Raw genomic sequence first — 71705 nt, forward strand, 5'->3', positions numbered from 1 at the left:
GACATAGCACGTAAAAGGCTGTACAAGCCACTCAAAAAGGAGCTCGCTTCAAAGGCAAGACGCGAACGTGTAGCGTATGCACAAGACCTCCTTTGACGGCTAAGGGAAGATAACCGCAAAGATCTCCCGGTTGGTACCAACCCAAAAGAAAAAACAAACATGATCATAAAGCGATGTCTTAGTCTTTCGGACTTCACCACGACGACGGCAGTGCGAAACAAATCATCGGGCAAAGCAGAAACTATGATATTGTAAAAGGTGTTAGCCAGTAGTTTTCCCACGTTTACACTGCTGCTATCAAAACTGTGTTGGTACAATGACCTGTAGTAGCCGCAAAGAATGACAGAAAAATTCTTGATGCGGAATCAAAACCGAACACCCTTGGAAAATATCGGTGCGCATAATTCGAGTAAAAAAAAAGGCACTCCTTAATTGGCAATATTTATTCAAGGTACAAAAAACGGGTATCACATGCACACCGCTTGTTGTTGATCGAGCATTTGATCGACCATCGAGCCTCAAGGGAAACCGACCCTGGTAAGGGAGGACACCCCTCGTGCTGTCAGTCCACATCCTTGGGATGTCAATTTATAGCAGAATTTGGCTGTGGTAATCCATCCTTGTATAAATCTTGCCAACCTTGTATAAACAGGATTATAAAATAAAGTGGACCAGCAACCAAAATTTTAGCCACTCGTCCCGTCATCTTCGCCGCCTTCACTATCATCACTGCATATCAAATATTCAGAACCATAAAAAAAATTGAGGCAACCAACTTAGGTGAGTAACATCATCGTAAAAAAAGCGACAACATGGTACATGGATAATTAGATTGTACTTCATATGAACTAAACAAGAGACCAAAACAATTGTGAAGGCGTGCCAATGTACTAAAGAGTTCACTTGTAAGTTGCCAAGAAAGAGAAAACCCTGCGACTTTTCATCCGTAAAATATATGGATGCAGTGTCTACTTCCCACCTTATTTTTCCACTAATACAAAAGTCAATAAAAAGAGGAATTCACTGAGAAGGAAAAGGCCATAAATGCAAATACTCTCAATGGAACACATAAGCATGACTGTCCTAATGACTTTTAGCATGGTGAAGCAAGTTCTCTATGTGCCTGTTACATCAAAAAGCCGTTCCTCATGGGACGAATGCAATGTGGTTAATTAGAATATACTATTTGATAATGTACACATTCAAGGGCGGCCATTTTCATAGATCTTTACTGAAACCACCGAAGGAAAAAATAGCAACAAAATATTTAAGCCCAGTTGAAGTCATAAATGAGATAGCAATGACATGCCACTCTTAAAAAAAGATATTACCTCTGTTCAGGTAACTTGGATATCCTTCTAGCGTCTAGACCAGTGATGTATTTTTGTGCTGCCTGAACATTTTCAGCACCTGTATAGGAGAGTGCCGCGTTAGAAGAAGTGGTGCTAGATCAATTTCTGGAAGTCAGAAAGGGAGGACATATTGAACTAATGCACATCATATTAATGGGAGATTATTTCAAAACAGAAAAGAGAGGAAAAAGAAATTACTCTTCGTCAATTGGAAAGTGTGTAGACAACATCTCTCTGTAGCAACTCTCACTGGCATACTGGCATCCTTTAAACATTCCGCGAGTGCAGGGCCAACAATTGAAAGATTGGCCAATAATATTGTGGGATTGACCTGTAATAAAGATGAGTCCTGAGAGCACATATAACTTTGCAGTACACAAGAGATAGGTACTCAATGGAAAACTGTACGTACCTTTGCAACAGATTTTAGAGACGATAACGCCCTTCTTCGAACTTCGCTGGAATCATCGTGCAGAGCAGATACAATGAACAACATAATATCTGAATGCGCACTGGTGTTACTAGGATCAGTTCGACTTTGATGGAGTAGTAGTCTTCCCATGGCTTTGGTTGAGGTTTCACGAATAGGAAACTAAGAGAGAGAAAGTTTGTCAGAGATTTGTACGAGTAAAATATCAAAAAGATAAGTTTAGATTCTGCAGAATGAAACCACCTTCTCATCAGTTAAACCGCCTTTAAGTAAGTCAACAGTAGGCAGGAATGATGGCAATCCACAGACAGTCGAAGGATTATGCCGGAGCATTGATGCTATCGTAAGCACTGATCCATGCCTTGCGGACCAGCTTGAAGAAGAACCCAATGTCAGGAGTTCTTCAATAAGATCATTCAGCTGGGCATCTTCCATGTACTATATTATCAACATCAAAAGGATGAATGGTCAGTTGTCACCAAATATGACTAAAACCAAGGCAAGTCCATCCATGCATTATAGAAATGTTGACTCTGAAAAGCAGTGATGTGATTAACCAAATATGAACAGATATCCCAATAACAACTCCATGGGCAAGTTCTACAGTTTGTCTCATTCTTAAAGATAACAAGACACAGCATGGAGGACATAAAAGCAAAAAAAAAAAAAGGCCTGGTGTACTTATGAGAGACCTGAGATATGATGCCCAATATGTCTGCAGCAGATATTCGAACTTGATCATCATCGTGATGAATCATATCTTTTAGGAGCACGTACACCCGATTTTTGACAGCACTGCTCACATTCATTCCAGCATACTTCACCACCCCTTTTAAAGCAGTCAAATTGGCCTCCCTAATTCCAGCATCCGAAGCCTGAGGGCAGTCCAGATTCAATCTGTTACATAATAGTCTTTCCAGGACATTGTGCATCAAGAAAGACAACAAGCATTACCTGCAAGTTGGACAACAGGTCACTGACTAAGGGGTCAATCCTGGGACTGAGAGCACTGAGCTTTCCAAGGGCAAGGGCAGCACTTGAGCGGACACTCCTGATTAATTTGAACATGCATCAACATGGACAGCATTGACAAGTATAGAATGCAAAAGCAAGATCCACAACAAGAGGGAGAGGAATGTTCACATTAACAAGTATAAAATGCAAAAGCAAGATCCACAACAAGAGGGAGTGGAACGTTCCTCCAAAACAAAGGCATTCCCTGCAAGAATAACATACAATGTATTGCCCCTACCTTGTATTGTCCTGGAGACATTTGACAAAAGTCGTCTGCAGCTGAGGAAGAAAAGGCTTCAGAGCCAATCCTCCCTTTCTTAGTATGATGCTTAGAGTGGATAATATTGCACTCTTCACTTGCCAAGGAAACCGATCACCTATTATCCGGATAAGTGGTCTGCATCCACACGCAGTTTAAATGTTAGGGAAGGAAAAAGTTGAACGATTGGTAGCTCATGCAAATTAAGACATTAACCATACAAAGACGACATGCATCAATTACCGAATTAATAGTCTAATCAAAGAAGAAATAGGGTCCCAAGACAATAAGATTTATGGGGGAAAAGTAGTTACTTGAGTTGTTAAAGTCACAATCAAGAACTAAAGAATGACAAACTAAAAGGATTATTAGATTTAAAGAGCATTCTCTAGTTTCCCCAAATGACTTCACAAAAGAAAATTTATTTCAACTTTCCAAATTTTCCATAAGTTTAGCAGCATGTCTTAACAATTTCTAAAAACAAGAAGCAAAAATTTAGGCTGTAAGTACTACGAATGTAGTTCTCAATAACTACCGATTTACAAATTCCAGTCAAATTTTTTTTAAAATGAAGTCCAGTCAACTAGATCTCAGATGTTGGGATCATTTAGAGCAAGAAATCCAAGAAACCAATACCCTGTTATTTGGATTACAAACTCCTTTAGAGCCTTTTCACTTGTCACTTCAATCAGCTCTCCAAGTCCTAGTGCTGCTTGTTCTCTTAATTCGGCAGATCCACTCATTAGACCCTGTAAGGACAAAAGATGTAATAAGAGGCTGAACTTGCTGCTCAATCAAATTTGACGTATTTTGGATATAAAACAGGAGCTAATGAAACACATCAATAATATTTTTTTCAATATCCTTGGAGCCAAAAATAAGCTTCAGTACTTTCAAATGCACTATTGATTATTAAAGCTCGAGAGTTATTTTGTAAGTCTTGAGGTAAGTTCTATTATTAGCATGAGTCAGAAAACCTATAGCTGTGCCTCATAGAAAGAATGCGGTCAGCAGGACAAGGAACAAACAACATTGTACAAAACCTTATATAGACATCATGGACACACACATCAAGACTGCTGTCAACAGATGCGTGCAACCAAAACTGTCATAAAAAAGACGGTGCAAATTCCTTTGCTTTCTCATTCATTTTTTTAATAAGTTCCCGTGCCTTAACTCAGCATGTTATTATTGCGTGCAAAAAGAAATAAAATCCAGTAACACCACTGATAAAGTAACCAAAAGCTGACAATGCATATCTGACAATAAAACTCATAAAGGAAGACATAAGTATCTCAATATCCATTTTGCCATAGGCTGACATTACCGTCCTACAACCTTACTATTGCAATAACAACCACCAGGCCTGCCACTAAGTAGTGTTGATTGCATATATTCTTTTGTGTTTTTGCCATGAGTTATAATTCATCAGGACCTCTGTAAAATCTAAATATCCATCTTTCCTTATCATCTTCTTCCACGTTTGCTTAGATATTCCCTCAACCCTTTCAACCTACGTTTTCGTCCCATAATCGAATCTTCAACCTTACTACCAATCATTAAACACAACACTAGAATTCAGATGAAAGTTGGCAGTGTTAGCCATAAAATTTTTACAGATCTGTAAAAGCAAAGGATGGAAGAGTTAGAATAATCTTTCCTCGATACTGAAAAACTCTGAGGCTTAAATTTCAGACAATGAACAGCTGTAGGTTACGGAGTTTTGATTTTCAACAGCTGCATCGACATAGCAATAAAACAACATGTTACTTTACCACCTAACACGATCCGCTGTAGCTTTGGTTTCCAGTGGAATTCTCTCTCGAGGCTGTTGTTGAATTGTAAAACAAAAACAATTATAAGCAATGCCGCTACACATGGCTTGCACTGTTATGGCCCTGATATAACTACTATCAATCTCTTTCATACCTTCTACACGATTTGTCAACATCCACCAATGTCCATGTCTTTGAAGGCAAACAACATACTCAATTGTTCATCAAGCATATTGACCAAACCATAGTAGGATCATACAAGTTCTTGTGAAACTAAGCCATTAGTACTGTCAACAACATAATCCATATATATAATTTCCTAAGTTGCTAAAGAATAAGAAAAGGAAGAGCAAGACAAGGAGGGAAGGCAGTACTTGCTGAAATATTGGAAGCACTGGCTGAAGAGCTTTTGGGAGACAAAACCCAGGCACGAGAACAGGACCACCCTGAAAGTAAAAGCATGTCGAATTTCACAAAAGATCCAATCTGCAAGCCCAATAAATTAGGATAAAATACCCCACATGTATCGCTTGCTCACCTTCTTTTTCCTACGCTCTTTATCCCTGGAAGTAGATACTGCATCTCGTACCAATTTTATATACGAAGGAAGTACCTCCTTAGGAACAGAACCAACCACCCTTGACAAAGCCTCCCACGAGACCTGTTCAATGACAATAAGGAATGGAGATTACAAGTTCAAGGACCTGTTGAGAAGAAAAAATAGTTGTCATAAAACATACCACTACAGTGGCTGAATCTTGGTCACTCAGTAGAACAATCAAGGTAGATATAACGTTTGGAGCTTCATCTACCAGATACAGCTTGCTGTTCTTAAACAAGTAGCCAATAAGGTAGGAAGAACTCCTCCTAATTGATGCCTGAAGCCAGAGTCAGCAATATAGACAATGAGACAGGAGTCATGGTATAGGAACATGAGTCAAGCCTAGAAGGAACATAAAATTTTAAACAATGTACCTGACTATCAGCAACGCCCTTAAGAAGTTCTGAAAGTAAAGACTCAATGCCTTCTTCATCTATCACTAAAACCACAGTTTCCGCTGCCTCCTTTGCCACCGTTTGAACTTCCTGAAAATTGGTCGTGAAACTAAGTTTTCCCAGCATATAAATAAAGTGCAACGAAAAAAGAAAAAGATATGTCAGGGCTGAGAACATTCAGTAGAGACTATAATGAATGTACCACATCGTCACCGCCCATGGCAGAAAGTAATGCTGGAAGCACAGTGCCCAGATGAAAGTTTAAACCAGGTCCAGCAACTTCTGCTAGTGCACCCAGGGCATGTGCATTGAAGGCACTACACAAGTAAAGCTTGATTGAAGAAGCAATTATGTGATATGATGATGAAAATATCAATCAATGAGGAAGTAGGCACATACGATAGGGGGAGTTGAACCAGCTTGGGCAGTATATGAGGCAAAATGGCTGCAGTTCTTACACTGGATTTACATACACAGAAAATTAGTGCACCCAAAGTGAGAAAGAGAATGCAAACAAAGGTACCCAAATAACCCTGTAGTTTACCTTAAGATTTGTTTGAGGCCGTCCAAAGCAGTATCAGAGGACTGATCATGTTCCAATGCACGCAGAAGTGTTGGGACAATTTCATCGATTGCTTGCATTCCAGCACTCTGCAACATAGGTTTTCAAATTAATATTTTAGTAAGTTTCTACTTCACAATATGCTTTAACGAAAAGGGAGGAAAAAAACCTTGTAAAGGGTGCTAAATGCCAGGCCTGCTGCTTCCCGAACCTCAGGCATGCTGTTGAAATGAGAGCAAATTGAAGTTTTCAGTAGCAGTATATAAACCAAATAAAGGGAGATAAACAATGAGAGAAAAACTAACCTATCACAAAGTGCAGTCCGGATGGTAGGAATAAGCTCGTCCATGAAAGCCAATAACTGACTCCTACCAGCGCTGGCCATCACCTCACTCAGACCGATACACACACCCTATAAGATATTACAAAATCTGTAAGTATTCAATATGTGACACCAGGATAAACTGTTCATTCTTTATTTATTTTTCTTTTTTATTTCTTTATTCTATATATTTAATATATTTATTTATCTATCTTATATGTTTAGGTACATTCAATTACTAATCTAGTTAACATCCTTGTTTCTACATAAAATAGCTTAAATAGAATAAAATAATAGTTGATTGAGAAAATGGATTTTTTTCAATTGGAAATTCCTAATCCTAATAAAAATTATACTTATTAGAATCAGGGATCAAGTTTCATCTTAATTGGGGAAACTGTACGGCAAAAATTTTAAGACTCCCTCCCTCCCTTTAGAGAATGACCTAAAGAAAGCAAAGAACGTCCTTAGGTGAAGTCTCACTTACAAACTGATAAATTGAATGGGAAAAGTAAGAGCAAAAATCTCACTTGTCTTCTCCCAGCATTAGGGTCTTTCAGCCCCTGTGCTAAAATAGGGATAATCATAGGAAGAACTCTATCACCAAGCTTCCTGACAAGCTCACCGAGTGACCTTCCAGCAACCTACAAGGGCAACATTATTATTATAAATTGATCATATGACGTCTTCAAGAAAACACCAGCTTCAGAATGCAAGTGGAAACCTGACGCCTTTCGGAAGAAGATGATGCGAGGGAACTGATCAGAGTATTCATCAAAACTGGCATTATTTCCTTCAGCGTCTTTGGAGTATTCGCAACTATAGTCTTCCAAACATGTAAAGCAGCCTGATGAAACAGAAATATGATGCTCAATAATACAATAAATACGATACGGAGAACTCTATTTCAGCCACATAACACGCTCACTGATATATTTTGGCTTCATTACCTGACGTACGGATACGCTCACATCAGTTCGAACCATATAGAGGGCTGCAAGAACTTCATTGCGCCTGTCCTTTCCAAGAACCTCAATTATAGCACGTCCATGTGCTTCAGTACTAGAACCTTCATCGTCACTACCACCCTCAAGCAAAGCTTTTCCAGATGTTCCAGCAACCTAAATAGCAAAAAGATTAGACATATAGCATTTGGCTTTCTGAATGATACAAGACTTGTAACAGTTCCTTATGACATACTTTAAACAACAGATCACCCAATAATTCGACAGAACTTTGGCGGATACGCCAACTGTCGTTGAAGATGCCATCCTCCACAGCTGGAAGGAGTAGAGGTAAAGACCTGTAATTGGACATAGAAATTGATTGTTCAGGTTCAGAAGTCATGACAGGTTGCAAAGACTACTTTACTCATTTATCGGGAAAATAGTAAGTTGTGTACACAAATTTGAACATATATTTTGCCCATTACATAAATACTATCATACACATGCTGCGTATGCATCTACTAATGACTCAGTTAACTATTACAATGACAGAGAAAACACTACCCAACTATGCAAGTTTAATCACATAAGAGTGCTGCAATATATGAACTCCCAACTACAGAAAGATAATAATTCCACAAAGCCAAAAATTGCTACCTTTTACTATTCACCTATAATGATTCCTTCTTTGTAATATTCAAATGTCAAATGCGTTATGCATGCACGGATGCACCATATATCAGATGACTCCAGACATGTACTTGAATGACCAATCTTCACTATGTCAATGCATTTGCTTTTAATGTGAGATTGCATGTGTTTAAGCATACGATCAGTCTTAAAAGCATCAAGACACAAGATTGCATACGTAGTTGCATAGTGTTCCACTAAAACATGCCCAGCACCCAGTGCCGCATCTCGTACAGATTCATTCTCATCTGCTAGACCTGTAAGAGTATGGAACAATATTATTTCAGAGATATTCTACGCAAGTATTTTTTTGGCATGAGATGTCTATCCGTAAAAGAGAAAGGACAAGTACCATCTAATATTGCAGGCAACACTTGCGGCAGATAGTTCTGAAATTGGACACCCAAAGACCGGGGGAAGTACTGCAAATGATATCCATAGGAAACACATCAACATAATGAATATAATAATGATTGATATAGCACATGCACACCTGTTTTCCAATTTCCAAAATAGTACACATGCAGATAACTGTACACCCGTGGACATTATGTAATAGTGGCAGATAGACAAAATCAGCAAAAAGCAAAAAAATAAAAAGAAATAAACTCATGGGTGAGTAACTTGATCAAGAACTTCAGGAGTCGTCTCCAAATTCAGAAAGAAAATAATATGTTGTTCAATTTTTTCACCTTAAATAGTGTCAAATACCCATCCCGGACAGATGCCTTCTGGTGAGAACAATTACGGATTATGTCAGGAAGTAAGGTCTCAAAATATGCCATACCAAGAGCAGCCAAAACCTGGATGTACCACAAACCAAATGTCAGCTATAAACTACACAGCTCTGAAAGAGTATAGATCTATACTCACAATGAAACAGTATGATGCTTCAGTTGACAAATGATGATAAATTAGGAAAAATGGGATTTTATATCCTGACAAGTCCAGGAAAGAGAGTTGCCAACTTGCGAAGAATTTATTTTACACAATCATTAAATTTTAAATTGAAGCTTACAAGCATCAAGCTCTAATGTACTTCATAGAGAGTAAGAAGGCATATGCATACAACACGCAAGAGAACAGTCGTCATAGAGTACTTGCAGTAGCAAAACAATGAACTGTAAATGTCGGCTCAGCGACGTAGCTTTAATTAAAAAGCAAATACTGCTTGGAGGTCTACATTAACACAATGGTTCCCATACAACATGTTGGCACAATGGACATGAACAGAACCATTTGAAAAAACAAATTAAACTTTCACACAGATTAAACAGATTGTCTTAGGAACAGAGGTTTGAGTTTTCGACAGAAAAGGCTAGGGTAACAATGATTGTCTTGCTCAGATTGTAACTAGTACAGACCAAACACCCTACAAAGTACGAGTTTGACACAACATGAAATATCTAGCAGCACATTAATTAAATTCAAACATGTCTTCTAAATATCTAAGTTACGTAGACTGACGTAAGACATTGCTTTCTTCTATAAGTAATTGTAAAACTTGATTAATGAGTTGCAACAACCCTGATGTAAGACATTGCTTTCTTCTATAAGTAATTGTAAAACTTGATTAATGAGCTGCAACAACCCTGCAATTCCAATAGTAGCAACAAACAAAGGACAAAGTGCATATGCTTAAAAATGGCTAAAGTAATTAGGAGTGTGTGTGTGTGTGTGTGCAGGGAGAGAGAGAGAGAGAGAGAGAGAGAGAGAGAGAGAGAATCATATTGGGCAAAAAAAAGACCTCAGTCAATCCTTGGGCAGCTCCAGAACGCTCAACATTGCTACCATCGGATTTAAGAGTATCAAGAAGCCATGGAACAAGATCAGGGAAATTCTCTTCTCCCATTCCTCTGATGAGAGATCCAAGGGCCCTTGCTGCAACAGACCGTACTTCGGGAATTGGATCCACAAGAACCTAAATTTTAATGATGCCATATACATCAGGTACTTCAAGATCTCAAACTCAACAATAAGAGCAACCATGAAGATACCTTTTTGACTTCAGGAAGAAGTAAGCCTATATAAGGGATCATATCCTTTGGTTCGGTAACTAATGAACACATATTGCCAACAATTTGTGCAGCTTTCTTCTTCGTTTCAGCGCTCCTTTCTCTTAAACCTCTATGTACTATTGGCACCAACAGAGCAAGTGAAGGGGCATCAATTGAATTTACGAAAGTTGTCTGCATCAATTCATCAGCATTCAAATATGAGTAAGAAAACAACAAAACCAACAAGACCTCAAGTATAGAATATAATGCCACAAGACTTACTTGGAGAAGAATATCAAGGGAGTATTTGGTATGGTCATTTGGGTCTGTAAGACCCATCAGAAGAGTAGGCACAAGTGAAGATATTTCCGGATTTTTTATCACACTACCCACCTGAAAGAGAAGAAAGATTAGCCATATTAATAGGCATCAACTGAGCTTCAACTACAAAGGTAGCGCTGGTTATAACCTGCTGAAGAGCCATTTGCCCTGCGGACTGAACTTTTGGGTGCGTATCCGTCAATACCTGCAAATGGAAAGATGAGATGAATACTTTTCTACCTTCCCAAGAGAATATCAGCCATTATGTTTTCTGGTATTTACTTCAGTCAGTTTAGGCACGATCTTGGGAAGGCACTGAGAAAGTTGTTGAGGAGCACAGAAAGCCATAGCACCGAGAAGTTGTACGCTACTTTGCTTAGTTCGCCAAGCTTTGTCTTCCAAACCCTGAAAAAGCAAAATATGCCGATAAAGTGGCTTGATACATAATAATACCAGCAGCAGAAATCCAATACGAAAAATACTTTTATTCAACAAAAGGAAACACTTCTGTTATTACATCTTAGACAGTACAGCTAAATGAATTGAAGCCACATGGACCCATGGTTCAGGCCACTCTACCAAGGAATTGCCCACCGCACTAGATTACATGTGCATAAAAGAGGAACAAAATGTGGAACTTGAGAACAATTAAGGCTGTAAGAGATATCCTTTGATTTTAATATATTAGAATAGGGAAAAAACCACCAAAAACCCCAAACTTTGCCATCCGTGACACATTTACCCCGAACTTTTTTTTGTGACACCAAAAACCCCGAACTTTGCTTTTTGTGACACATTTACCCCAATGTATTTAGTCCATGGGCATTTTCGTCTTTTCTGCTTTTTCTTTTTTTTTTTCTTTTTTTTTTCCTTTCCGGCGAGGGGGGGGCCTCGCCGGCGTCGGCCTCGCCGGCGTCGGCCTCGCCGGATCCGGCGAGGGGGGCCCTCGCCGGCGTCGAGCGAGGGCGGCCCTCGCCGGCGTCGGGCGAGGTTCGCCCTTTCCTGGGCGAGCGAGGGCGGCCCTCGCCCGACTCAGGCGGAGGTCGACCCTCGCCGGCGCCGAGCGAGGGCGGCCCTCGCGATCCGGCGCGGGAGGCCCTCGCCCGACTCGAGCGAGGTCGACCTCGCCCGACGCCGGCGAGGGTCAACCTCGCTCGAGCCGGGCGAGGCGGCCTCGCTCGCCCAGGCGAGGGCGACCCTCGCCGACGCCGGCGAGGGTCGCCTCGCCTGGGCGAGCGAGGGCCGCCCTCGCTGCTCGAGCGAGGTTGACCCTCGCCGGCGTCGGCGAGGGTCGACCTCGCCCGAGTCGGGCGAGGGCCTCCTCGCCGGATCTGGCGAGGGCCGCCCTCGCTCGACGCCGGCGAGGGCCCCCCTCGCCGGATCCGGCGAGGCCGACGCCGGCGAGGCCCCCCCTCGCCGGAAAGGAAAAAAAAATGAAAAAAAAAAGAAAAAGCAGAAAAGACGAAAATGCCCATGGACTAAATACATTGGGGTAAATGTGTCACAAAAAGCAAAGTTCGGGGTTTTTGGTGTCACAAAAAAAAGTTCGGGGTAAATGTGTCACAGATGGCAAAGTTTGGGGTTTTTGGTGGTTTTTTCCCATTAGAATATTTCTTGATCTATATCTATGATATCATACTACATAATTGAACTAAACCAGGGCATACATAAGAATTCTATACACATAAAGGAAGTATAAAGAAATTAATCAAAAGAAACACCTTTAGAAGAGATGGAAGAACCAATTTAACCCCCTGAGCAGTGAGTTGAGACATCATTGCACGAGCAGCACATTCAGCAGCTTCACGAACTGCCACAACTTGATCAGAAAAAGATACCAACAGTAAGGGCAGCATCTGTATTACATACCTATACCAACAGCGCAAGAAAACATATGGGACACATGGTTAGAGAATGCAAGAAAGAATAATATGACAAAAACAACACATAAGGGATTTTGTTCATACGGTTCAAATAATTTTCCGAGCTTCTCACAAAGACACTCAAATGCCATGAGTGCTCCTTCACGGCATTTCGCTGAGTTCCTAAAGCATTTAAGAAGATAATGGCAACGAAATTTTGTTAAAAGATTCAGCATACACAACAGAAAAAATCTTGGTTAAGTAACCAGATGTCTACTGATCAATATGGAATGTGACCACGTGCACATGCACAATCAGACTAAAGGGAGTGGGAGTTTAAGGGACAAGGCCCACAAAGAGAATTAAATATGGCAGTGGAGATATGACATCCGTACAGGAAAAAAAATACTAAAATAAAATAAAGAATGGTCAGGATTGAACGATGAAAAACTTGACCCTCATTTGTACCTTGATTTACAAGCTAAGTATGAGTTAATAAAGAGACTGGGTCCCATATCGAAAAATAAAGAGGCTTAACTGGACAAAATAGGACGTATGAAAAAAAATAGACAGGCAAAAACAGGGGAAGCAATATGAACAAGATGACTACAGCAAGCTGTCTTCTATATAATGTAGAGATTTATTATTGATAACAGCAGAAGAAAGCCTAGTGAAATCACCTAGTTGTACATCAGATCAGTGTAATAAATGATTTCCATTGGAATGTTGCCTCTGAAATCCGTTTGAGATTTCTTAATAGGATAGATTTTTGTCGTGGCTCAGAACGACATATAATATTAAACAAAGATAATTACAGATTGCACCATGGAATGTGCAATTTCTCATTATCTGATACTTCTCTAGCCGACACATTTGCAAATAGTGAAGAGATGTCTTCTCTTTGACCAGTAAAGTAAGAAAACGAAGTAGTTTACTTAGAGCTGCTGAGAACCAACCTATCTACAAGAGCTACTCGCAGCGAAGCCACAATCCCATACTTCTTCAAGCAAGATAACCCAAATCCCTTAACGGCACCAGCAAGTCCAAAAGCTGCCCCACGGCGTTCCCCATATTTATCACTCTTTAGGAGCTGATCCAACAGTCTAGAGAGCAGCACTTGTGCGTCATCCTGTCAATTTTACATGGTTAAACTATAATATAAGAGGACCAGGAAAATTAATACTGAAAAGATTTACAACAATATCTTTGATCTTCAAACATTTCCTCTGATAACGAGAAAAGAAGGGCAACCCTTGCATTCAAATCATACCTATTACCCACCAACAAATGCACTTATAGACAAATCAGTTTTACAAACAGAGATATAATTTTTTTTAATAATAAAAAATTCAAAGAAAGAATCATTATGCCAAATACATCAACTACAACAACTTAGATGATGATCTATCACATTGCCATCAACTCATACTCATTGGTAAAAAGTGAATCACTACCAAGGTTAGATCTATCACATTTCGTCTAATGGAACATTACCCGGTCTACCCTCCCATGTCAACTAATCTTTGGATCTTGCAATATTATATATTCATTATACAGTTCTCTATCAGTTTTATACTACATACCACAAACAGCATAGGATTAATTTCTCTTCCATACCAAGGTTAGAGGTAGAATCACTGGAAGCATATGCTACTTGAAAATAAAACAAAATAACAGTAGATGCAGGGCTTCCGCCTGTTAGCACAGGAATCATCTCAAAGTACAATACTGGATCACTTGGCTAATAAGTTTTCAGATTTTACCAGAAGCTTTTGTGAAGCATTCTCTTAATGACATTTTGCCTCCCAATTTGTTTTCAAAATCGCATTTGAGAAGAAGTTGTCAAATTAAATAATCATTTGCAGAACTTCTGCTCCCATTTGGTTGACAACAAATTAAACACTATAATTCCTCACTGATTCGCTAATATGAAGAACACATTTCACAGGTCTCCATCCTTCACGGAAATTCTTCAGTCAGTTTAGAATTTCTAAGACAGCAATGGTAACAATTCTTTTGGCTGAAAATGAAATGAAAAACTAACTTCCATGGAATATGTACACAATTGTTTTTGCCTACTTTAAGTCCAAGACAATGTACAATCTAATTTTCCCTCGGGCATCTTACCAATAGCTAAAAGCCTTTTTGAAATATAATAAGAAAAACCGCTTTATATTTCAATTTTGAATTAAGAATATAGTGTCACTTGGAAAATCTTTTCAATTTGTCATCCTACACAGTCTTCATCATGCTTGTCATCTAAAGATATTAGAATAGTTAAGTTGCTTTTCACCTGTTTGTTTCTTGAAAATAGTTTAAAACCTATGCAAGAAAGAACTGCTATACGAAGCGACGTTCAAATAGAAAATGATAGAAATTTTTAGTATAGTGAAACCAATTTACAAATCACAATTTACCAAGTTCACATACATTAGTGAAAACAATCAAACTTTGGTTTTATCCTTGTTTATAACACACGGATTGGAAAAGAAAAAAGAAAAACATAGAAATGCGATAGTATTCCTTTCAGTCAGAATTGTTTATTACTATGGACCTCAAAATAACTGAAGTCTACATCATGGAAAATAAACTAAAACGCTTAGCAAAGAAGAATCGCCACTTATTAAAAGATGTTGCAAGAGTCACTACTTATTAACAGATGCAGCAGGAAAACAAAAACAGTCATGTAATCAGCGTAGAATGGTTTGAAAACCAATAAATCAAGTTCCTCTGTAACATCCAACAGACCCAAAAAGTTACTTAAGATATTATTAGACATGAGACCCTTTTTTGTCAGCTATGGAAACTTTTCTATTGTTCCCCAGAAAATCATCCCAGGACGTCATCCCTAACACTTGCTGCCCCATCTATGATACCTGAAAATGTGTTTTAAAGAAACCTAAAACCGATAAAGTAGACCCAACCAAACCAATAAGTTTGGTTTATTGGTTTGGTTTTGGTTTATAACTTAGGAAACCGACAATACCGAACCAAACAGATAAGTATAATAAATATATTTATTTCCTTCTGACTATTAAATTTTGTAGACTTAACCCAACCAAATAAGTTCTTCCTATCATGATTGCTCTATACTATTATATGAAGGATTTTTACTTCTCTCGTTGGCCATTATCAATTGATTATTAATCTCAAATAAGATTTACGAAAGAGTATTCTGCGATTTTTTGTGTTCTTCCATTAGTTAAATTATATTTTTCTTTGTACGTTACTAACAATTAATTTGATTTAATTGTGAATATAATCCTTATTCAAATAAAGTGTGTAGAAATAGGTGCTTCTTGTTTTAATTTACATTGCATGTTGAAGTTAGATAGTCTAAGTATGTATTAAACTTCATACTTCTAAATTGGCTTGATGGCAATGGTTTGGAACCAAACCAAATTGATAACAAACCTAAGTTATTGACTTGGATTGAGCTGTAACTTTATTTATTTGGTTTGGATTTGGATTGAGTTTATCCCATATCAATAAGTTCGGTTTGGGTTGAAAATACCTCCAAACCGAACCATGAACACCCTAGTGGAAATAAGCAAAAACCGAAGAGCTCTCTTACAAGACAAACCATAATCTAAATAGAAAGAGCAACAAAAACTCCAGCCAATTAGACACGATGACATACTTGCTTTGATTGCATTAAAGGAGATAGACAGCTTGCGACTGCACGTTGTACAGCTTCAGATGGTGTATTTAACACATCCAACAATTTCTCCACGACCGTGTGAACTTTGGGATCATCCTGTTCCAAAAATTTCATGCATCAACAATAACAAAAATTTAAGGAAGTAAAGAGGATGGAAAAGCAGGTAATTTTAACCTTCGCCAGGTGTTTCGCTAAGGCTCCAGTGAAAATAACAACACCTTCCCGGACCAAATCATACTTTTCCTCATCAGATGCCTACATAAGAAACAAAAACAGCTAACAGACCTCATTGAATGTTCAAAAGAAGAACTGATAGTAGCAACTTTCAGTAGTTCCATTTGTAAGAGTATCAAATCTGGTACCCAACAAAAACAAATCCAGATTTTTTACAACCAATCAATGGTGTTAAATATATGCGTGATCCACCTTTTTATTCAAGTAGTTCTCAAAAATTGGAAACAGCAACCCAACGTTTTCCCTTCCATGCTTATCGATAACCATAACGCCAGCATTAATCATCCTTCCCCGAACATCAGCATTGGGATCAGCCTGCAGCATTGAGAAACATCATAAGATGAAACTTGTCATTATTAAGGTAGTTTATGAAGAACATTTCTCAAACTTTCCAAGTACGAAATCTCCCAGGACATGTATTACAATGATTCTTTGGAATATCTATCTCCAACATCTGGATACTCGCCAAGTCCATGTCATGTGTTTTAATTTTATATAGAGATGAGTCATTTGCCAGGACACATATTGACACCAACATCCTTAATTAAAGCTGCGTAGCATTCCTACTGAAGCTTGAGGGTTCTTTGAATGTCCAGAATTTATTTGCAACGAAATATATACTACTGACTGTTGACCATCTCTAGGCCCCATTGAGAAAACCAAGCTTGCCTAAAATGCGTCCATGGCACCCAGCATCATGTCCCTAGAAATTGTGTAGATTCGTACATCAAAACAAATGTTATAAGGTGTCACCATTTGCTTTCTTGAACTACAATCGCTGCCCCTTAATAATGCAGACATATGAAAAAAACCAAAGCAGTAGCAAATTGCAACTGCATCTTATCGATTTTTTTATCCCTCAATCTGGTTTGGAAGCTACTATAAAGTGAATATGACAATAGCAACTGTCACAGTGTTACAGCAAGAGTCAATACAAAGTGCTAAATACATGTTGAGACATCAGAAAAGTAAAGAACCAACTCAACCAAGAAAACAAGATCAAGGACCCAAACTCAACTCCATAACGAAATCTAAGAAATTACCAGAGCTCGCGAGATCAGGAAAGTCATAACAACAGGAAGATCCTTCGTCCTCAACACGTCAGCCACAGAATGTAATGCTAACGCTATTCCTTGTCGGCTAAGCCAACCAGAATCGACATTTTCATCACTAAAACCAGCTTCACGGATGTACAATGAAAAAAGTGTCGAAAGAGATTCCTGAAATACACCATGGGAAACTGACACGTCAAGGTTTAATCAACAAACCTAGCAATGAAGACAACATTCAAAAAGAAAACAAAAAAGACTGGAAGAAATACATTATAATAAAGAGAAGAATAGACTCCATATTCCCAAGGGGAAGCTAAACACAGGCTTACCTGTATGGAGTCTGGTTTTTCATCCAAAGCAGCAGCTAATGCCTCTGCTGCGGCTAATCTCACATTGTAATTGACATGACAAAGTGCTTTGAAAAGTCCGGAATAGTTGGTCCCAAAATCATGTCCATAGCGATCCCATATATCTTCAGCCACTTCTGCAACTGACTGATGAATATATAAAGTTGAGGTCACATTATAAATATCTTCTATACAGCAAAAGATTTGAAAAAATGTTTATTAGATAAACACAAAGATACTGCTGAAGCAATTCCCTAAAAGACACAAAATGATAGAACCACAGAATCCAAGAATAAAGAATACATTCAGAAAGGACAAATCAATAGCCAAAATGGCCAAGAGAAAATAGTGGTCCCAAATCAAGCACATGCAATCACACACTATTAGTCTAAATGGATTGTCCTCTTTTATTGCTTTTGTTAGAAATATGATAAGGAGGGTAGAATTGTAATATTGTGTTTAGAGGGCATTACGTTATGTTAAGCATATATATTGTAATTCCTTCATTGAAAAACATAATAGAAACAATTCATTATCCTCTCAAACATGGTATCAGAGCTCAGCTCTTAACCCTAATCCACTTGTCGCCGTTGTCTAGCCGCCAGAACTGTCAGCCATTGTTGCCGCCGCGGCGGGCTCCACCCTCACGCGACCCTCGCGCTGTGCTTGCGCGAATCTCGCACTCACACAGGCGACCATCGCGCTCTGCTTGCGCGAACCTCGCGTTCGCGCGTGCTCTTCTGCTGCTCGTGCGATGTTGCTCGCCATCCTCCCTGCACTTTCTCCACTCTCTGTACCTCCAGCACCATCGACAGGATTTCAGTTTGCTGAGCACACATATCATTGGCGTAACGCAGTTCCTACCACGATGGTACAGGTCCCACAGACATTTGATTCATCTATTCCTCCACCAATTGTCGCACCATCCTCCGATCCTGATCAACCCATTGCTCTTCGAAAAGGTACAAGATCTTGTGTTGGTCGTCCTAGGGATCGTTACGCTCATTATTCTGATCGTTATGCTCATTATCTCTGTGCCTAGCAGTGTTGCTGAAGCTCTTGCTCATCCTGGATGGCGGCACGCCATGGAAGATGAAATGAAGGCACTTCTTGAGAATCGTACTTGGCAACTCACTCACTTACCTAATGGGAAACAACCTGTTGGTTGTCGTTGGGTTTTTACTATTAAAATTCACCCTGATGGTACCCTTGATCGATTGAAAGCTAGGTTGATTGCCAAAGGATATACTCAAACATATGGTATTGATTATGATGACACTTTCTCACCTATTGCCAAAATTCCAACTGTTCGTGTTTTTATTTCCCTAGCAGCGCACTTTGGCTGGCATCTTCATCAATTGGACCTAAAAAATGCCTTTTTACATGGAGATTTAGTTGAAGAAGTCCATATGGAGCAACCACCTGGGTTTGTCGCTCAGGGGAAGAATCTGGTATGTCGTTTACAGAAGGCCTTATATGGACTTAAACAATCTCCTCGTGCTTGGTTCGGTAAGTTCACTGATGCAGTTACCAAGTTTGGGTTAAAACAGTGTCAGGTTGATCATTCAGTATTTAGTTCTGTATCCTCAACTGGTTGTGTACTTCTAGTGGTATATGTGGATGATATTATTATCACTGGTAGTGATTCAGACGGTATCCAACGACTTAAACAGTTTCTACATACAGAATTCGATACTAAAGATTTGGAACGTCTACGATATTTTCTTGGGATTGAAGTTGCCTATTCACAGGTAGGTATCAATTTATCACAACGAAAATACGTAATTGATATTCTGAATGAGGTTGGATTTCTTGGAGCAAAACCAGTTGATACACCTATGGAGCCTAATGTGAAGCTTGATGCAGAACATGGAGAACTGTTACATGATCCAATGCAATATCGAAGGTTAGTGGATAAATTGAACTATCTCACTGTCACAAGACCTGATATATCATTTTCCGTCAGTGTAGTGAGTCAGTTTATGAGTTCTCCTCGCACTACTCACTGGGATGCTGTACAGCGAATTATTAAGTACTTGAAGGGAACACCAGGTAAAGGATTACTTTTTAAGAGTCATGGTCATCTGAACACTACAGGATACTCTGATGCAGACTGGGTTGGATGCCCTACTGATAGAAGATCTACATCAGGGTATTGCGTATTTCTTGGAGGCAATTTAGTTGCCTGGAAAAGTAAGAAACAACATGTGGTTTCTCGATCAAGTGCTGAGGCAAAATATACAGAGGTGAATTGCTCTGGTTAAGGATGTTATTTTCAGAAATTGGTGTGTCAACATCATATCCATCAACATTATATTGTGATAATCAATCAGCTATCCATATTGCGAACAATCCTGTTTTCCATGAGCGAACCAAACATATTGAGGTTGACTGTCACTTTATACGAGAGAAGGTCCAGAAAGGGGAAATCACTCTTCAACATGCAAGGACAGAGGATCAACTAGCGGATATTTTTACTAAATCTCTACGGGGGAATAGAGTGAGTTTCCTATGTAACAAGTTGGGACTATTTGATATCTACGTCCCAACTTGAGGGGGAGTGTTAGAAATATGATAAGGAGGGTAGAATTGTAATATTGTGTTTAGAGGATTTTACGTTATGTTAAGCATATATATTGTAATTCCTTCATTGAAAAACATAATAGAAACAAGTCATTATCCTCTCAAACAGCTTTTAGCTGGCGCCAACCAGAGGAAGGTGGTGTCAAATAAAAGAATTTGTATTAACCTTTCACTAGAAGCATGCAAACAAAAAATTCCCCCATTCAATCCATGAAATCTGGAACAAATTTTAGAAGTTTGTGTTTGCAAGAAACATGATTCTTAGACAATTTATCCTATCCGTTTGATTTTGCTACTACAATAACAAAAAGGCATTGATTTTTCTCACTATATTTCTATAGAACATTTAACTACAGAATTCCCTGAGATAGATGAAGGACAATCTTTATGCACAAAACTCAACACAACTTGAGAGTTATTGCCATCTTTAGTCTCTACAGCATTTCTCCGTCAATTCAGATGATTAATTGGATCACAAGGCAAGAAAGATGCTTTTGATATGAAAAATCCATCTTACCCGTCATCTTTTCTTCTTAGGATTAGTATTTTTCCTATATTTAGATTTAGCAATTGCGACCTGGTCCCAATTACTCATAGCAATAGCTTAAAGGTACAGCAGATTTGCTTATGCAAGATCAAGTTTAAGCAATATCATCAAGAGGACAAGACAAAGCATGTTAACCTTCTCAGCATCATGTAATGCAATCCAAACCCTTGTCGCAATCTCAACATCCTCAGGAAGAGCGCGACTAGCAACGGATGGAATGCATTTTACAGCAATTAAGCAAGCCATCCTTACATGAACATCTTTAGCATAAACTCCATATAATGCCTGTGAAATACAAGAACTATCAGAAAAGAAAATTAACTCCAGCAATGCGTTAGATTGTCCATCAAAAAAAGTAAGGGAACTCACTGAAGCAACTTCATCTGGTTGCAGACCAAGACATAGTTCATTTAATGCTGATCCAACTAAAGCTTGATAAGCAGGAACAACGCTCAAGACATTATAAAGAGCCTGAAAGCAAGAGACTAAAATATAGTGAGCTAAAAATTAAGTCAAAGGAAATGGAAGCAACATGGAAAGAAAATGGACTATCTCTTATGCAGATTAAATTGTAGAAATACGCAACCGATATCATTCGAAGTCGAGGAAGGGGCAACAGAGGATCCAAATGTAAATTGATGATTTGGAGCACATCATCGTGGAGGCCAGTCTTCTTGGATGACAACAGAATCCTCTCCATTATCTGGATACAAATCATAGTCACCTTGTATTAAGTTGATCGATACAAGTAAATGTGCACACTAATAAAGATATACGCTATCCTTACCGGAAAAACAAAAGTGAAGGAATCTACAGGAAGAGCGCCCGATTTGCATGATATGGATAAACCATTTATTACACGCTCAAAAAGACCCAATGACGGAGTTTCATTCGCCTCCCCTCCATCAACAGATGGAATCCTCCAATTCAAAAGCATGTCGTTATCCTCTGTCACAATCAGGCGAAGAGCAGCAGCAATATCAATGGCCCAATTGCAGAGAGGAGATGCGATACATCGGGAGAGCTTCACCAGGGTTTCATACGCCACATCACCAACAACTAGCGACCGTAATAATGGATTGACAAACCTAACCTGAAAGAAAATGAGAACCACAGCTAAGTCTCTCATACAGCAAGAGCTATACAGATAACAAAAAAAGCATGGTCAGAAAACTCCAACGACAAAAGCAAGAAAAAGCACTAATCAAGCAAAAATAAATGCCATGGAAACAGCAGGAATTGCTAATGTCATCCTACATCATTTGTCAACAAGTTTCATGCTGGACTTATTGCATTTGCCCTTCTCCATCTAATAGCAAAATGTATAGGTTAAAAAACCTTTTACACGTCGTCAAAGTCGGATTTGTTTCAATCAATTGATGATCCATCACCCGATTATCACTCATTCAATTTCCAAAAGCTTAAGTTTATTAGATGAATAAGGTATGTGGATATAAAACCAGTGTTAACTATGGAATAACGTTAACATGAATGATAGAAGAAAGCACAAGCAGATGGCTGAAATCGGTCCTCATCGATTCACAGTATACTCATAGGATACGCACCACAGAAGGCAGTTTACTGTGAGCAAACACAGGATTGGCAATGGCCATCTCTCCAAGAGCTCTAAGCATCAAAGTTAGGATTTCTTGTATTCCCTTGACCCTCTCACGTATAGATGCCTCTTCCTTCAGCAACAATTCCCGTGCCTCTTCTTTTGCACTTTTCGCTTTATCTGGACTCATACAAACCATGTCGGTGATTTGTGTTAAAACAAGTAGGTAATTACGAAACCAAAATATTCTCACAAAGAAAGTAAAACCTGTTTTCTTTGTTGGCTTGCCAGAATCACGTTTCCCACCAACTGAAACTTCTCTATTAGCCGGATCTCTCCTCACCCCATGTTTAGTGGCAACATCATCCTAAAACAAAGTTAAAGCCAGTCAATATTGATCTGCACACAACTGTAAGAGTCAAACAATCGAGGAATGACTAATGGTCACCATCCCATCTTCATCCTCATACATCCGAAACCGGCCCTTCGCAAGTTTTGTGTTCTTAGAGGTAACTGATTCAGCAACATATACTCCTTGCTCACTGGAGAGTACTCCATCAGGAGTTTGGAAAATCTGAAAAAATAGATGAAGCCCATGCAATTCAGAAGAAGATATGCAAGACAACTAAACGACAAAAAAAGCAGAATAAGAGTAAGATACATATCTAAAAACAACAAAACAGAAGTGAGCTTTCAAAAAGGCTCAATTGGATAATAATGTCGTGTATTTCTCCAAGTAAGCCATCAAGAAATTTCATGTTGACAAGACTTCCACGAAAAGATATTATCAAGCTTCGAATGCCAAGGAAAATTCAAGAGGATTCACAACTCCTCAATATAAAAAATAATTATAGTTGACTAAGTAATGATGCAGAATCCATCTGACAATAAAATTTTTAAAAAAAGAAAACAGAACGAGTTAATAAAGATATTAAAATTGCATATACAATAATTGCAGTAATTTTATTGGTCGAAAATGCACATAAGCAACAATCACAGTATCTCAGAACAGTTAGATCTTGATGAAATTGCTTCTTCATCCACCCTCTCAAGTTTCTTCTGTATCCATGTAATTTCCCACACTCAGTGTAAGCACTCAAATGCACCATGGGTCAATCTCTGGTCATTATAGCTAAATCAGTTAATAGCATCTCTTCTACAATCCTGATGATGGCAAATTAGTCTATTAAGTTCACACTTCGCAGACCGTTTCAATAACTTAGCCATAACAGACAATATATTGCCACTACTGGAAGTTGCATGAATAAGGAAAGCAGTACCGAGTATACAGATAATGACACGTTCCAACAAAACTATGCCTAAACCTCCCACCAAAACATGAAAATAAAATAAGGAAATAAGAACCCAAACGACTCCAGCCACCATCAAAATCTATAACAAGAAAATAAGGAATAAAGAACCCCAAAGACACCAGCCACTATCAAAAGCTTTTCATGCCTATTCCAATGTCTTGAGTAAACTACAACCACTAATTCCAACATTGCCAAGGTAATATCATTAACTTTGCCCCCTACTACCTCAATTACAATGTATAGAACGACTGTCATGACACATGCCACCATAAGCAAAACTCCTCAAGAACATATATAGTAGCCCATGCATAAGGTGGAAAAGATAATAATCATTCTATCGAGCATTCGTATGTACTTGTACATATTACACAAACAGGTGAATCAGTGTTGAATTAAGAGGGCAACTTCAGCACAGCCTTGTAATAATATGCAATGAATTAAGACCGACAGCCAATCACTATTACCTGTATGTCACTTTCTGAGAGCATATCATGGGAATGGCGATGAGGGTGATTATTCAAATGCTGGGAAAAGAAAAACAGAAATTAGTTTAGCCAGCAATAAAGCAGAAAAAGGATTCATTCAGGATAAGATTAAAGGAGATCATGTTAAAACCTTTTCAAACTCTAGGTAAGTATCACCAGGTACAATTGACATCAAGGTTGCCAATGACGATATAGCAGCCTGCTGTTCCAGTTGATTAGCATTCATCAATCCCCTTGGTCCCAATAAATCCTGGAGACAGAGTAAAGCCATCAGAAGGTACCCAAGAAATGTGGATTTCCAAAGCTTTTGTAATGGAAATCCGCAACTTCTGTCTAACGTAACCCAAAGAAAACAATGTTGGCCATGCCCCATAAGGAATTATCAAGCAGTGATTCTCGACTTAAAATCACCCACATTTCCTTTCCAATCCATGCAGTACTATAGTTCAGAAAAAGCAAGCACGTTGATAAAGGTGCACCTCCAATTGCTTTTGTTATTTACTTCTTGTTTTTTCCTGTTTTTTTTTTTTTTTTTTTTTTTGCAAATCTTGTGGCCCACACACTTCGACTTTTATTAAACACGCAACACATGAAACCTTTCAAAATATACAAATGATGACTTGTAAATTTACATATCCACATCTATAATTTTGTTTTGAATAATATTATAGATCTTATGAATAAAGTGAAACAGAATTGCCTTCTGTTTTTCTAAAGAAAAAAAAAACACACCTTTAAAAACCTTCACACAGAAAAAAAAAATGTCAACAATATCTACACCAATTCATACAGATTATTGCCAGGATAGTGCAACTTACCTTACACACGTTTGGCACATCAGCAGAAATAATGCCAATGATATCAACACCGAGCGTTTTTAGACACTTCTGAAGCCTCTAGAAAACAAACAAGAAAGTTATAAGCCATATTCAATAAATCAATGCATCACTACATTTATAAACATAAAATCTGAGGGAAAATATGCATAAGCAATAGGTTAGCCCCCCATGCCATTGCATTCAAATTTTCAACATATAATTGGCTATTAACCTAATGGGTGGGGTCTCATTTATTGATAGAGGAATTTGTGAAAGTGTCCACCAAACAACCCCCACATCCCCTTCGCCCTCCATCTCTCAAAATCATTTTCAGAATTTTTCCACTTTCCAAAGCTATAGTCATCTTTAACCTTGCATGTTCAAAGAAATTCCCAATGACCGCAATATCGATAGACTAAGCTTCAAGTATGCTCATACTTTCATGATGCAAACCTAGCGAAATCATGTGCAATAACTATTGTTAAAACAAACGGAACATGAAAAAAAAGAAAGGGAGGGGGAAATGAGGGAGCTAGGAGCAAGGTGCTCATTCTGTGAATTGTAGTTGGTATTCTACAAAGTGCCAATAGTGATAATGAGCTTTATGAAACAACTACTTTAGACATTTTATTTATTTCAAGCCAAAATACTGTGGGATAGCGAACATATTTTGAAACATGAAAACTGATAGCATTTTCCAATTATTAAATTTCTGACGCATAATGATACACCATCCCAGATACAGCAAAATTTTCTCAAAAATCACCTTGCCTGGAAAGGGACTGAACACATGTTTTGATTGTTTTCCATGCTTAGGGCGCGTTTGGCAACCAGCCAAACAGTAACTATTTCTATTCTTTTGTTCTCAGAATCAGTCTTGGAACAGAAATCCGTTTGGTAAATTTTTTGTTCCCGGGCACAAATTTGCAAAAATTTGTTCCCATAATCAGTTTTGGTACATAATCAAAAAGCAAAAGGGAACAAAAATCAGAAATGGAAAAGAAATTTTTTTTTTATTCTTCTTCTTCTTCCTAGCCCGTGGCCGGTCACCAGCCGCCGGCCATAGGCTAGGGCCGCCCTCGCTGGATCTGGCAAGGGCGACCCTCACCCAAGCTGCCGAGGGCGACCCTCGCCCAGGCCGCTAGCCGCCCTCACCAAATCTGGCAAGGGCGGCGGCAAGGGTCCAGCCCTTGCCGAAGCCGGCAAGGGCCGCGATGCACTTGCCGGCCTTGGCTTGTGGCCGGTCGCCAACGCCTGCGGCCTAGCCATGGCCAAGGAAAGAAAAATAAAAAAAAAGAAATATTAAAAAATTCAAAATATTATTAAAATATTATTAATAAAAAGAAATTTTGTGCAGTTACCAAACGCATTTTTGTTCTTTTTCTATTCCAAGAATAGAAATTTTGGGCAGTTACCAAACATCTTCAAATGCTTAGAAATTGGTCCCGGGCTAGAATAAAAAAGAATCATTTTTGACCTGAAATTGTTTCTGGGAACATAATGGTTGCCAAACACACCCTTAAAATCTTCCATCAGTGTCAAAAAACTTCTTAACGGCTTACCTTCCAAACTGTATCTCTTTTGCCAGAGCCAATTATGTATGGATGATGTGCACAGAGGATGACTTGCACACACACACTTGGAGCAGCTGCCAAAGTTGCAGAGGACACCATGATGAAAGCCTTCACCAGAACCTCCACCGCAGGAACATTAGGCAAGTGTGTATCCAGTGTATTTTCTGTGTCACTAGGGATTATACAAAGTTAGATCAATGTAAAATATATCAAGGGTTATTGATCTTTGTCCAAGTTTCAAATAGGTCACTCAAACTTTCCATTTTTTAATAGGACCCTTGACAATGTTTACTTTCAATCAAGTCATTCTGTACAAGGATCCACCAGAAATATGTCCGAAACATTTCTTCCATGATCACCTAACCTTAGATTAATTTTCTTTAATAGCTACTGAGATATAATCCAATTTAGCTCAATTTTCACTAGAGATTGCCGGTAATAGGACAGACAGAGTGACCTGTTTGAAAGTAGAAGCAAAGTTGAGTGACCAGATTGAAAAAATTGAAAGTTGGGTGACATCTTAGAAATATTACACCACGTTCAACAACCTCCAATGATATTTACTCACACCCACTGGCTATAGGACAGAAACCTCTAAAGAAGAAGGCATAAAGTTAGAAATGCCACCAAACAGAAAAAGAGTTGTTGCAAACACCATGTAACTAAACTAAAGAGGGATTATTGGATTTGGAAAAAAATCACCAAATCATCAAAGGCAATCGATCATATCACCATTCATTTTGCATATAACTCTTTGCTCGAAATTTTTTCACCTTGACATAAACAATAAAGGCAACCAGAGTCTCATATCCATCACAGCCGTATAGTACCTTGTAGCAGCACCTTCACCAATGTTGGATAGGAACCTAGTGAGCTCAAGCAAAAGAGCTTCAGATAATAGCGGTAGAGCTGAAATTATCTTTCTGGTAGCATCATGAGTCACTTTTCGAACGTCCCAACTTGAATGACAAATCAAAAAGAGTATCAACTGCATCCAATCAACCATTAATGAAAACCAGTTCCTCTACATGGAGGGAAATCAATATCATCAACAAGAATAATGTCATGAACCTGTACTACCTGTACTAGTAACCTATCTGAGAAGGCTTCCAACACTCTGCAAGACAACAAACCAATTGACTCCAATCAGTCTTCCCTGTAGACAAACATACAAACTTTTATAATTGTGACTGGTGCACATGTCTAACCTGTGCTGATGTTCCACAAGCAAAACCTCAAAAAGATCGATGCACGCCATGCAATCCTCCACTGGTAGTTTGGAGACCTTGTAGTGAAAGATCAATGATTGGTGTTAACATTTAGAGATCTTACATTCAACTATTAGTTAATAAATTAAAAAAACAATAAACAGAAGAAAGAGATCCAAGAGAGAGCTACCATAGATATGGGAATAAGAGAAGGTTCATTTTGAGAGACCAAGGACCATATCTTTTCCTTTGTCACAGTCTCCTCTGAAAGAGCAGATGGCAGAAAATGAACTCAAGAACAAGCCAAAAACAATGGCAAGGCAAAAGAAGTGCAGGGTATGAGGATTCGCCTTGACATATTTTCCCCACCATTCTGTCATACCTGCTTTAATATCGATGGCTGCAATCTTTCCAACCAAAAGAAGTGCATAAACACCATCCAACCGCTGCACTGGTTTAGTAAAACCAGTTTTAACCAGTTGGATGAGAGGCCCAAACAATGAAGATATCTGAAAGTTTATCAGAAAAGTTTGCCTAAGTAAAAGTTTGACATGAAAACCAACACTCGAGTGAAATACATAACAATATGCCCAATCACCTGCATAACAACATCAGCATTTTCACAGATAACTCTCAGGCAACGAAGATGTGCCCTTCTCAAAGCTTCCTTCTCCTTTAGGCCAGAAGCAAAGAAAGCAACTAAATCTGGTTGAACAGCTTCAGATGATCGAGCAGCCCAGGAGGCTATAGCAGATAGAACTGCTAATTTCACCTCCTCGTTTCCTTTCAATTAAAGAGGGGAGATGACATCAGCACATTGGCAATGCTGACAACATGTCGGAGGCACAGAGAAATACCAACCAATACCAACATAGAAAAGGCAAAATGAAAAAGGAAAACAGGGCATCAGGAGCAACACATACCTTCACCTTTGTAGCAATTCAAAAGAAAGCTGCAAATGCTTTGAGATAGACTCTTAATGTACTTTCCTTCAGGAGCAACTGACAGTTCTTGCAATGCAGTGATCATTCCAATTCTCTGGTAAGGGAATGCAAGTCTCCCCTCTGACCCTGTTGACAAAGCCATTTGAAATAATTATGAAACCATATTGCTAAACCCAGTCTTATACCCCAAAAGAAATGACAGAGAGGATAACAAACCTCCAATGACAGCTTTCACGTCATTGACCATTGATTCTAAAGCATCCGGATTACTAGATTTCTGACTCAAACACCTGATTATGGTCAAAGCACCGACCCTTCTTCCTTCCTCTGCATGGCGAGCTTGGGATAATACCACGGAGATAATTTCCGAAGAATACTTGCTCAAGTCAAGATTGACTGAGTTTAAGAGAATTCCAACAGATTCCAGCACAATCTCCGGGTTACGCTTTAGCATTTTAACAGCAGATGGAATAATGGTAGTTTGAAAGTCTTCATGAGACAAGTGTCTAAAGAGTGGGTGAAACACTTCACTAAGACCTTGTGCTGGTTTTTCTCTCGCATTTAGAACAGCTTTAGCATATACACCAAGAATTACTGACTGCCCAAAGCAGAGCATCGAGACAAAACAAAGGCAACAAAAGAAGTTAAAAAGACTATCAGATAAAACAATTGAAAACGCCCAGAAAACTAAATATTGTCCTCACCTTGTATTCTTCAAATAAAGAAGGACTATCGCTTGCAAATTCCAGCAACAACAATATAATTTCAGGGCTATCTTTGTAAGAGATCCTTCCATTCTGTAATTCCTCTATAAAGATTTTGTACATGTCCTTTGACTGAAATATAAGAAATAAACAAATTCATACCCACAAAAAATTAATTATAACCTAGAGAATCTCATGTCTTACAAAGATTAAAAATTAAAAAAGTTATTTAAGCCGAAGAAGAGCTAAACCTGACTAAATAACTGAAAAAATAACTTCTTGCAAGCTCTTCGCTGCCGAAACGACTGTCGCATAACAAGCGGGAGTAAAGATGCCTGCACTGCAGCGACCCTACACACAGCATTCCTCGAAACTGCAGCGAATTGACTACAACTCAAGAGGATGCACGACCACTTAAGAAGCCTGTAACAACCCACATGAGATTGAGCTTTAAGCAGCTTATCCATAAACTGAACAAGGGTAGCAGCAAAACACTTCATGAATGCAGCCTCGCCAAGAGCCTTCACAATCACCGCATCGACCGCTTTCCTTGACCGCAGATCCTCATACAGGAACAGAGTTTTAAAGATGATTTCTACCAATTGCGATGCGATCTCAGCAGACATCTCTGCACAGCCAATAGAATGATCATTTAAACAAAACTCCCAGGTTGATGAACATGCACCAACCTCAGAAGGCTAAATTACAACGCATCCAAACAGTCAATGTGATAAAGGAAGACCAGAATTCGACATGAACCAGGACAAAACAACATAAAATTCCCAAGACTTCTGAGCCTACAACCTCAAGAAAAGAACCCGACTGACCAACGATAGCATATGACACCCCACGTTTAAAATCCACAATGAACACACACCCTTGATTGGTTGACCCACCAACAACATAAAAGTAGCATCTTTACATCAACCCATATACGCTCTCACGAATCCTGAAACGCAAGCCTCCTCTCTCCCTTCCCTTTTTTCCCTCTCCCCATGGCATTCACGCATTCCCAAAATACCAGAACCACTGCAAATGCGGATCAAAACCGAATCGAATTCACGCTCGACTACCTAGATTGCTCGACAAGGGCGGGAGTTCATCTCGGAATATCCTGACGCGTTCCTTGGTGGACATGGTGGAGACCAATCCGGCAACGGAGGCCAGGCGCTCGAGCGAATCCGCCATTCCCGAAGGGTGAGGAGGATGCCCAGCTCGGAGGAGGGCCTCCGACGCTCAATGTTCAGCTCGGAAGAGAGGGGAAAACTCGAGCTGCCGTCGTTAGGCTTAGGGTTTTACGCTGCGCACTGCTTTTCGCTGGGAGAGAGTGACGAAGATGGAAGTCGCGAAAGAGCAGCAGAAAACGTCAGCTGAGGAGACGGTGGGAAGAGAGAGGGGCTGCGCAGGCACATGTGCAGAGAGAGAGAGGGAGGGGCTGCGCAGGCATTGCAGCGTCGTGAGAGGCTCGGAGAAGACGACGGGCTTCGGGCCCATTAGTTTAGGGCCTTCGGCCCAGGCCCCTTTGAAACGAGTCCTCTCGCTTCTCGTGGTGTCTCGTGAGAGCTTCGCGCTTCCGATGATGGATCGGCATGGGGGCCCCATCGGGTCCCGCCCCCGGTCGGTTCGGGTACCGGCCCCGACAGGGGGGGAGATTTTTGGGGGGCGGCGCAGCAAGTAGGGGTGTGAGCCAAACGGGCCGACCTGTTTTGGGCAATTCCGAGGGGCATCGGTCTAAGTTTCCGATTCCAAAAAATTGAAACCGGTAATTTTCTGTCTGTTCCTGGTTCCATGTGTGGGACCGCCCACCCAGACCGGATGAGAGATATTTTAAGGACGGTGCGGCGGGTGGGTTTTCGTAGAGTGGAAAGGCAGGGCCGATGTCTTCTCTTTTGAATATACTAATTTTATTATCTTAAATTAGGAAAAAAATTACCAAAAGGGGGATGCGTTAAAAACTCCTCAGCATTACCATAGATACTGTATTGGTAAGGCAGCACGTAACTTCCGGTCAATCTTGCTCTTGAGTGAGTTTATACGCGCATGCGCGTCTGTTTCAGCATATGCAATTTGGTTACACACAAATTTTGTTTTGTAGCAATAGCCTAGGAGACAATGGGAAGAGAGAAGGGCTGCGCAGGCACGCGCAAAGAGAGAGTAAGAGAATCGTGCAAAGTCGCGAGAGGCTCGGAGAAGACGACGGGCTTTGGGCCCATTCGTTTCGGGCCTTTGGCCTAGGCCCGTTGAAACGAGTTCTCTCGCTTCTTGTGGTGTTTTGTGAGAGCTCGTGCTTTCAATGATGGATCGGCATGGGCCGTCAGGTCCCCGACCCAGTCGGTTCGGGTACTGCCCCTGACGGGGTGTGGGAGAGATTTTGGGGGGCAGCGTAGCAAGTAGAGGTGTGCAAAAAGAACCACTTGGACTGAACCAGCCTGTTCTAGGCAGTTCCCGAGGCATCGATTCGGTTCCCGATTCTAAGTGATTTTCAGTTTGGTTCCCAGTTCCATATGTGGAACCGCCAACTTGAAACACCTGGACCGGATCGGAGATATTTTAAGGGCAACACGGCAGGGGGGTTTTCATAGGGCGGTAAGGCAGGGCCGATGTTATCTCTTTTTCGAATATATTGATTTTGTCATGCTAAATTAGGAAAAAATATACCAAAGGCGGGATGCGTTAAACTCCTCGGCATCATCATAGAAACTGTATTGGTATGGCAGCATATAACTTCCTATCAATCTTGCTTTTGACAGAGTTTCTACGCACGCGCGCGTCTGTTTCAACATCTGCATTTCGGCTACTCATACAAATTTCTGTTTTGTAGTGATAGCATTAATCTCTAACTGATCAAGCAAAGAGTCAGTTTTTATGCCTAATTCCTTTGCGTTGATCTAACTTTGGCCATCTCTCCAAGAAGTGTCCACAATAGTCGACATATATAGCATCATGTATAGCCGTGGATTGACTTCTACACATCATCAAATGTCGTGATTAGGCCACCAAATTGTCTTTCATAGTCGATCATGCAAACTCCTCTCAACGAACACGTCTCGAGATTGTCTCTCTATAGGCAGTTCGAGTAAGCTCTCGAATTCAATGGACTACACGTTAAAGAGACCCAAGTTTTATTTGGATACATGAAAGGATACTTCCTAATTCTCTAGCAACCCATCCTCAAAATTTCTGTAACATCGTTCGGTATCGTTCATTTGATAGCATCTAGTGGTTTTGCTATCGCCATCTCTTTGACATGTAAAATATAGATCGATGAACGAAAAACCTTCATGAATGAAGAAATCTCTTTTGACCCTCTTCAGTATCAAACACTCCTTTTTCCTGCCACATTAATGACAAATTGCACATTTGTATTCTTTTGGCTAGACAATTGTACAAAAAGTCCTACACTTATTGTACGGCGCCCAATTCAGTTCTAAACCTTTAAATTATATCAAATTAGTCCTAAATCTTTTGAAAATTTGTCAATTTAATCCTAAACCTTTTAATGATTCGTCAATGTAGTCTTTTCGGCCAATTATTCAAATAATAGGTTGGGGATTAAATTGGCAGAATTTCAAAAGGTTTTATGACCAAATTGACATAATTGAAAGGTTTATGACTAAATTGGCAAATCGTCAAAAGGTTTAGGACTAAATTGACAAAAAAAAAATTTTTGGTTAGTCCTACTCTATCTCTCACTCACGATACACACTCAGATTTGCGCCCCACCTCTTGCAGGGCATGGGCGTCGAAACCCACATCTTAAACTACGCGGCCCCACCCCTACCCCCTGCGAAGGTGGGGATTCGAACTCCCCACCTCCCCCTTCTCAAGTGAGAAGGATGGCCACTGGGGTAAACCCCCAGTGGTTAAATTTGTATAATTGAAATGCTTACGACTGAATTGGCCGCCGTACAATAGGTATAAGACTTTTTGTATAATTATCCCTTCTTTTGGCTTTGATGAGCTTGTTCTTGGCACTCGTATACACTCACAAAACAAAAGCGAAGATTTCGTTAATGACTTAAGCATATATATTCCCTTTGAACTACACCCGGTAAAAGCAAACTTGGATCCAATAACCCACCCCAACAATAAGATACTAGTGGAGGATTTTTTTTTTCGACCCGCCCTGAAAATTAGGGTAAGGGCGGACCTTTTTCCCAACGGGCCATTAAAAGGTTAGCTTGACTCGAACCGGACATTTTTGGATTAGATCGTTTCAACCTGCTTTTTAGCTAGGCTTGACATAGCATGAGAATAATCTTAAATCTTTCTTTTTTCTCGAATCATATTAGAGATTTCAAATTAATGAAAGTTACACAATATCCGATCTTATTCGTCAAGATTTGGGTAATATCTTCAACAAATATATAATTACTAATCATTTTCGATATTTAAATTGGTGAATCGATATAAACTCCATATCATGTACATACAAAAGAGGTGTATCCGACCAAGAAAACACAAGAGGTGTCTCTTCAATTTGTTTATGCGATGCGACAAAATTGTGTTGGATGCTTAAAGTGCCATTTGTCATGCCCCGAACCCCATCGAGCCCATGACTTCCCTCTACGTCGGTCGAATCAGTGCGACGTCCCAGGAACACGTCGCCGACCCAATGTTCCCATCAGAGTTGATTCGCGGCGGAAACAATTATAAAATCCCAGACAATAAAATTAGAGACTACCAGGAATAACTAGATTGCCGAACCGCCAACATATATATATATATATATATATATATATATATATAGACACACATTACACTTCCAAAGATTTATAATATCCATTATTATTTACAAGCACACCGAACCAGTAACTATTAACTTCCAAAATACAAAAAGGATCAGCATCCTAGATCAGCATTATCCAAAAATGGGACACTCTCAAACTGTTGCCTCGCTCTCAGAACTAGTCCCTACGCCCTCTCGGAGGCGTCCACTCTGACTCACTGTCCTCGGCATCACCACATGAATCCTCCTCAGCTGTTTGTTCACCCAACGGCTCCAAGTCGGCCTCAATATGTTCATGGCTCAGGCGGAGGCTCTGAAATGGTTTGGTTGATACAACCATGAGACACTTCTCAATAAGTTGCAACCTAAACCCTACCTAGGCTACCACGTTATTCCAAACACTTATAGACACACTATCAAGCAATCAACACAAACACCAATCAAACAATCACATTAATCCGGACTCTCATCATACGCAACCTGCACGTTAGTTCACAACGACCACATATAATTCTCATGTTCAATCAATTATACATCGCTCACGCAATAATTCAAACCCCACAATTCACGCTCGATCTCGCGCAAACACATCGTTCCCATTTCTCTTTCTTATCGTACCCGCGCACATTCCATCACTTTCCCGGCCCGCGTAAACACGCCTCTGGCCCACTCGATCGCGCCCTGAGCATCACACGCCTCGGTCCGATCCCACGTTCACACTTTCCTCAGTCTTCGCCAAATGCGACAGGCCTACGTGATCAAGGCCCGAGCCTAGAATGTCTCGGCCTGATCCCACATTCACTTTCTTGCCTCAGCCCGCACCAAATGCGACAGGCCTACGTGATCACAGCCTGAGCTTATAATGTCTCGGCCCGATCCCGATCTCATCCGAGCTAGTCGTGCCTCGGGCCAATCTCAATTTTTCCCGCTTTCTCATACCTCAGCCAGCGCCAAATGCGACTGACCTACATGATCGCGACCCGAGCTTATAATATCTCGGCCCGATCCCACATTCTCGCACTTACACACGTTCACATTAATTTCCTTGCACACAATTGCACCCACAACCACATAATCGCATCACAAACGTGCATTCGCGCACAAATCCGCATTTTTCCATACCCAAACGTTTTCAAATCAATTTCAGTCCTTCACGGGACTTTCACAGAATTCCGAGACGGACCTAATGGTACCCGTCTCGCACCCAACAGCAACCTACAGTACTTCACACGGCACATCACAGCCAGCAAACAGTATTTTCTGCACTCAAAATCACAATATTACACTTCCGGCTCTTCACGACACTTGCGTGAAATCCCGAGCCGGACTTAACGGTACAAACCGCGTCTCCAACAGCACCTCACAGCATACCAAACATGCAATCACAGCATTGATTGGCCTCTAAAATTTTCGTCAAAACTCCCCAAATTCAATCCTAGGCCCCGCATATCAACTTCGCCCGTAAAACCATACCGAACCGCGTCTATCTAGGCCCGAAACAACCCGATATACTAGATAAAGTTTAGGATAAACTTACCTAGCTCTAAACTATCGCGGTTAGAGCGAAAGCGGCGGCAAAACCCGAGATCTAACGGCGGCTTGCGGCGGCGGCGATGTACGGCAAGCGGCGGCGACGGCAGTGGCTTGGGCGGTCGGCGGCGGCTCACGGCTTGGGCCGGTGAGGCTCACGGCCAAGAGAGACCGAGAGAGAGAGTCACGGAGGAGGGGGTGAGGCGGTGGTGCGGTGGAACGGCGGCGATGGGCGGCGTGGTGCGGCGGCGGTCCGGGACGGCGGCGACACGGCGAGAGGGTAGCTCACGGGAGGGAGAGAAATCGGAAGGGAGAGAGATGGAGATGGAGCCGAGAGAGTGAGAGAGAGAGGTCTAACTTAATTTCCAAGTTTTGACCACTTTTTGCCAAATGACCAAAATGCCCCTCTCTAAGCTTTTCATCCGACGGTCCAGATTCGATCTTATCTTGAAATCGATAGCCTAGATCGAATCTCATCCAAAATATCCAAGGGCAATCTTGTAATTTCTCAAAAAGTTCAAGGGCAAAATTGTCTTTTCCAAATTTGAGGGCAAAATTACCAAAATGCCCTTGTCCTTTATAACTAGCCCTTTAGAAATCCTTAGGGGTAAAATGGTCACTTTCTCATTTTCTTGCCCAAATTGAATTTTTCTGAAGGATTCGGGCACACCCAAAAATCGCACGTTACACCCGCAACGTCGTCCTAACGTTCTGCCGTGACTTCCTAATTTTCCGATGCCCAATTTGGTCTAAATTTAATAATTAAATTCTATATAATGTAACTCGTGCATATCTCTGACTAACGGGCGGCTTTCCGGGAAATTCGCAAAATCAACCCGTGACTGATACTAAATCGAGTCACGTGCAATTTATTCAGACCGTAACGACTTCGGTCGTCAATAAAATCGCGAGGGTCGATCACTAGTTCCGATGAGTACGATCGTTTGGAATAGGTTCTGGATCGTTCGTCAATTCATTTCGGGGTCAAACGGAATCACCCGTGATCCACGTGTATGACAATAACGAATCGGCCCATCACTATCCTAAGATCGGCCTACACTGGCTCAAAATGTCACCTCGACGATTTTCTGATCGAAAGTCAGTCCGCGATCGAATTCTCTCTAGTCATGCGAATTTAAATCCCTCATTAGCCTTTCCCTATAGGTTAGTATCCCAGGAATAATCAGTTCCGGGCAAGACTGCCTACAAGCACATTAATAAAATCAGCTATTTCATAAATCCCAAATGGGCGAAATTTCGGAATGTCACACCATTAGCTTAAATAACTAAGTATCACATCACCGTGAAAAGTAATTTATTAGATAGATTTTAGTATCTTCGGTATCGTTCAAATAATTTTTATTAGTTGGGTGGTCGTGGTCGTCGGCCATAGCTCGTCAAGATCCGACATCGTCTGTCGTGGGGGCCTGGTCGACACCGGAACCTCTCGGCGGTTCGGCGAGAGCGCCAGCCGAGTGGGTTCGCGAGAAACAGGGGAGACCGAGAAGAAAAAAAAAACAAAACAGGCGATTTGGGTCTGTGAAGGGGCAGATTCGGGTCGGATTCGGGTCAACAACCCGGATTGACCCCGACCCGGTTCGGATTCAGAGATCCAATCCTAGTCAATGCCTTAGGGTCGGGTTCGTTGACCTGGGTCGAATTTAGGGTCGAGTTCGTTGACCTAGGTCGGATTTGACTCGACCCGAGTCCTCCGACCCGACCCAGTTGATTATTATATTTAATATTATATTATTTGTAATAAAAAAATTTTAAAAATTTAATTTTTTAAAAAAAATCGTTATTATTATTATTATTATTTATAAATAATAAAAATATATAAAAAAAATCATTTTTTATTATTTCTTATAAAATTAGGAAATAGTTTAGAAATTAGTATTTTTGAATATTTTTCTAAATTATGTGAATTATTTGATTAATAATCGTGGCTTAAATCAGATAATCATATAGAACTATATGGTAGTATTTTGCACGTTATCTTTGCTACTGTTGTATTATTATTATGCATGTTATTTTTAATTGCATAAATTGCCCTGTTTTAAATGTTGTCACCTTAGTTAGGGTTAGAACCCTAGACTGCATATCTATCTTGACTGTTAATCACTAATGATTGTGCACTCGCTTAATCACTTCACATGTTAGGATAAAGGTCCTAAAATCAATCCAAAATTGCCTGACAAATATTTTCTGAAATGAACAGGATAAAAAGGTTCCAAAAGGGCATTAATTATTCAACTAGTGTAACAAAGTCCCCGAACTCATTTAATCTCTGGTTCATAGGAGTAGGGTGATTCTCCCGTCACCTTACTTGGGTTTCTAATCGATCCACCCAAAACCGATTAGTGACGACTCCTAGATAAAAATTACTTGCAGGTTAAAAACCTAAACCTTAAGTCGTGATATGATATGTGCTTAGAAGAGCCCGAGTTTAAGTCCCAGATCTAGACTTAGCGCATACTAGGTGAAACCCCCGTTTTTAATGTTTACAAAATTGGAGGTCGATCGTGATAGTCTACTTTGAACATCTCTTTTCCCATTGACCTGAATTATCATATGCTCTCCATGTCTATGAACCAAATGTCATAGACATTGTTAGATTTGGATCCCAATATATGGGAGACCCCAACCATCAGTTACAACAAAATGAGCATGATGAGAAGTTATTGACTAAGCTTTTTGAAGGAGGAATCTTTTAAAATTTTGCAGTCCCATGACAAGAAGTTATTTCATGAACTCTGTAAATGTACTAAACTAAATTTGGATCATCAAATCTGGTGAGACTCATCATTTTCAACGGTCTAAATTCGACTCAATCCATTTGTTATATATCACTTAATAACTTCTTCTCGGATGACCGACACATGGTCAATTACATATCCGTTTGTCACACGGAAGTGGATCGCATGCATGGCTTCCTAGAAAAGTTCTCCAATCGTTGGCAATTAATCAGAGCCTGAAAAGTAGGGCAATCTTATACACAGCAATTCAATGGGAGATCATCAATTGGAAAGGGTGTTAGTTCAACTGCTTGTTTCTCCAGCTAAGGCACGCTGAAAAGGAAAACTATTTAAGTAAAGTAGTTGGCTTGGCACCGTATATAATTAATTTATCACCTCATACTTCGGTGGTCCACGAGTGACACCCAATTAGGAGGGTTGACTAGAGGAGTGATTTAGGGTTTTAGGCCCGTGTCTCTTAAAGTACCAATGCCTAGGCCATATGATGAACATAATGAAACTCAGCAATTACTCCATACATCATAATAGCTTCCAAAGAGGCAAGCGGGGCTGTTTTTCTAGATTCATTGTTAACGCAGGTTCATCCTAGCTGAAATCAAGTTCAGCTACAAGTCAGCATGAGAGCTGCGAGAGAGTAGCTGCTGACCCTTTAAGATTTTGTAGGGTTTGACTCTGTAATTTTTCTAAACACTGTTTTTGACATAGCATCAAATTTATGCCCTATCAACTTTCGATGGTAGGATAGTGGCCTATTATGGTGGTGACGGGTTAATTTCTACATTTTTTTAGAGATGTAGTGCTATATCAAACATTGTGAATGTCTCCTCCTGCTATGAGCAAAATTACTCATAAGGCTCTTTAGGGGGGTAGAGGTGCTCAAAGGCCATGACCGGCCTTCAGGCAATTGTTGGGCAATGCATGGACCCATGTTATGGGCAATTGGTGGGGTCGATAGTTAATGGGCTACAAATTATTCTTGAGGGGCAGGTCAAGTCCTTAAGACAGCTCATTGATGTTGATCATGTGTGACCTCTCTCTATCTTACCCTAGTAGGTCTCGTGGACAAAAAAAGTATCGTATGTATTTGTTTCACAAGCACCACGGTACAGTCGACCAATCACGATACGTATATAATATACATCCTTTGCTGACTTCTACATTTTAGTTTTGAATCTCTTGTTTCATAATAACTTCTCCTCGCGGAGGCCAAGCCCCCATAACCCCCTTATTACATTGCCCTCGTTACCAATTTGGAAGAAATTGTTTTCTCAATTTATGTTGATATGAAGTCAATCGCATATCAAGAAGGGTTAATACCACGAAAAACCTCAAACTGATACACATGTAACAATTTTACTCTAAACTAATTTTTTTACCATAAAAAACTTCAAACTGGTACACCTATGACAAATTTATCCAAAACTAATTTTTTGACCACTAAAAACCCCAAACTGATACATTTGTGACAAATTTACCCTCCGTTAGTTTCCGTTAAATTATATTAATACAAAAAAATCAAAAATTGGTACAACTACGACAAATGGAGGGTAAAACATAAAATTGGCACATTAGTCAACTACTGCATGTCATTTAACAAAGCAATTTGACAGTAAAAATTAACGGAAATAAATTAAGGATAAATTTGTCAAAGGTGTACCAGTTTAGGATTTTTTGTGGTAAAAAAATTAGTTTTTGGTAAAATTATCACTGGTGTAAAAGTTTGGGGTTTTTCATGATATTAACCTTATCAAGAAATGATAAACACGAAATTTATCTCCGTAAAACTTTTTCGAAAGAACTTCTATAATATCCACCACAAAAATGACTTCTGATTAACACAATATTCTAAGTGTATAACACAAAACAAAGAGTGAATTTGTTCATTACTTAACCAATAGTCAACAGTTTTTTTTTTCCTATAGTCAACAGTTTAGCTGGCAATTATTCCCACAGTAGCTGGTGACACTTAATGCCATGGGAGACCCTGAAAGTCAAGTGTGTATTTTGCTCGAAGAAATTGCAACCTGATGCTTTTTAGATCCAATAATAGAAACTGGGACTGTGTTTTCCAACCGGGATCCATGACCTGTTTTCAATTCATGGCAATGATATAAGTGATCTTCATGAATGCAGCAAATGCAGCAATATCCACCTGTAAAACATATTTTGTGTTGTAAGGAATTGTAAGAGGAGTTGGTGCCACTCTTAAATTTGATCCTAGTTTGTAATTAATATGACAAGAATAGTTTGACTCACCTTAACAATGCAAGCACCTCTTAATTTTCTTCCATTCCATGTTGGGTTCGAACGAATTACCATTAAATCTCTCTTTTCAATACCCTAAAGACCTTGTGGATTCGTAAACTTATCTGCGGAGGCGCTCGAGCTTCGTATCTAGGTCGCAAGTCTGAGTCTTATGACCTCAAATCCGAGATGAGCAACCTCAAATGTGAGATCGTGCACCTCAACGTAGGAGGCAACGTCCATTGATGGAGATCGATCTTGGAGCAAGAGAGAAGCATGCATGGTGGTGGCTATTGGGTTGACGGTGCTTGTAGTGGTGGTGATTGAGTTTCGATTTACTGCTGGTGGCAGCTGAATTTCGATTTGTTGGGGGTGGGGGTCGAGTTTCGATTTAACAGCGATATCGAACATGTAAAAAAAGTGCAGGACTACTCATATCATTATAAAAAAAAAAGTTAGACAACAAGTAGTACTACAAATTAACTTTGAGAGACGCTTAAAATGGGAATATGATGTTGCTGTTCGTGGTTTCCTAATCACTAAGAAGTAGGTGAACCTGCACAAAAACCCTAGTCCCCCATATTCATTGAGTTGCCTTCCCTTGATTAATTGATTTCCTTATGTAAACCTCTCATTCTTTTTGAAGCCCCCCTCCAAAAAAAAAAAGAAAAATAAACCTCTCAGTTTTATGTTGATAAATATTCTTTTTGAATAATAACACGACTTTAATTATGTGGGGCAAGTAAAGATACAAAAGTTCATGGAGAGAGAGAGTATGATTTATGTAGATATATAATATTTGCTTTCATTGTATCATATGATTGTGCATGATTTCTTGTGTAGGTGAGATTTGAGATACAGTTTGAGACATTTGACACCGATCCAGCTGCTTCACACTAAATCAACCGAGAGCAAAGATTGTTGCTAGGGCTATAGCACTGGCCGACGCATGACCCATTTAAAGGTTTTGGTATACTGATGTTAACGCGTGCCGGCACATGTCGGACATACCTTTACATGCATGACCATGCCAACCCTAGATGATAAATTGCGCAATAAATCCCGTCATCTCAGCTCATTTCATACTCGTGCAACCTAGAGAAATAGGATAGTGACGCAAGCATTGCCGAAAGAAAATGAATTAGCCAGCTGCCTTTGGGAAATTTAAAGGATGGATCTTGAGATGCATAAATGAATTAGCCAACTGCTTCTATTTTTACTTTATTTTTTCAGGACACAAAAGAAGAAGTGGTCACTGTTGGCGCCGCATGCAACTACTCATACCAGAGAACCAACCTTTTTCCTTATTACAACCGGACAGGAACTTATAACTATATAAAGGCTGTTTTATTATTGCAGTCACGTAGCCAAGTGAGTGTTTCACTTAAACAGAAAACTCAGAACTCATTGGTCTTGCTCTCTCTCTCTCTCTCTCTCCATGATCATGGCTAGCTTTCTGCATTCATCTCCAGTGACCGTCCTCGTCGTGATTGGTTTTGTCAATGCGATGATGGGAACTTTCCTATGCCCGTTTGCGGAGGCAGCTCGAGCGTTCTTCGTATTTGGCGACTCACTCGTCGACAATGGCAACAACAACTACTTGGCGACCACTGCCCGTGCAGACTCCCCCCCCTACGGAATTGATTACCCCAGTGGCCAGCCCACCGGCCGGTTCTCTAATGGGTTCAATATTCCGGACTTCATCAGTAGGTTTTCCATTTTCACATGTTTCAGTGCACATTTTCAGTTTCATTATGATGCAAATGAGGTCCGATTTATCAGCTAAAATGTGAATTACTCAGGTCAGGAATTAGGTTCGGTGTCGACATTGCCGTACCTGAGTCCCGAGCTCACAGGAGAGAAGTTACTAGTAGGCGCTAATTTTGCTTCTGCTGGAATTGGAATTCTCAATGACACTGGAGTACAATTCGTAAGCATCATCTGTTCTAGCTACCTCTAGAATGGATAATATTTATGAACAATGAATCAGCATATGACATAAGAGCTCTTAGTCAACTCTATTAAGTCAACAAATGAAGAGTAATACTTAGCCTACTCGTCGACGCTTGCGTTTGAAAAGTAAAGACCCCGGTGCGGATGTTGTATACTTGCTGCTAGTAACGTTATTTAACACGTCCTAAAATTTCGTGATTATGAGCTAGATATATGTACGATACATGTAATGTATATCAGATGTTATCATTCATTTGTGGTAGGTGTAGCGAGCCATTTTCCTCTAGGGCAGACGCGGCAAGTAATTTTTTTCACTCATATCTCTTTCCTCTATCGATCTATTCATATATAAATGGCTTGTGAAGAAAAAAAGTGTGTATTTTTTTTGGCAGATAAACATTATAAGGATGTACAGGCAATTGCAGTACTTTGAGGAATACCAGCAGAAAGTGAGTGCTCTGGTAGGAGCTCAGAGAACTCAACTGCTGGTGAACCAAGCGCTTGTGCTCATCACCGTCGGAGGGAACGACTTCGTGAACAACTACTTCCTGGTGCCTTTCTCGGCCCGGTCACGCCAATTTGCGATACCCGACTACGTCAAGTACCTCATCACTGAGTACCGGAAACTCCTCGAGGTAATCGAATTCGACCCCTTTTGGCTTCCTTTGGATTTTGTTCAAGTCTCTTTTCATGCAACGTCGCATCATCTAACCTTTTTTGTCATTTAACTTTCAAGTTCAGCCATAGCTTTCTCCGTGCCTTTTTTTGGATCAATGTCAGAGAAATTTTACTCGAGTATTATATTACAAAGTGGGGGGACCTAAATAGGGATTAATTAACTTATCTAAACATCTAATTGAGCTTAGTCAGATCACTTGGCAATTCAGTTTTCACAGTGTCTCTCCTGTTCTCGTCGACAAAAGGGTGGGTTTGATTGTAGAAATGACAGTGATGAGTCCGTGCACTGCGTTTTGCTTATATCTTCAAGACCCTTGGTCCCACATAACAAAAGACATGTCTAACGACTATCTAATTTGTTCAACAAAAAAAATCAAAAGCTATAATTCTCTAATTACATAAAAGACTCTGTCCAGCATGCAAAATAAAATAAAAAAAGCCAAAATGTATGCATTGAATCTGACATTTGATCCAATGACCCGTGACCCTTCAACACACCTAGCCGAGAAAATCTTGTACCATACAAATTCTTATTACCAAAAATAGACATAAAAATATAAAGAAGAACATAACCCTTCACATTATTGTTTATCAATTAAAGTTAATTTTTTAATTGCAATTATGGTATTGCAGAAGCTACATGAGCTCGGGGCGAGGAGGGTGCTAGTGACGGGGACAGGGCCACTTGGGTGTGTCCCGGCGGAGTTGGCAATGCGGGGCAGCAACGGGCAGTGCGCGCCGGAGCTCCAGCAGGCCGCTTCGCTCTTCAACCCTCAGCTTGTCCAAATGCTCAAAGGGCTCAACCGGGAGTACGGCTCTAACGTGTTCATAGCCGCCAACACTGACCTCATGCATCGTGACTTCATCAACGACCCTCAGGCTTATGGTAATCTTAATCATATGCAAGCTAATATGCCAAATGCATACATACCTCCATATCGATATGTCATATGTTTCACATTAATCACAACAGCTTACCTGAATCGATCGCAATTAGATCACGACGAGTATCTTGCACATGTTCTTGGAGTCAGTAGTTTGTCTAAGTCTATCGAAGCTGTTAATTATAAGGAGAAAAGAACTTCTGATAGGGAGGGAAGGCATTATTGAACATATATAACGATAAACTTTCCAAGTACTGGAGTCGAAGTCACTCCTTCCACTCTTCATAATTCATATATACGTGATCATTCATGATATTATATTGGTGCAGGGTTTGTGACATCAAAAGTGGCATGCTGTGGCCAAGGGCCTTACAATGGGATCGGGCTATGCACCGCGGCATCGAACTTGTGCCCTAATCGAGACCAGTATGCATTCTGGGATCCATTTCACCCGTCACAGAAGGCGAACGGATTCATCGTCCAATCCATCATGAAGGGGTCCACCAAGTACATGTACCCCATGAACCTCAGCACCATCCTGGCCCTTGATTCTCATCTGGTCTGAAGAAATTAATCAATTCAAAGTTGTCTGAGAGGCTTTTGTTTTGGTTTTAATCGTTTTCTTGATACAAAGCTTTGTCTTATGGTCTGTCTGAAGTTTTCGAGGAGGACTTGTGCAATTCCCACGATTGATGAATGGGTCCTCACAAAGTGTTCTCAATCTCTATGTATGAACTGTTGGTTATATGTCCTCAGACAGGGGAACTTCGAGTTTTAATCCTTTTTTTTTTTTTTGTAAATTAGCTTGTTGTATTTGCTTGTCAAATCAGTCGTCGATATTGATCAAATGGATCACGGGGCAAAGTCGACGGACGATTTTGATTATGGAATGAATGAATTGGGTCGACTCGAGAATAAATTTGGAGGCTTGATTTCGGGTTAATCTTGCATTGGTTTCCAAGGAAGGAACTTAAATTAGTTTGAACTTTGTGAAGTTGAGTCCCAACCACAAAGCCCAAAGTTTTGCTTGTGTCGACGACCATATTCCTACGAATGCGGCAAAATCATCAATCTAGTCATCCCCTTCGTTTCTAAATAAACCCCTGTCGCGACCTCCCCGAATCGGCCTCTTTACCTAAGGGGTTTGGCTAATGAATTACTAAGTTAAACCTAGCTCGAGCTCTCCCAAATTCATACCAATTCGCGACTTAGGTTTAAGTTATTAACACGCGAATCAATTTCATCTAGGAGTCGCCACTAATCAGTTTTTGGTAGGTCGACTAAACACCCAAGTACAGCACGGGAAAAATGCTTCACTTCTGCAAACCAGAGATTCAATGGGTTCGGGGACTTGATTACATTAATTAATCAGCTAGTACCCTTTCGGTACCTAACCTTGTTCAAACACCACCTAACGTATTCATGCAGCAATTGGGAGTTTTGAAATTCCATCCCTAACCGAGGTAAGGGAAGCAACAATCAATACGCGAACCGAACGTGCTTAATCAACCACATGCAAGGTTAAATTAAACGCGCAATTCAAAATGTGTAAATTAAGCAACGTGCAATCAAACATGACTCTAATCACACAAAATGCCAAGAAAAACCAATTCCAAAGCCCAAACAATATTTTTTTTATTTTCCGGATTTTTGGAATTTTTCTGATTTTTTAAAATTATTTTTTTATTTGTTAATTTTTTTAATTTTTTAATATTTTGAATTTTTTAATGTTTTTAAATGTTTTTCGGACTTTTTAATTTTTTTGGACTTTTAAACATTTTCGAATTTTTTTAAATTTTAAATTTTTGTTAATAAAATAAAAAATTCCGGACCGGGTCGCCTGACCCGATCCGCCCGACACCTGACCCGACTTTCTCTGACCTGCCCGGTATCCTTGTTTTCTATTTCTTTTCTGATTTTTTTTTCTCTTTTCTTTTTCCCTTTTTTATCTATTATTTCTTTTTAGTTCCTCTTTATTCCATTTTTGTCTTTTCTGGTCTTCCTCCCCCCTTCGTGCCTTCTACCCAGAATATCCTCTTCTTCATACTGTTCTTCACCGAGGCCTCCCCCACGCATCCAGTCGAGACCACGCCGTGACCACCTCTTCACCTCCGACTGTCGGCACGCGTCGCCAATGCCAACGGCCGCCATTGGACCCACACTCTCACCGCTGGCTGCCGCCTCCACCGAACGATAAACTAACTCCAGCTATGAAAAATGACGCAAGCGACCGAACGTTGGTGTCGACTTACCCCTTTTTCTCCGAATCTCAAATAGATCTAAAGCTCTAAATCTACGCATACATAAACACACAAAACTAAGATGGGAAACTGACTGCAACGGCCTCTAACCGCGGGCATCGATCTGGCGACGAAGAGCTTTCCGGTGGGTACGGTATGCACACATGGCCGACTCGTACCGGAGTTAACATGCCATAAAATTACACGAAATCAAGGAGTCAGTGACCAAACATCAATCTCAAACGAACAAAACATATATCGAAGATTCTATGCACTGATTTCATGGTTTTTTTTAGTTTCGGCCTTCACTCAGGCATTTTATCAAACGAGTGGTATGCGAGTTCAAACGAAAACTTTAGGCCAAGATTCAAGGTGATATATGGCTCAAACGTGCTGTGTGGGGCTTTGCACAATCACATTTTGCAACAAAGTGGTCACGGTTTGCAATAGAATGCTGAATAATGGCACATACAAATCCGACGTCTGAAGCTTGAAGGTCTTCTTTGAGACGTTTTAACAAATTCATGGGAGGCGACTGAGAGATGGATTTTCTGGGCTGATTTTGACACGATTCATGGGTTCTCTTCGACATACAACGTTTAAGAACACTTCTTTAAGCGTATAACAAGCATTATCCTCCTTTGGTGGGGGCTGGGCGGTCACCGAATAGACTCGGTGTGCCCGGCACCCGAAAGGCAGGGGACGGGGGACTCAAAACAGGGGAAGATGAAGAGAACCCACCTGTTTCGGGGTTGACCGGGATGAAGCACGGCTGCCGGAGACTCGACGGGGGCCGACGACAACTCAGACGGACGGCGAGCGAACGCGGAAAGCTATCCCTTTTCCGATTCACTCCCAAACTCTCTCTCGGTTTCTCACCCTCGGTTCCACAAAAAAGACGTCCCCTGGTTCACGGCGAACCGGCGCAAGGCGTGACGGCTGAAGGTTCGACGGGGGCTCCGGCGGATCTCCGGCGAACGGATGAGGCACTGGTCTCTCTGACACTCCTCGAACTCTCTTCCCCTCTCTCCTCTCGTTCTCTCTTCTTCTTTTTTGGCTCTCTGTTCTTCCCTCCTTCAGCTCTCTCGAGCTCACTCTCCCTTTTCTTTTAACCTGTTCTGGACGCGTGTTGACCGAGAGGAAGAAGAAGAGCTTTTTCCTATTTTGTCTCTTCTGGTCATCTTTACTTTTTTTCTTCATGAAAACACGCCGAGCCCTTTCTTCTGTGTCCTTTCCCGCTTTTCTTCTTTTTTTGTAAGTGTGTCCAGAGGGAGAGCCATGGGGAAAAGCTCCTCTTTTTGTCTCATCTCTCTTTTCTTTTTATCTTTTTTAATTTTTATAATGATTTTTTTAATAAAATAAAAAGAAAAATATGTTTCACTAAATTCTATTAATGTAAATGCGTCTAATATCTATGTGCCATATAATTTAATGAAAATATTTTTGTTTAGGGGTTAAAAATAAACCCCTAATTTTCTATGCACTTAAATCCTAAATGACTTTACAAATTTTAGGTGTCAACAACCCCATGCACCAACAAATCCTAGGTTGCCTTTAAAGGCTCTATCAATATCCAGTTTAATCCACCTGGAAGGTGGATGATCCCATAAGAGCAAAATCAGAGAAATGCATGATCCACTTACGTTGAATTATTCACATACGAAACTTTAATGATTTCCTTTGTGTATGACCGAATTACTTTTACCGGATTCAAAGAGAAAACAAAGTTGTTCTGAAAAAGTGAGTTGTTTCTCCATTGCCAAAAAAGCCGCACACCTACTCCAAAAATTATACTCTAATCACGATGAAAATTCGATCGCCCCTTACCAGTGAGATTTGAATTCAACCATTGCGACAATTTCATTGAGAAGAATTCTCCCAAATATTGTTGTGGGACAAACTCAGGCCATATTCTACGGACAATTGGACAATCCCTTGGAACATGTAAAGTTGTTTCCACATGAGACTCGCATCTCATGTTATATGGATTTCCTCCCAAGTTGCGACATGTCTTCAATTCATTTGTCAACAACATTCGCTTATGAGTGGCTAGCTAGAGGAAAGTTCTAATGCGTTGAGGTCCCTTTCACTTCCAAATTGTGGACCATATACTTTCAAATTCTTGATTGTCTGCCCCATTGATTACCTCGCATGTTGACTTAACAGAGAAAAACCCGCTTCCAATACCTTCCCACAAAAGAGTATCGTCTCATTATAGGCTGAATGAGGTTTGATAGCTCTAATGCTAAAATATCCGAAAATTCCAATTTCCATTTAGCACATAATCGCAAACGTTTCTGTCAATCTCAAAAGAAGATAGGTGGGTATTAACAATATTATAAAGCAGCTCCATACATGATGTCCATTTATCTGTCCAGCATGTTTGCCATTTCCCAAACTCCATAAAACTCTTTCTTGTAAGGCCAGCCAAATGTTCACAATTGCCTTCAATAATGTTGAGTCACTAGGTTTAGCATGAAAATCAGTTCTCTGCGAACAATATTTGGCAATCAAAACTTGTGCCTTGAGATTATTAGGTTGAGTTTTGAGGCCCCACGCTAGCTTCATCATAAATCCTTCATTAGTCAGTTCAAGAGATCTAAAACCAAGAACACCACATTTCTTAGGCTTGCAGATGGACTCCCAATTCAGGAGGTGAATTCGACGTTTATCGCTTGTGTCTCCCCATATGAAAGCACGACAATTCTTTTCAATCTCTCGACAAACTTGAGTTGGAACTTTAGTGCATTGCATGTGATAGATAGGGATAGACAACTGCAGACTGGGATAAACTAGTTCGACCCACCATTGACAAGCTTTTAGATTTCCATCCACTAAGCCTTTTATTCGTCCTCGCCAATACATATTGAAAATGCCTCGAAGAAGTTTTTTCCATGAATCAAGGCACTCCCAGATATTTTCCTAGCTTCACACATACACCAAAACTAGAAATCTTGCTCAAATTACGTTTCAACCCCAGAGAAATATTCTTTGAATAGAAAATTTTAGTTTTAGCCTTGCTCACAATTTGTCCCGATCTACTGCAAAAATCGCCGAAACATTCCGGGATGACATCCATTTGATTTCTCGAAACCTCTGCCCTTAACAGGAGATCATCCGCAAACATCAGATGAGAAATTTGTGGTTTACTCCTTCGAAAGCAAAAATGTTTCCACCTTTTTGAATTTACTGCATCACTGATAAGGTGAGATAACCTCTCCATGCATAACACAAATACGTATGGTGAAAGAGGATCACCTTTGACATATTCCTCTGCTCGGAAAGAATTTCTCCATAGTCTCACCATTGCACAAAACTTGCAAGGATGATGATGTGATGCAATTCATAATCAAACCAACCATAAAATCTGGGACAGCTTTGTTTAGGTTATAATAATTTGAACGTTGTTGGAAAACCTTTGTGCATGAGTAGTCCGCGCCTCGCAGTGCACCACTTCGAACGGGGCAAATTTGCCCTGTGAACAATATAATTCTCCCCGAGGAATTTGGCGAGGCACGGAGCAGGGATTTTGGCGGGAGTGGCAGGGGTGGTAATAGGCCCGCCCCTCCCATTTATATATAATTTTTTTTATACTTTATTAATTTAGTATAGATTACAATTAGAAGTAATATAACAAAATATAGTTATTATAAATTTTTTGCATATTTAGTTAAATAATGTAGTTGGTAACAAAACATCACTTATACATACATACATACAAATATATATATATATATATATAGTGCTTAATTTTTTGTCAAAAAGTGGAATATATGAACCAATATATTCAAAAAAATATTTGCTCAAATTTTCACTTATCGTGAGGCGGGCCCCACGGGGCACCATTGCCTTATGCAAGATGATGTGATCCTCGTCCTCATCGTACCCCTTACCCATCCCTACCAATACGTAGGAATTCGGAATTTTTTTTTTGGTCAAAAGGGATTTGAAAATTATTTCGTATCCTATACTCCGTTCGTTTCACGAAAAATATAATATTTCTAGAAAATATTTTCTAGGAAGCCATTTTTCAGGAAAATGACAATATTTTCCGATGTTCGGCCAAAACATGAAAATAAACTGGGAAACAATTTCCGTCGTTCGGTATGGAGAATATTTTTCTCCATACACTACTTTTAATAATTTTTTTATTTTTTAAATCGATTTTTAATTAACTTTTTTCTTTCCTTTTCTTTTTCTTGTTTTTTTTTTTCTGTTCTTTCTCTTTTTTACATTCTTCTCTGGCCAGTCGTTGGCCACGGCGAAGGCCGGCCATAGGCGAGCTCGAGCGTCGCCTGAGAGAGGCGAGGCTCAAGCTCGCCATATTGGTGACGCTCGAGCGTCTCCTGAGGGCGGTGAGGCTTGGGCGTCGCTAGAGGCTAGCGAGCTCGCCGTTGCCTTAAGCTCGCCAGACTCGGGAGGCAGAGGCAAGCTCGCTTGCCTTTGGCATTGCTCGAGCGTCGCCGATCTGACGAGGCCCAAGCCTTGCCGCCCTCAGGCGATACACGAGCTTGCGAGCTGACGGCTCGCTCGCTCGCCTTTGGTGACGCTCAATCATCGCTGATCTGGCGAGGCTTGCCCTCAGGCGATGCTCGAGCTCGCTTGTGGTCGGTCGCCGGCCTTCGCCGTGGCCGATTATCGGCCGGAGAAGAAGGTAAAAAAGAGAAAGAAAAGAAAAAAAGAAAAAGAACAAAGAAAAAGAAAATAAAAAATAATTAAAAATTAGAATTTTTAAAAAACGAAAATAAAAATAAACATAATTAAAATGAATGATGAAAAAAGGAGGAAAGGAAAATGTTTTCCTCTTAAAAAGAGGAAAGAGGAAAACATTTTCCTTTACTTTTGAAAGTGTTTTGTCTATTGAGGGAAAATGTTTTCCACTATTAGTTTATTTTCCGTGAAACGAACGCCGGAAAACCCGAAAAGTATTTTTCCAAAATTTGTTCTCCGTGAAACGAATGGAGCCTTAGATGATATCATTTTGTTTTAAATATAAATTATTGTTGGGCTTACTTTCCAAGTTTTCTAAATGAGAGTTTTACACATATAAATAAGCGTCTTACGTATTTTTTTTTTTATAATCTAGAGACATAGGTAAAGAGATCCGGCTACTTGGAGGCCATGAAACACTCCCAAAGCCCCATGAATCGATTAAGCTCAGACATTTAACTTGTGCAGTTGGTCCTAGTCCAGATCAATTGGCATGTGAGTAATGGAATTCAAATAAGTGATCTCCAATTTTAGAGCTGGAAATGTCCCTAACACCCTAGTTAACTGCGCCAACATTTGGGAAAATGAGGAAATAATTAATGTAATTCGGCTTATCCTTTTAATCAATGCCATAATTATGAGAGAATTTTTGTTGAACTTGCACCTTGAGTGTGTTTGCATATGCGTGCGCGTTTTACGAATTTACTTGTGTTTATCTTGTTTCTGCTGTGTCAATTGGTATCGGAGCCGACGAGATCGTTGGAGAATGGAGCTATGTTTGGTGTCAACAACCATCCTGTTGACGAAGCTCAGGGGACACAAGGTTTTTTTGAAGGCTTTTCCTCGGTTTGAGGTATCTCAACGGACCATGGAGGCAGATATGTGAGGGACTCTAAACATGCTCGCGAAGCGGCTCAGTTTGGGGGGAAAATTCGGAAAAAGGCTAAAGAAGTGGCACCGTGGACTGATAATGCTCTCGGCCAACTGTTTAGAGAGCCCGCTCCGGCGGTCCGGAACAATTATTGATCGGCGGCCTATACAGGGGTAAACCTGATCTGGATGGGAACAGGCCGGGGAGACAATTTCGGAAGTCAGTATGGAGCTTGCAGGATCGTAGTTATGAATACGATTACGATGCTGATCAGTGGGATATTGTGGTGGTGATGACAGTGTGACCATTGGCGGCAAGGGAAGTTCAAGTTAGACACTGATATTCCCGCCATCAATGGACTTCATGGATTGGCTTGCTGAAATGAATCAGTTTTCCAAAATACATGGAGAGTGCCCATCTCTATTCTTCCATGCCATAGGCCTAGCAACCAAGTAAGTATTGGCCCAGCCCACAACAACCCTTGTGGCCTTTAGATCATTCGAAACCAAAACTCGTCTAAATGCACTAATTCCTTGCTGGAATTGGCGAAAACCTAAGCAAGGAATCTCTTTCACTTTTTGTTTATCTGCGCTGTTAAGGTGAATCGTGCTGTTCTAACATGGAAAAAACATTTTAATTCTGAATTTATGTTCTCCTAGGTATTATCCCGTCGCCGAGATGGCCACATTAATGGTGGCCACGGGCCGGTTTCGGCCCGGAACCGGACCAGTCAAACCCAGGCCCGCGGTTTGGAACCGGCCCGGAACTGCCGGTTCCGGGCCCGGTTCCGAAAAAATAAAATAAAATAAAATAAAATAAAATAAATCTGCTGCACTCTGCACTGCAGAGTGGGCAGACTGCAGTGACCCGTTGGCCCAACGGGCAAATTTAAAAAAAAAAAAAAACCCCCCCCAACTCGCCCAGGCGTCCGCAGCAGGGCCTGCACGCTGCACTGCAGGCCCTGCTGCGGGCAAAAAAAAAAAAAAAAAAAATCCCCGCAGCAGGGCCTGCACGTATGCAGGCCCTACTGCGGGCTTGCGGCCCGTTGCCAGCGGGCCAACGCCCAACGGGCAAAAAACTATTAAAAAAAAAAAAAGATAACCGTTGCAAAATTGCAACGGTTATCTTTTCTTTTTTTTTTAATTCTAAATTTTCTTCTCATTTTTTTCTTATAAATTCTCTCAAATTCTCTCAATACTCACAATTCTCTCAAATTCTCTCAATACTCACAATTCTCTCAATAGTCGAAATTCTCTCAAATTCTCTCAATTTTCTCAATACACGCAATTCTTTCTTAATTCTCCCAATTAATTCGCTCAATTCTCTCAATCCACTCGAAAAATGGCAAGTGGAAGTCGAGTGCCAACTGGCAAAGGTAAGAATATCGCGACGGAATCCCATCATTCTTTTGATCCTCGTGAATATGCAGATTTTCAAGATGATGAAATCAACATTTTTCCCGATGTGGAGCGCGTCCCGACGCAAGAAAGTTTTCATCCTCCTGCCGAAATATCTACAACAAAGGAAGGGGAACGGGAATTTACATCTGACATTTGGAATCATTTCACGAAAATGGAAAGGTTTGATATTGGTAAAAAAAGGTATGATATAATTTGTAAATATTGTGGGAAAATATATAAATATACAGGTGGACAAGGATATGGAACATTTAAACGACATCTTAGGAGCAAACATCCAACCGAAACGGGAATCGATATCGGGCAACAACAAATTTCCGGGTACGTCAATCCTAACACTTCCCCTTTATTTCGTTTTAATGAAAAAACTTATAAGGAAGAATTAGGCAAATTTATTTCCGTTGAGCATTTAGCATTTAATTTTGGAGAAAGATTTGGTTTTAATGAATTTGTACAAAAAGCATGTGCTCCACAAGCAAAACGTGTTCCTAGAAATTCAATTAAACGAGTAATTAAAGATCTTTACAAAAATGGAAGAAAAGATTTACAAAACTTTTTTATGCAATTTAATGGATGCGTGCATATAGATAGTGATATTTGGAGTGATCATTGGCAAAATCATTCTTACATGGGCATAACATGTCGTTGGATAGATGACGAGTGGAGTATTCAAAAAAGAGTTATTGCATTTAGAGTTTTCGATGATAAGCATATGGCAAATAATATTTATAGAATAATTAGGCAAATTTTAGAAGAATATTATTTGCTTAACAAAATTTTTTCAATTGGTTTTGATAATGCTGCGGCAAATACCGCTTCAATTGCCGATTTAGAAAATATTTGTAAACCCGCTTTTGGCAGAAAATTTTTTCACATTAGATGTGCTTGTCATGTTTTAAATTTATGTGTACAAGATGGTTTGAAAACTCTTGATATTTTTCTTCAACCAATAAAAACGGCGATTCAATTTTTATGGAAACATCCCCAGAAAATGAAAGAATGGGGTAGATTTTGTAGAGAAAATGGCAAAAGGCCAAAAAGATTTCCAAAAGATGTTCCAACTCGTTGGAATTCTACTTTTCACTTGCTTAATGAATCTTTAGCATATAAAGATTTATTATGTGCATTTATTTCTAATAATATACCTGAGATTAATTTATACCCACAAGAGTGGGATATTTGCCAAAAAATTTTAGACGTTTTAATGGTTTTTAATGATGCAACTTATACTTTGTCCGGTGTTTATTATCCTACTACACATTTATTTTCAGTAGAGTATACTAATATTGTCGGAATTTTTTATGAATATGAAAATGATGTTGAATTGCAACATACTATAGTTGTAATGAAAATGAAGTGGCTACATTATTATAGGGAAATTCCCATTATTTATTTAGTTGCTTGTGTTTTTGATCCGCGTTGCAAATTGGATGGCTTAAATGATTTTTTGCGTACGTATTATCAATGTTTACATTATGATGCGATAAATGTTACAACCATAATACGTGAGGTTAAAAATGTAGTAATAGAATTATATAATGAATTTTATGCTAAATATAATTTAGGTGATATTGGATCTTCTCGATCTACGGAGATACAAAATGACAGTACAGGTAAAATTAGTAGAGGGTACCAACTTTTATTACATAGACAAAAAAAACAAAAGGGAGTAATAGAAAAAATATTTCTGAATTAGAGATTTATCTAACCGTTTCATTTGAGTTTACTGAATCCGAAGGTGGTACAGATTTTTTAATTTTGGATTGGTGGAAGAGGCACGCAAGCCAATATCCAATCCTTTCTCTTATTGGAAAACAGATTTTTTCAACCCCTTGTTCCACAGTTGCGGTCGAACAAGCATTCAGTGCCGGAGGTAATATTTTGGACGAACATCGTTCAAAATTATCTCCAAAATCAGTGGAGATTCAAGCTTGTGTTGCTGATTGGACGAAGGCTCAATACCGGCAACAAGAGATAGATCAGAATAATGAATCCAAATTCTTTAACGACGGAGATACTACCGGTACCGGTACCGGTACTGGAACGGGTAGTGCCGATTGAGGGTAAAAGAACTATTGGAGTTGGCAAATATTTCGGGAATCCTTGTTTCTCATATCGGGTATGCCCACGTGAGCTTAGGGAAACCGAAATATAATCCGACGACATGTGACCTCTGGTCCCCTGCGCACGGAATGCTTAGGTTTTAGGGTCATTTTAGGGCTTATATATTGTGCTCCTTTTTTTTATAAATCGTTGTAACGAATTATAATGTGCTAAATGATAATTTATTAAGTTCAAGCCCTCTCTTTCTCTCTTGTCTTTTTGTCCCCAAATTTGATTACAATTTACATTTTAATTACAATTTATATTGAATAATGTTCCGTCACCGGAACATTAACTTTTTTATTATTTTCTTTTCTGTTTTTTTATTTTCCTTTTCCTTTTCTTATTTTTTTTTCTTTTCTTACTCCGCCGGCCATAGCCGGGCCGGCGGAGGTTGCCGGCCTCAGGCGAGGCCGCCCTCGTCGGCGTCGGGCGAGGCTGGCCTCACCAGATCGGGCGAGGGCTCGACCTCGCCGGCGTCGGGCGAGGCCGACCTCGCCCGGTTCTTTGCGTCGGGCGAGGCGGCCTCGCCTGCAGCGGCGGGGCCGGCCTCGGCCGGCGCCGGCGAGCTCGACCTCGACCCGCCGCAGACGAGGTCGGCCTCTGCCGGCGTCGGCGAGGTCGAGCCTCGCCGGATCCGGCGAGGGCTCGACCTCGCCGGCGTTGAGCGAGGCCGACCTCGCCTCGCCCGGTGAGGTCGGCCTCGGCCGGCGAGCCTCGCCAGATCCGGCGTGGTTCGAGCTCGCCGGCGTCGGGCGAGGCCGACCTCGCCCTGGCCAGCGAGGCCGGCCTCGGCGGACGCCGGCGAGGCTTGACCTCGCCCGCCCAGCGAGGCCGGCCTCGGCCGACGCCGGAGAGGCTCGACCTCGCCAGATCTGGCGAGGCCGGCCTCGCCCAGCCCAGGCGAGGGTGGCCCTCACCCAACCCAGGCGAGGGCGGCCCTCGCCCGATGCCGGCGAGGCCGGCGACCTCCGCCGGCCCCGGCTATGGCCGGCGGAGGAAGAAAAGAAAAAAAAAAAATGAACCGGCCCGGAACCGGTTCCGAACCGACCGGTTCCGAACCGAACCTGAACCGGAACCGGAACCGGCCCGGAACCGGAACCGCCAGGGGAGGTTCCGGTTCCGGTTCATGCTTGGCCACGAACCGGAACCGGTCGGTTCCGAACTGGAACCGGTCGGTTCCGAACCGTGGCCATGACTAGGCCACATGCCATTATAATCGTGGAAACTGTTGTGTGAACACCACCGGTATTTTACGTAAGTAAGAATTATTCGACCAAGTAAGGTTACGAATAAATGCTATGAAGTAGAGATTGGAAAATTAGTTTTGGGGGGGGGGGGGGGGTAAATGAGAGTAAAACAGCTCACAAGCCAAAACAGAGGGCCAACTACCAATACAACTTGTTTGGCATGATGGGTCATACATTTGACTCTGGAGTTATTCATCTGTTGTGTGTGTTCTTCTTGGTCATGCCATTGATGCCATTAATAGCATTGAAAATCCACTTGTTGGATCGTGTAAAAAATCCAACTTTACCATCCTCTTTTTCACTATATATACACCTAATTGCTGTGCTTGTTTGAAATGGCATTGATTAGAGCTTTCTCTCCATCTTGATCTAAACTTTGCTATCTCCTCTTCCACAGAAGTAATGGCATAGCATAGAGATCTTCATCTATTTATATCATAGAAATCTTCATGCGTGTTCATGATCTCTATCTTAGATTTTTCTCTCCTTTTTTTCTTTTTATACCTAGAATTATTTTCCATTCATCATTTCACCCATATAATGTGTTTTTTTGCCATTCATCGTTTCATCATTTTAATAAACAATGTCATCATTTTCTTTCTTGCATTGAAATTGAGATGGAAGCTATGATATCTTCTTGTTTTACATTTTTTGTATAAAAACAGCAACCGGTTTTCCCGAAAGAGCACAACAGTAGAGAAAACTGAACTACTCTAATACTATAAGCCATGCATATGAAATGCTAAAAATTTTAAAGTTGTTGCACGCTAAAAACAAGACCAAAACCAACCATAATCAAATACCAAAGTGGCTGTGATTAACCATATCTCTGATCATTCATCTTATACGATCTTCAATCTTTTCAATTTGTTTTCCAGGAAAACCATCCTGCTTAATTAGGTGCTCCAGCGACACGATTCAATGGCGAGCCCCAGCACTAGGATCGATGGTGGACGTGACAAGGACAGTGATAATTCTGGATCCATGAGAGAAAAGTTATCCGTGTTGATTGTGGATGATGACGTGCTCGAGTGTAGAGTACATGAGATGCTTGTTAGCGAGCTCAAAGTAGCAAAAGAAGTCCAGACTGAAATGGCCACAAATAAGGAGGCCTTGGATCTTCACCTTTCTGGTCCATCTTTTGATATTATCCTCATGGACATTGATTCGCCCATCATGGATGGCCCTGAAGTAAGAATTAATTAACTCTTCATTCTATCTTATATTTGACGCATATTTATGAACAATATCAATTGCACATAAAATGTACGATTTCTTCCTTGTATTCATGTGTGAAGGTGACGGAGAAGCTGCGAGCGAATGGAGTGAAGAGCATGATCGTGGGATTGACTTCGCAGAACGCCGAAGCGGACAAGGCAGCTTTCATGGCGACGGGTCTGGATGAGTGCCTTGAGAAGCCATTGACTGTTGAGAAGATCAAGTCTCTTGTTGAAACCCTAGAGAAGGACAACTAGAGATGTGAGCACCAGCTTATACCTAAAGGAGGAATAATGAGTGATCATGCGAAATATAGAGTTATAGGGTTCATATAGTTATTTTGATTATATAGATCTATGACTGAGCATGGTACATGAGTTTTGTAACTATGCAAGTCATTTGCTGACTATATTACTGCTTATTAATCAAGGGAAGTTATGAAAATTATAAGTGTTTATGCTCTCTCTTGCGTGATGGACATTGTTAGCTGTTATTGAGATCATGAGGATTTACTGTCTGTTGTCCAAATATTTTTTTCCTATAATCTTGTAGTTTTTATTTGGTTTTCAGTTTTTCGTCAATTAGTTATGGACTTATGTTTAATTTTCTGATAGCAAACTCCCACAGATTTTGGGGACCATTCTTGTGTGCAATAGAATAAGTTCATAGCGAAAACATATAATGCGCCCAAGTTTTTAACATTTGGTAGAAATGCACTCTTTTGCTGCACAAAAGTTGATGAGTTTAGTATTTATATACGATAAGCTCATCGCTGATGTTTTGATCATTTAGTGCATTAAGTTTCTTGTTTGTCATATAATACTCATGTGAGTTTTTCTTTTTCCCAAGCATGGTTCCTGGGAGGTAGGGAATAAGATACTGTTCTCCCTAGCTGCCACTTCTCACCAGCCTAATGAAAAGAAGGTTTTAGTTCCACTTTGTTTATGAGAATTTAATGATATTCCAGCTGCTTCCAGAGCTTATAAGACACGGTTTGCTTGAGGATTAAGGGTGCAATATTTCGAGATATAGTTTATTCAGCAAGTTGCCCTGCAGATTACCAAGTTTTCAGAAGTTGAATCTATTTTCCCTTCTCAACTCCAGGGATGAACTGCTCTATAACAATTAAGATGACTCGGTGATTGGTTAGATTTCCTCTCCTCCAGAGAGAAGAAGGCACATCATCTGATATGGAAGTGGTCTTCGATAACTTCTACATCCTTGTATTCTTCTTCACTTTTCTTGTACAAAACCAAAACTCTCTAGCATCATCTCAAAGCAGCAAGATCAAGTATAGACCATTTTTTGTTCGACAATCTGATGTCTCAAAAATATTGAATTGGTTATCTAGGTTGCAAAAGGAAAATTATATCCATATCTATCTTCATCCTGAAAATAATCTTGTTCTTGATATCCCCATGTTTGGTACCAAATACCGAAGTTCTTAGCATTTACTTGGTTGCAATGCATTCTTTCCTTGCACTAAAATTGATAAAATTGGTATTCCTGTGTAAACAGTAAGCTCGTCACTGCAGTTTTGATCATTTAATGTAGTTGGTGCCTCATTCATCGGGAGATTCTTTTCTGTAACTTTTTTTCCCCGAGAACGGTTTGTGGATGGTAGGGAAAAAGATATCGTTCTTCTCCCAAGCTGCCACTTCTATGCAGCGTCATGGAAAGAAAGTTTTAGTTCCAGTGTGTTTAAGTTTACTGATATTCCAGAGGCTTCCAGAGCTTATAAGACATGGCTTCGTTGAGGATTATGGGTGAAATTATCTCTTTCCTAGGCAGGTCGTTATTCACCAATAAGCCCACTTACACCTCTGTTTGCTCTCATCTTCACTTTACTTATTATAAAAAAATAGGTGAAATAAGTAATAGCATCCATTATCCCCATATTTTTTTTTTGGCTAGAAAATCCATTATCCCCATATTTCTCCAGTGGCCATTGGTATTCTAATTGAAGTTGCAATGTTGATATCATCAAGAAAGGGTGATGCTAACATATCTCGTTCATGGTTTTGTCGAGTCCTAAAATCATTTATACACCTCAATACGTGTTTGAACGAGAGTTCATTTCACACTCCATGGTTTGAGAAATATCACGTGACAAGTCATTCTAGGGGAAAACGAATTCCGCTGACTTGAGCAGGTTTAGATTTGGCTTCAACCAGGCATTTCGATTTTATACTGTCAAATGAAAGGCCACTTTAGAAAACATTTTTTAGCTACTTTCGTTCTAAAGGCAAAAGAAACAAGAAGGAAATTAAAATCTTCTTACTCAAATAGCTTTAAGTTAAGTTGAGCTTTGGCAATAGCTGTAATTTGTCAATTGGCTATTATTAGTGGAAATCACTAACTAAGACCAGATTTGACATACTGAACAGGAAAGCTGCTCTGGAACTTCACTTTCCTGGATAATGATGGACAGCTTGCCAGCTTTTTCGATTCCTAGGGCTGTATATGCAACTGTAAGGGATCATTGATGTTTCTTTCAAACACTCTTTTGCGCAATTTGAAGACAATTGGAAACCGGCATTTGTTTAGGTAACAAATTCTTTTTTGCGATACAGTTACAAGAGCATCATGAATTTGATCTGGCAATCACATAATCTTAGATGACAAGTTTCCAATTTCTGCATAATTTAGATGTCATCACAATTTCCAGGCAGGGTGCGCATTTTCTCATCTTCGTCACAAGAGAGAGAGAGAGAGAGAGAGAGATTATAACATCATGAATTTCGACCCATTTCCGGGATCGATGAGATTGATATTATTCTCATTTAATTTTAGTAAGTCTCGCCCGGAATTGAGCGCTCTCGGGATACTAACCGGAAGGGAATGGCTAATTAGGAAAACGGTACGTGGACCAGGGACCCGATCGCAAATTGGGCACCGATTCCAAGAAACGACGAGGAAATATTTTGGGCCAATGCGGGCCGATCCTAGGGAGGTGACGGATTTAGTTTGGCCAATGATGTACGATCGGATCGCGGGTGATTCCGCACGACCGAGAGTACGTGTGGCGAACAAATCCCGAACTTAACCCGAACGATCGCTACCTCCGGAACTAGCGATAAATCCTCGCGTTCTCCCGATAATCGAGACCGTCACGACTCGAGTAATCCTAGGTCGATACGCGTAACCCCCTAAGCAGCCGCCCGTTAGTGAGAGACCCTAAAATTGTAATCGAGCAATTTTGATCGTAAAATTGGATCCGGACTTAGGCGTCGAATTTCGGGGTCGTGCGCGACTATTTTACGAGGACGACGTCATTTTAGTGTGACCAATGAAATTTGGGGTCGGTATGGTCGAAAAATGGAAATTCGGTCTAGGACCGGAAAATTACAATTTTGCCCCTAGGCCTATTTTTGGGTATTCCGAATTTTGGGGATTTTGGAAATTAAATTTGGGGATTAATTGTGGATAAATATCAGCCCCAAAAGATTGGACCAAAACGCCCTTGGATATTTTGGCTTGGATTAATGAGGACCAAGTGTTTTAGGGGCAAAATTGGAATTTGGAAAGTTTGGTCAAATCACTATTTAAGACCAATATCTCTCTCTCTCCTCATTTCTTCCCCTCCTCTCCTCTCTCCCTCACCGAACCATCTCCCCCTTTTGCTCGGCCGTGAGGATCACCGCCGGAGCCGCTCGCCGGAGCAAGCTGCCACCGCCGGAGCAAGCCGCCACCGCCGTGCCGTCGCCGTACGCCGATCGCCGCCGCCGTGAGCCGCCGGCCAGCCGTTCCCTCTTCCCGCTTTAGCCGAGTTAGTCTAGAGTTCGGATAAGTCACGCCCTAAACTCTATTTAGGATATCGGGTATTAACGGACTCGTTTAGGTGCGGTTTAGGGTAGTTTAGGGGTTGATGAAAGTGATTGTAAATGGATTAGAGGAGAGCTTGATCCCTTGTTGTGTTTATGGATGTTCATGTGGCTGGTGGATGATAGTTTGGACATGGTGGAATGAGTTTTGGCGGTTGAAATTCGATAGAAATCAATTAGGATTTGAATCCTTGAGGTTTGGTGTGATTCTCGGATTTGCGGTTACTGTACCTGTTCGGTTTGCTATTTTTGTGGAGAATTTTGTGGGCCGAATTTGAGGAAGTTTTCTTTATGAAAGTTGCTCCCAACTTTAAGTTTGGAATTTTTGGAGGCCATTTGGGTCGCACGAAAACGCATTTTTAGACCGTCTTAAAACTGCCCGGAACACTGTTCATCCCGACCTTCTTGTTTTGCTGAATTTTTATAAAATTTTCCAGATCTATTTTAAATAAATTTCCTTCACAAAAGTTGTTGACGACTTTCATTTCTATGACATATAAAAATTTCAAAGATTTTCAAGGTGATTTGGGTGTTGAAAGAAATGTATTTTGAGGACAAAATAGTCTGTTAGAGCGAACTGATTCTGGTCTGATTTCGAAGGACAAAAAGGTATGGTTGCAGATTGAAGCGGATTTCGTGTTCTTCATAAGAAATGTTTACCAAGATGTTTTTTTTATGATATATACAAAATTTAGAATTTTTGGAGTTCGTTTACTATTTATTTTGATGAGATTTCAGTCACTGTGTAAACTGCCCAGATTTACCCTGATTCTATGGATGTTCATTTTTATGAGCAAGAAATTGTGTGTGACCGCGTGCCAAGTATGTGTGGCCGTGTGGCGTGATTGTGTGATGGTAATGTGTGTTGGCATAAGGCATGTGTGGCGTGGGATTGTGTGGCCGTGTGTGATGTGTGACCGTGTGGCACGTGTGGTATGATGGTATGAGATGATTGGAATGGTCTGAAAAGTGGTACCCTGAGGCGTGTTCGTTTACGCGGGGTAGGATCCGTCCTGAGGCGTGTACGTTTACGCGGGACGATGTCGTCCCTGACGAGGTGATGATGCCCGGCCCGATGGGGTGACGATGCCTGATGAGGTCAGAAGACCGTTGGCCTGATGGGTTTTACGCGGGCGCGGTAGTGAAGGCAAGTTGAGTGTAGGATTCCGTCCTGAGGCGTGTTCGTTTACGCGGGACGATGCCGTCCCTGACGAGGTGACGATGCCCGGCCCGACGGGGTGACGATGCCTGACGAGGTCAGAAGACCGTTGGCCTGATGCGTTTTACGCGGGCGCGGTAGTGGTGGAAAAGTTGGGAATGAGCTGGACTTGGCTTGACGTGTGAGGATTGCGAAAGTTGACGCATGGCGTGAGTTAGTGTGCGAGTGTGGTTGTATCGTGTGATGTAGTGCTCGATTATGGGGTAAAAACTACTAGGCATGGTATGGGACGTACCCAAGTGGGTTTTTCCTTATAATCGAGGCACGCGCGATTGTGATGCATTGATGCATGTGAATTCATATTACATGCTTTGGTGTTGCGACATGCATGATGCATCATTGTGGCATGTTGGCTGTATTATTATCTGACGTGCATGGAGGTGTATGAACAATCTCAGGTAGGTTCGCGTGTGATTGTTAGTATGATTGGTTGTTTGTGTTAGGTATGTGTTGTCTGGAGGTACGTGATAGCCTATGTGGGGTTTAGGGGTGTACTTATTGAGATGTAATCTCATGGTTGTTTCAACCAAACATTTCAGAACCCCGGTCTGAACAATGAACCTTCCGCCGCCACCGCAGCGTTTTGCAATACCATTGCACGCCGACATTAACGTGGTAGAGTACCCGACAGACGAGCAGGAGACTCAGGAGGATTCAGATTCAGAGAGCGAAGAATCAGACTCGGAGTGGACGTCAAGTAGAGGGCGTAGGGGCAAGTGTAGGGGTTGTGAAATAGGCTTTTGAAGTGTACTATTTTGGTAATAGGATACCCAGGTTATCGATCCTTTTTGATATCGGTGGTATGTAGTGTGGCGGTGCGGTGTGCTGGTAAATATGTGGTTTTGTAAATTGTGGATATTATATAAGTTTGAATGAGAAATGAATATGTGCATTCTCCCCGATTACCCCAGTTATTATCGTCCGGGTATTGGTGGTTTCCGCTGTTGATATAAATCTCTAATAAGTTTAATTTGGGTCGGCGATACCCTGGGATGTCGCATTATTCGACCAGAGAAGTGTGTCGCGTGCTCGAAGGGGTTCGGGGCGTGACAGAGATGATGTTAAAGAACTATCTTTTATTATAAACTGGCCATACATGACGTACATAAGTATACCATGATATAACGTATGGTCAAGTAATTATTCTTCCAAGCAACCTTTTATTCTGTTTAATCTTTCTTTTTATTGTTGGCCATACATTCCGTTTAATTGTTGTCATACCAAAACTGCGCCCGGAGGTAGTCGACCACCTTCTTGTCCACTTGGAAGGCCTTGGTGAGAACATCATCAGAAATGGGTGGCTTTGCTCCGAAGACGGCATTAGCAATGGTAATGACTCCTGGGTTTTGGCTGCTAAGACCAGCAAAGGCCAGTGCGTATGTGTTTCCGATATTCAACTGAAAGTGAATGAGACCGATTGGGAACACAAACACATCCCCCTTGTACAGGACTTTGGTGAAGAGAGTGTTGTTTAATTGGTTGGATGTGACGAAGCCAACAAGTAGCGTACCCTCCACCACGACCAGAAGCTCGGTGCCACGAGGGTGAGTGTGGGGAGGATTGAGGCCGCCGGGAGCGAAGTCAAGGCGAGCCATGGATATTCCAAGAGTGTTGAGTCCTGCAAATTGGTCGACGAAAGCCGGTGTGACTTTCGATCCGAGTGGATTCGCTGTGTTTCCGGGATTCCTAAACCCCATAAAGAGGAAATCATCAGCTGTGGCTTGGTCCTTGCAGAACTTTCCATTCACAAATACTGCGTAAGAAACAGAATTCGTGTTATTGCTTCAGCATCATAAGCCAGAATTGAAAGACATGAATAGTGCAAGAATTGCGGACCAACCTCCAGAGTTCAGGTCATTGGTGGCCACGCATATGTCCTGAAGAGGACTCGGGTCATAAGCAAAAGCAGTGGCAGTTGCCAAAGCCAAGATGAGAAAGCTAATCGAAAGACGCTTCATCGTTGGACAGGAAATTGGGCTCTGATCTTGAGTTCAGAAGAATGATTGCTTGAGGAAGGAGTGAGGTGTCTTGCATGGTTAACATGGTGTCTATTTATAGATGTTAGTGCTTGACTCAGTATATTCAACAAATTGCTCTGCAGCTTACCAAGTCTTTAAAGGTTACAATCTTTTCTTCTCCTACTTAAGTCCAAGAACACGTTCCCCAACAAGTGCGTTGACATGGCAGTTGGTCTGATTTCCTCTTCTCCAGCTTAAAGAATTCAAATTCATATGGTATGGAAGTGGTAAGCTCAAATTGTTGCAAACATTTGATAATAATATCTTCACCATTCAACTCTTCAGCATCAACTCAGCGGAGCGTCATCAATCACGAACCATTTCTTCTAACACTTTCCTATCTGAAGAAAGATTGAATGGACAGGCTATGGCTTTTCACATCTATCTTCACCAGGAAAAATTTCAGGTTGATAATTTACCCTGTTAATTTATAATTGGCAGACTTCATTTGATTTAACATACCAGGCACCCAAAGTTCATAACCATATACTAGGTAGCCGTGCACTCTCTTGTTGGACAAACCTAAATAAATAACCTTCCTTTAATGGCCTTACCTGTCAAACGATGCTCGTCTATAACTTTTTCTTCTTTCCAAGAACGGTTCATGGGGAGGTTGGAAATAAGATACTGTCGTTGCATGCTGCCACTGTTTTGCAACCTAATGAACAGAAGTTTTTAGTTTCATGCACAGTACCTTAATCATCTAGAGCTTACAAGACACATTACTTGAGGATGGTGAGTATAATTCATTTACTTTCTTGGACTGGTGAATCTTGCAACTGAATTCTCTTGGAAACTGACGCTTCAGGAAGGTCATGAGTATTCTGTTAGGAAATAACAAAGAATTAAGTTAACCCACCCCAGATTACCAAATTTCATTTTACTGTTTCTAACTTTACAGTTCTTGATGAAGTATAGATCAGGACTCGAGAGTTTGAACAACGAAAGCTTTTACGCAGATCAGGATGATTCAGACGAAGAAATAGCAAATAAACAGAAACCAATACTGTGGTCAGCTCTGCTATGGCCTGGAATCAGCAATACTTCTCAATATAATATGGAGAAATGGGATAGTTGTTGAAGATGTCTGTCAGATGATAGACTTTTTAACTTTTTTCTTTGCCGTGAGCTTCACATCCGGACCGTTGTCGATACCGAAATTTTATGAGATAAGGCTGCGAATGACAACTATTCTATTTCAGAAATCAATTTTTGGCCAGAAATTGATTTTTATTCCTGTACGTGTTTCTGAGCAAAAAAATATGTTTGATAACAACACAAAATTTCTGTTCCTGAAACAAAAATTTGTTTGATAACGGCATAAAATTTCTCCCTCTTGGGTGATCGGCAAGTGGACGGTGGGCGGATGGCTGTGGTGGACGATGGGCAGCTGTAGAGAATGGCGGGGGGAGGCGGCGGCAGACGGCGACGCGGCCGGTGCGGAGGATTGCAGCTAGAGGCGGTCGGCGTCGGGTAGCGGCGGGAGGTGGGTGATGGCCCTCGGCGGGAGGGGGGCGGTGGTGGGAGGAAGGCGGCGGGAGGCGGGCGGGCGGCGGTGTGAGACGGTGGCCAGCGGACTGTGGGCGGCGGCCCACAATGGGTGGCAGCAAGAGGAGGGCGAGAGACGGCGGGCGATGGTGGCCGGCGGTAGAAGATGGCGAACAGTGGGAGACGGTGGCCGGCAAGTGGGCGGCGATGGGCGGTGGGTAGGCGACCGGCTAGTAGTGAGGGCAAGCGATGAGAAGAATTTCTCATTTTTGTTTCAGAAATAGTAAAGTAGAAAATTTTTACTTCTCATTTCTGTTCCAAACCTATTTTTGAAATCAAAATTTGTTCTAGAAATTGAAAAATGAAATTGTGTTACCAAACGGAGTTTTGTTCTAAACGTGTTTCTGGAACAGAAAAATAGAAACAGAATGATTATCATTCGCAGCCTAATTGTCCTTCTCTGCTTATGAAGTGTGGAAAGTTCTATGGTTAAGCGCTCTTTATTCTCCACTGAACACCTGCTCCATATAAAATATGGGAGGGGACTCCAATTTGGTTATATCAAGTCTTTGTCTCCCACTTATTTTGAACTTTTCCATATTTAACATTCCTGAAAACAAGGATAAGGGAGGGAGGGAGTTTCTTCGAATATGATATTTTATTGTTCAATGACCATTGAGATTAATTATTGTTTTATTCTTTGCAATCTCTAAGGGAACTACGAATGATCTCATGGCGCAATTACTCTATCATCTTTTCTCTTGTTATGCAAACCAATTAGATGATAAAATAAGAGATCTTTGTTTGAAAAAAAATTAAAAGTATCTTTATTGTAAGATGTTAGAAGGTTTGGAACCCTTGCTTTGGCAAAGAGTTGCTAGCCCTCTGCCATCCTAGATAGGACTTGCAGGCTTTGTTGTGCGGTGGCTAGGGCTCACGTACCTTGCCGTGGGTAAGGGGCTGCGACCCTTCGAGAGCATGGCCTAGGCCGTGCAAGGTCTTGTAGAGGGCCAAGCATACCCTATCTTGCCACCATTGAGGTTTAGTGAAGTGGTGTCATGTCTGATAATTATTGTGATGAAGAGCAATTAATATATTTAGTTGATCCTAAACTTGTTGGCTTATATTTTTGATTAAAGGTAAGTCCAGTTGAATATGTTAAAAAGTCTATTTCAGCTCTCTCTAGGTAAGGCATGGCCACAAGTGCTCTACTCATGGATGAAGATTGGTTGACCTAGTACGGTGCCTTCTGCGTGATAGGCAACATAAAATGGGCAAATCTTCAAATTTTATTCATGTTAAGTTTTAAACACAATGGACGAGTCATTCCTCAACAACTACAAGCACGTGTCCATTACTTTAATTTCCTGTTCCTCATATAAAGAAATGAACACAAACCTTCATGAAGTGGTGCGACTAGTCATGGCCACAGTTCGGAACCGACCGGTTCCGGTTCGTGGCCAAGCATGAACCGGAACTGTCCGGTTCCGGGCCAGTTCCGGTTCAGGTTCGGAACCGGTTCCGGGCCGGTTCATATTTTTTTTTCTTTTCTTCCTCCACCGGCCATAGTTGGGGCCAGCGGAGGTCGCCGGCCTCAGGCGAGGCCGGCCTTGCCGGCGTCGAGCGAGGGCCGCCCTCGCCGGGCCGGGCGAGGCCGGCCTCGCCGGCGTCGGGCGAGGCGACCTCGCTCGACGCGCGGTGAGCTCGAGCCTTGCCGGATCCGGCGAGGCTCGCCGGCCGAGGCCGGCCTCGCCGGTTGCGGCGAGGTCGGCCTTGCCCGACGTTGGCGAGGTCGAGCCCTCGCCGGTCCGGGCGAGGCTCGACCTCGCCGGCGTCGGCCGAGGCCGAGGCGGCGAGGGCTCGACCTCTCCGGCGTCGGCCGAGGCCGGCCTCGCCCGGTGCGGGCGAGGTCGAGCCTCGCCGGCGTCGGCCGAGGCCGGCCTCACCGGTTGCGGGCGAGGTCGGCCTCGCCCGACGCCCGGCGAGGTCGAGTCCTCGCCCGATCGAGTGAGGCCGGCCTCGCCCGCGCGGCGAGGGCGGCCTCGCCTGAGGCCGGCGACCTCCGCCGGCCCGGCTATGGCCGGCGGAGGAAGAAAAGAAAAAAAAATAAGAAAAGGAAAAGGAAAATAAAAAAACAGAAAAGAAAATAATAAAAAATTAAAAAGTTAATGTTCCGGTGACGGAACATTATTCAATATAAATTGTAATTAAAATGTAAATTGTAATCAAATTTAGGGACAAAAAGACAAGAGAGAAAGAGAGGGCTTGAACTTAATAAATTATCATTTAGCACATTATAATTCGTTACAACGATTGATAAAAAAAAAGGAGCACAATATATATGCCCTAAAATGACCCCAAAACCTAAGCATTCCGTGCGCAGGGGACCAGAGGTCACATGTCGTCGGATTATATTTCGGTTTCCCTAAGCTCACGTGGGCGTACCCGGTATGAGAAACAAGGGTTCCCGAAATATTTGCCAACTCCAATAGTTCTTTTACCCTCAATCGTCACTACCCGTTCCAGTACCGGTACCGGTACCGGTAGTATCTCCGTCGTTAAAGAATTCGGATTCATTATTCCGATCTATCTCTTGTTGCCGGTATTGAGCCTTCGTCCAATCAGCAACACAAGCTTGAATCTCCACTGATTTTGGAGATAATCTTGAACGATGTTCGTCCAAAATATTACCTCCGGCACTGAATGCTTGTTCGACCGCAACTGTGGAACAAGGGGTTGAAAAAATCTGTTTTCCAATAAGAGAAAGGATTGGATATTGGCTTGCGTGCCTCTTCCACCAATCCAAAATTAAAAAATCTGTACCACCTTCGGATTCAGTAAACTCAAATGAAACGGTTAGATAAATCTCTAATTCAGAAATATTTCCTATTACTCCCTTTTGTTTTTTTTGTCTATGTAATAAAAGTTGGTACCCTGTACTAATTTTACCTATACTGTCATTTTGTATCTCCGTATATCGAGAAGATCCAATATCACCTAAATTATATTTAGCATAAAATTCATTATATAATTCTATTACTACATTTTTAACCTCACGTATTATGGTTGTAACATTTATCGCATCATAATGTAAACATTGATAATACGTACGCAAAAAATCATTTAAGCCATCCAATTTGCAACGCGGATAAAAAACACAAGCAACTAAATAAATAATTGGAATTTCCCTATAATAATGCAGCCACTTCATTTTCATTGCAACTATAGTATGTTGCAATTCAACATCATTTTCATATTCATAAAAAATTCCGACAATATTAGTACACTCTACTAAAAATAAATGTGTAGTAGGATAATAAATACCGGACAAAGTATAAGTTGCATCATTAAAAACCTTTAAAACATCTAAAATTTTTTGGCAAATATCCCACTCTTGTGGGTATAAATTAATCTCAGATATATTATTAGAAATAAATGCACATAATAAATCTTTATATGCTAAAGATTCATTAAGCAAGTGAAAAGTAGAATTCCAACGAGTTGGAACATCTTTTGGAAATCTTTTTGGCCTTTTGCCATTTTCTCTACAAAATCTACCCCATTCTTTCATTTTCTGGGGATGTTTCCATAAAAATTGAATCGCCGTTTTTATTGGTTGAAGAAAAATATCAAGAGTTTTCAAACCATCTTGTACACATAAATTTAAAACATGACAATCACATCTAATGTGAAAAAATTTTCCGCCAAAAGCGGGTTTACAAATATTTTCTAAATCGGCAATTAAAGCGATATTTGTCGCAGCATTATCAAAACCAATTGAAAAAATTTTGTTAAGAAAATAATATTCTTCTAAAATTTGGCTAATTATTCTATAAATATTATTTGCCGTATGCTTATCATCGAAAACTCTAAATGCAATAACTCTTTTTTGAATACTCCACTCGTCATTTATCCAATGACATGTTATGCCCATGTAAGAATGATTTTGCCAATGATCACTCCAAATATCACTACCTATATGCACGCATCCATTAAATTGCATAAAAAAGTTTTGTAAATCTTTTCTTTCATTTTTGTAAAGATCTTTACTTACTCGTTTAATTGAATTTCTAGGAACACGTTTTGCTTGTGGAGCACATGCTTTTTGTACAAATTCATTAAAACCAAATCTTTCTCCAAAATTAAATGCTAAATGCTCAATGGAAATAAATTTGCCTAATTCTTCCTTATAAGTTTTTTCATTAAAACGAAATAAAGGGGAAGTGTTAGGATTGACGTACCCGGAAATTTGTTGTTGCCCGATATCGATTCCCGTTTCGGTTGGATGTTTGCTCCTAAGATGTCATTTAAATGTTCCATATCCTTGTCCACCTGTATATTTATATATTTTCCCACAATATTTACAAATTATATCGTACCTTTTTTGACCAATATCAAACCTTTTCATTTTCGTGAAATGATTCCAAATGTCAGATGTAAATTCCCGTTCCCCTTCCTTTGTTGTAGATATTTCAGCAGGAGGATGAAAACTTTCTTGCGTCGGGACGCGCTCCACATCGGGAAAAATGTTGATTTCATCATCTTGAAAATCTGCATATTCACGAGGATCAAAAGAATGATGGGATTCCGTTGCGATATTCTTACCTTTGCCAGTTGGCACTCGACTTCCACTTGCCATTTTTCGAGTGGATTGAGAGAATTGAGCGAATTAATTGGGAGAATTAAGAAAGAATTGCGTGTATTGAGAAAATTGAGAGAATTTGAGAGAATTTCGACTATTGAGAGAATTTGAGAGAATTGTGAGTATTGAGAGAATTTGAGAGAATTGTGAGTATTGAGAGAATTTGAGAGAATTTATAAGAAAAAAATGAGAAGAAAATTTAGAATTAAAAAAAAAGAAAAGATAACCGTTGCAATTTTGCAACGGTTATCTTTTTTTTTTTTTTAATAGTTTTTTGCCCGTTGGGCGTTGGCCCGTTGGCAACGGGCCGCAAGCCCGCAGCAGGGCCTGCAGTGCAGCGTGCAGGCCCTGCTGCGGGCGCCTGGGGGAGTTGGGGGG

General features: G+C 40.7%; 4 protein-coding genes across 5 annotated transcripts; 2 read left to right on the forward strand and 2 right to left on the reverse strand.

Moving 5' to 3' along the window:
* Positions 1–227: 227 nt before the first annotated feature.
* Positions 228–30980, reverse strand: LOC115694382 (protein ILITYHIA). 2 transcript variants are annotated; one of them, XM_056312158.1, is made up of 60 exons: positions 30626–30980; positions 29804–30180; positions 29553–29684; positions 29065–29446; positions 28828–28974; positions 28503–28687; positions 28287–28413; positions 28095–28168; positions 27905–27981; positions 27777–27813; positions 27527–27684; positions 26685–26868; positions 25123–25191; positions 24435–24554; positions 24284–24343; positions 22955–23080; positions 22774–22873; positions 22517–22686; positions 21739–22044; positions 21538–21654; positions 21321–21422; positions 21087–21236; positions 17804–17968; positions 17466–17642; positions 16615–16737; positions 16363–16443; positions 16168–16284; positions 13484–13656; positions 12633–12710; positions 12387–12534; positions 10948–11070; positions 10814–10870; positions 10627–10737; positions 10345–10536; positions 10095–10268; positions 9040–9150; positions 8700–8769; positions 8526–8604; positions 7911–8013; positions 7661–7831; positions 7435–7557; positions 7241–7354; positions 6694–6800; positions 6558–6609; positions 6371–6477; positions 6226–6285; positions 6029–6143; positions 5806–5916; positions 5571–5708; positions 5369–5491; positions 5205–5276; positions 3692–3804; positions 3035–3193; positions 2737–2833; positions 2475–2657; positions 2026–2220; positions 1765–1944; positions 1551–1683; positions 1332–1410; positions 228–729 (listed from the first exon to the last, which is right to left on the reverse strand). In XM_056312158.1, exons 1-60 carry the CDS (start codon positions 30738–30740, stop codon positions 687–689), a joined length of 7872 nt encoding a protein of 2623 aa, XP_056168133.1. In that variant the 5' UTR covers positions 30741–30980; the 3' UTR covers positions 228–686. The 2 variants fall into 2 exon arrangements, with proteins under 2 accessions (XP_056168133.1, XP_056168131.1); XM_056312156.1 differs by having other exon boundaries at positions 25123–25200.
* Positions 30981–42159: 11179 nt separating this feature from the next.
* On the forward strand, positions 42160–45081 carry LOC115694377 (GDSL esterase/lipase At5g33370-like). Its single transcript, XM_030621505.2, has 5 exons — positions 42160–42517; positions 42614–42741; positions 43157–43399; positions 44076–44328; positions 44656–45081. The coding sequence occupies exons 1-5, from the start codon at positions 42250–42252 to the stop codon at positions 44889–44891; spliced, it is 1128 nt and encodes a 375-aa protein (XP_030477365.1). The 5' UTR covers positions 42160–42249; the 3' UTR covers positions 44892–45081.
* A 12117-nt stretch (positions 45082–57198) lies between these two features.
* On the forward strand, positions 57199–58598 carry LOC115664771 (two-component response regulator 24-like). The gene is made up of 3 exons (XM_030586656.2): positions 57199–57317; positions 57797–58109; positions 58217–58598. The coding sequence occupies exons 2-3, from the start codon at positions 57840–57842 to the stop codon at positions 58391–58393; spliced, it is 447 nt and encodes a 148-aa protein (XP_030442516.1). The 5' UTR covers positions 57199–57317; positions 57797–57839; the 3' UTR covers positions 58394–58598.
* Positions 58599–64299: 5701 nt separating this feature from the next.
* On the reverse strand, positions 64300–65185 carry LOC115664772 (germin-like protein subfamily 1 member 7). Its single transcript, XM_030586657.2, has 2 exons — positions 65020–65185; positions 64300–64932 (listed from the first exon to the last, which is right to left on the reverse strand). The coding sequence occupies exons 1-2, from the start codon at positions 65135–65137 to the stop codon at positions 64385–64387; spliced, it is 666 nt and encodes a 221-aa protein (XP_030442517.1). The 5' UTR covers positions 65138–65185; the 3' UTR covers positions 64300–64384.
* Between the last annotated feature and the right edge of the window lie 6520 nt (positions 65186–71705).

This window comes from Syzygium oleosum, unplaced genomic scaffold (genome assembly GCF_021117445.2).
Source record: "Syzygium oleosum isolate NSW1041296 unplaced genomic scaffold, Sole_v2.1 Sole_v2.06, whole genome shotgun sequence".
Taxonomy (NCBI): domain Eukaryota; kingdom Viridiplantae; phylum Streptophyta; class Magnoliopsida; order Myrtales; family Myrtaceae; genus Syzygium; species Syzygium oleosum.

Excerpts from the sequence above, each read along its gene's own strand:
- LOC115694382 (XM_056312156.1), bottom strand. The coding sequence starts at position 30,740 with ATGGCGGATTCGCTCGAGCGCCTGGCCTCCGTTGCCGGATTGGTCTCC. Across the intron at positions 23,081-24,283 it reads TCTCAGAAAGTGACATACAG|ATTTTCCAAACTCCTGATGG; the intron begins GTAATAGTGATT and ends CTATTTTTTCAG. Across the intron at positions 17,643-17,803 it reads AAAAACCAGACTCCATACAG|GAATCTCTTTCGACACTTTT; the intron begins GTAAGCCTGTGT and ends GGTGTATTTCAG.
- LOC115694377 (XM_030621505.2), top strand. The coding sequence starts at position 42,250 with ATGATCATGGCTAGCTTTCTGCATTCATCTCCAGTGACCGTCCTCGTC. Across the intron at positions 42,518-42,613 it reads CAATATTCCGGACTTCATCA|GTCAGGAATTAGGTTCGGTG; the intron begins GTAGGTTTTCCA and ends TGAATTACTCAG. Across the intron at positions 42,742-43,156 it reads ATGACACTGGAGTACAATTC|ATAAACATTATAAGGATGTA; the intron begins GTAAGCATCATC and ends TTTTTTTGGCAG.
- LOC115664771 (XM_030586656.2), top strand. The coding sequence starts at position 57,840 with ATGGCGAGCCCCAGCACTAGGATCGATGGTGGACGTGACAAGGACAGT. Across the intron at positions 58,110-58,216 it reads CCATCATGGATGGCCCTGAA|GTGACGGAGAAGCTGCGAGC; the intron begins GTAAGAATTAAT and ends TCATGTGTGAAG.
- LOC115664772 (XM_030586657.2), bottom strand. The coding sequence starts at position 65,137 with ATGAAGCGTCTTTCGATTAGCTTTCTCATCTTGGCTTTGGCAACTGCC. Across the intron at positions 64,933-65,019 it reads CAATGACCTGAACTCTGGAG|TATTTGTGAATGGAAAGTTC; the intron begins GTTGGTCCGCAA and ends TTTCTTACGCAG.